At 39.2% G+C, this 72,089-nt stretch overlaps 1 pseudogene; it reads right to left on the bottom strand.

The window, feature by feature from the left end:
- Nucleotides 1-31,165: 31,165 nt before the first annotated feature.
- On the bottom strand, nucleotides 31,166-69,010 carry LOC100618094 (pre-mRNA-splicing factor SLU7-like; annotated as a pseudogene).
- Between the last annotated feature and the right edge of the window lie 3,079 nt (nucleotides 69,011-72,089).

Below are 72,089 nucleotides of genomic sequence, written 5' to 3'. Positions count from 1 at the left end.
AGTACAGACAATATTACGGTAATGCAGTGTGTGGAGAAGAATTTGAACTAGATCAGAAGATTCACTTCAAACTAGCAGTAATATACTGCATCACCACCTGCTTCAAGGATGCCCACTATAGGACAATCTTCCCCAATGATGAAGGACTGAGTTGTGAAAGAGAATTATTTATTCTATTGCCTATCCTCAGTTAACACTAACTTAAGTACTCCTACTTACCTCACTGGACTGAAGAAAGGATTAACTTTATCCTTTGTCTGCTTTTAAATTGAATCAACAAAAGATTGAATACCCTACTAGGTGAGACACTAGAAAGGTACTTGGAAAATCCACACCCTTAACTGTAAATCTTTTTTGATGGAAACTTAACCTGCCACGGGCAAGGTTCAGCATCACTCACAACTCCAGGGGTTCCCAGCAGGTGGCGAATGATCAGTCAAGAAAATAACAAACAGAAGACAGCTGTATATTTATGACCATGGGCATGCTTTGCATCTAATAACTGCTCCACCATCCCCAGGCTTGATGTTTATTTTTATACCCATTTTCTTGGCACACAGATACATTACCTAACACACATGTCTAAATAGAGATATTTGGGAAAGTGATACATTAACTTTTAACAAATAACTTGATTAATATTTTATATTCTTGTATTGTGATTACAGATTCTTGACAGCATAAAGGTTTCACGCAAGATAAACGATTTCATCACAGGTAGCTTAATTTTCTCATTACCCTGTGAGGAGTTTTGAGCTTACAAATAATCAAGGAAAATTCCTTATTATTTTTAATAAAAAGAAATAATCAGAAGTTCTTAAAGACAATTTAACAATCATACCATTGAGGTTGAGAGGTCCTGGAAACACAATTCAGATTTTATATTAGACTGATCATTTTTCAGGGTTTACTAGGGAGTTTCTTAAGGGGAAGAATCAAGTCACTGAGGCATGGTGAAGCTTGGTGTACCTGTAAACTTTGTATGGGCCTTCATGACTGATTTGTATGCTGGATTCATGAGAATAAGTTTCTGTAAGTGGGAAAGTTCTGGGCTTGGCTTGTAGCTACAGTTTTACTGGGAATTATGTATGTAAGTAAAAGTTAACCCATGGTAGTCTTTTGGGATTGGGTTTGAGGGTCTGATCTTTTGGTGATGTTTTAGAGAATTAGGGTACAGGTATTTTGTTCTTACATTATTCCTTCTGAGACTAGGGGGAATGATAATCATGTCAGTTCTTTAGGTAAGGGATGTTAATAAGAGAGGTTATGCAAAGGGGATAGAGTGGTCAGTCACATCTTTCCAAGGGCCACTCTGTGACCTCCTTAGCTACCACAAGTGACTTTGTCATGACATTGAGGCCTGATGGCTCCCAGCATTAACCTTCAGAAAGTGAGATGTCTATCCCACAGACATTGCCCCCTGGGCAGTGCTAGACAATTTGGAAACTGTGATTGGCCCCTATGAAGAGGGGCAGGAACAAGAAGTCACCATAAAAGCAAGCCCCAAACTCCCTCAGAGCAGATTGTCTTTGAGAAGATAGTCTGAAGAGATTGTCTTCTGGAGATAGTCTTCTGACTGGGGAGAGTCTTCAAGGTAGCTTCACTGGAGACTGTGGCTTGGATTGTGGGCTTGGAGCTTGGCTTCAACTTAGTGAGTGAAAGGTGGACTCCTTTCCTACTTTCCTAAGAGACAAGCTTCCATCTTGGAAGAGGCCTCATGATTACTCACCACCACCCTTCCTGGTTGAGAGCTAATTAATCTCTGCCTGGATTAAGCAGACCCAGAGTAAACATTTAAATTAATAGGATAGATAACCTCTCTAATCTCTTCACATTTCTCTATTGTTTCCTCTCCATTTTGTAAGTATGTGTAAATAAATTTCTGACTCACGATATAATAAATATTGGCGACCACATAATTTTATAAAATTATTGTCCAACCATTAAATTTAACTCTTACAGAGTTCAGTCATAAACAATATACTTATGTGGTCAAAGTTGTAGACTGGGTCTTCACTGATCAAACACCCTTATGGACTTTTGTTTTATGAATCCTTTTGGTTTACTACATGCAATAAATTAACTACTGTATAGTCCATCTCTGTCATGGCTCCCCAGCAGTATGAGACCCAACTTGAACCATACAAGACCTCCAAAGAAACCCAGATGTATTCCAGGACCATGTATAACACCAACAGGTGTTATCACCATCAAGAAACTGAAAGCTCCTCAGAATCTTTTCTGCCACCCACTTTCTCACTCTCTCATACTCTTCACTATAACTTACTCAGAAGTTCAGACAGTCTGACCCAATACCAAAGGCAATACAAAGCTGGCTTAAATATCTGCTCTTATCCACCTGAATATGAGTGGAGTCCCATTCAGTGACTTAACTACCAGGCCACCACCATCCTACTATCTTTGTGCCAGCAAAAAAGCTCAATAAAATCTTAAAAAGAACTCAGTATGAGGCAATAGACAGAGAGAGATGCTAGATCAAGGGGATATGTTGAAATTGTAATAGAGTTGTAATGAGAGATGTGTAAAAAGAGACTTGCCACATCAGATTGGCCTTGAGTTGTCTCACCTTGAGTTGTTCGTGTGATTAGGGAGGGAAGAGTATGAAAAGGAAAGTGTTCATGGTACTGGTGTTTGTTTGGGTCATATTATTATTGATTTGTTACCAAGTCCCCTCATACAAAACGCATACAGTACAGTCAACAAGAAATGATGACCCAATACATCATAACTTGAAGGCTTCTAAGAGATCTTTACTGTCACTATTTCTCCCAAGTAGCTTCCAGGGAATTTGGAGATAACATATTATTATAGTTTTTCCTTATTGGCAGCTAGATGGTACACTGATTGAGCACTGCCCCTGGAATCAAGAAAACCTGAGTTCAAATCCAACATCAGAAACTTGTCAGCTATGTGAGCTTTAGGCAAGCCATTTAACTACCATTTGCCTCAGTTATGAGGATAATGACAGCATCTACCTCCCAGGGTTCTTGTGAGGACCAAATTCAATAATATTTGTAAAGTACTTTACAAGACTTAAAATTCTATATAAATGCCATATAAACATATCTAGCCTAAATCTTACTCTCTGAGTTTCTACCTATTATTCCTAGATCTTCAGGCCAGGCAGATTAAGTCTAATCCCTCACCCTCAAGACAGAATTTTCAATAATTAAACATAGTTATCACATTCCCCCTAAGTCCTCTTCCAGACATTCCCAATTATTTCTTTCAATCCTCACATAACATGAACTTGAGGTTTTTTATGGTTGTAATCACTCTCCCCTAAGGCACTTTCCAGCTAACCAATATCCTTCCCATTGGTACCAAGAAGTAAACACACCAATCCAGATGTGGTCTGACCAGAGCAGAAACTACAGCATGACTATTTCCTTCATAGTTCTGGACCCCTTACATCTCAAGGCAGCCAAAGGCAATAGTTGCTTTCTTAGCTAACATCACACAATTAGTCCATATTGATCTTGCAGTCAACTAAAAGTCCCCAGATCTTTTTTCTAGGTGAACTACTATCCAGCCACATTGTCCCTATCTTATAAAGTTGGGTTTTTGAACTCCAGGCGTAATATTTTACATCTGTCTCTCGTATGTTGGAACTTTATCAAGGTTCTCTCTATTTTTTTAAAATCCATACCTTCTGTCTTAGAATCAATAAGGATGAGTTCAATAATATGTATCAGTTCCAAGGCAAAAGAGCAGCAAGGGCTAAGCAATTGGGCTGAAGTGACTTGCCCAGGGTCACATTTCTAAGTATTGTCTGGTCCTAGATTTGAGCCTTTACTATGAGCCACCTGGATGCCCCCCTCTACATTTTTTATGAAAAATTTCTGTGATGCCAAAGAGTTTAAAAAGAGGTCCACCAAAAAGTAACCATCAGAAATGGGTGCTGTCTCATGTGTATGTCTCATGCTACTGATCCACTCATCAGCAGAACACGTTTCCAAATGTTGGAATGAAGATTTATAAGACCCACAGCTTTGGCTAGGAATATAGAATGCACACAAGTAATGCTACCCCAGTTAGAGGGAAATAGAGTGAAGGGAAGTATAGCAGAGATGTCAGGATAGCCCCTGCCAATAGAAAACAGCCAAATGCCATATGAGATGACACAATGTACCATGTTCTAGCAGGGACACAAGGGTTCACTGACTTCTATCCAGTAAACTGACTGCAGTAGCCCTGCATTCCAGTTTGCTAGAAGGCTCTGAACTAATATTTTATTTTCCCCTTCTTTAAACCAAGAAGATTCTGATTTTGATGTCCCTGCCTCCTGGGGACTTTATAGGGACAAATGAGATCATGTCTACAATGTATGTGGAGACCCTTGGGGAAAGGTCAATATGACATTGGCAGACATGATGTCATCCATAGCAAACACAAATCCAGAAAACACTAAGTGTCCTTCATTTGGGTGCCAGCCCCAGAGGACCATGGGTTAAGCACAGTATTACAGTCCTCTTGATTTGAGATCAATACAGCAGCTGACTTTATCCCATAGACTAAGTATCTGTATCCTCTTAAAAGAAGGGCAGAGAGCCAAGCTTCTGAAAGCTACAGACATGCAGGAGCCCAAGCTCTCCATACTTCAGAGTCATTACTAGGACATTACAAAATTAAGCCTCCATTTTTTTCTTTTGGTTTCATTATGGAGGGGGTGGAGGATAGAGAGTACACTCTAGGGACTGTCATTCTGAGATAGCCCACAACTCTTGACTGCCTCCAAGAGCAATAAAAATAAAAGCATGGCCCACAATCTGTTACTCAGTCTCCTGGATCTGATATCCTTCCCTTTCCAAGAGAGTTATACAGTTATCAAAAATTTTAGGAAGGGGTCAGTGAGTGAGTGATAGCGACTCTCTCCCCAGGGACTCAATCATGTGGAACTGGAAATAGGAACAGGGAAGGAAAATGTTGAGTGAAGCTGAGTATGAAGCAGTTGGTGTTATTAAGAATCCCACCTTATACACATCAAATTTCTGATCTGTCATAAAGCCAGGCAGCTGTAATGAGGCAGAACAACCTTGTATAAATGGAGATTTTGAGCCTTTGGACTTCATCCCCCAGAAGTCCCTTAGTATTTCCCAAAATTCCATTTTCCTGTGTCCCCACATTTTGCATGATTGTATTTAAGTGGTTGTAACTCCTCCCTCTTCCTCTCTTGGACCTGTGACCAGGCTGAAGTCAGACAGTTCTTTTATGTTAGCTATTATTAATAAAAGTTTATGAAATATATTTAGTTATTGAATATTAATTTTAAAACTCACAACCTTGTATGTGCATCTCCAAAATATCAAGGGAGAGAGAAGTAGGAAATCATACTCTTCATGGACATCTGGAGTTTGCTTTCATGGAATAATGTAGCCAAATGACTATTTGACTATATCCTTTATTCCTAAATAGATAGACAGAGAGGTTTTGCCATGGATGTACTGTGCTTACATAATTATTTGCAAAACTCTCTTATGTACATTCTCAATATATTCTGCATTTAAACAATATTTTCTTTCTTGCAGGGCCTCAAAGAATTCTGCAAGATATTTCTCAATTCATTGTTACTACATCCCTCTAAAATGAGCAGGAAACAGGGATTGTTCATGCCATTTCATAAAAAAAAAAGGAAACTGAGGTCCCAAAGGGATTCAGGGATTAGCTAGGGTCACCTGGTGAGCCAATTTACTTGTTCAGAGCAGGAAATAGGACCAGACTGTCCTTAAGGTTGCAGGTTTGCACCTACAAATGTCTGGGAAGACAAAATTCAGCTTCTCAGAATTGCATTTGCTCCTGCACATACCATATCCTCTACTGTACTATAATATTTTTGTTTTATGAGGCAGACCGTTAAATGTGACAGCCTAATGGGCAGTGTATAGAACTCGGGGGAGGGGAGGCTGAGAAGGAATATTTCTACAAAGGTGTTGGGTTTCACATTTCCTGACTTGGGAAAGGTGGGGTGGGATGGCTATGGGGCAGATGGCCTGTTAGTCATATTGACATGACATATACAGAGTCCTTGGAAATTTTTAAAAGAAAAGAGATAGGGAAAATACCTCTGTACAGAACGAGATAAGACAAATTTCCTGAGTAGTTAGAGGCTATCCATAGGCTAAAAAGGATGTTAGGAAGACTGTTCTTCTTCGAGTAGCCCCAGAGATTTTTAAGAGAGTTTGTCTAAGTACTTAGTGGACACTGGTTCACAGAGCTACACATTGTAGGTGATGGCTTCTTCTAGGATTCAGTGTGTCGAAAGTGTCACTACAACTTCTTTGTGGAACCCACCCGAGCTCCTCTGGGCCCCTGTGTTTTCCTGGACTTAGCATACTTAACAGCCTATGCCTCTGACTGTTTCTTGCTTGAGCCCTTTACCCATCTTCCTTTTCCTAAATTGCTCTGAATGATCTACTATTTGTCCCTGGCTTGAAAAAGGTAAAGCTTGAACACTTCCTATCAACCCTTCTTCCCCAAAGTTCCCCTCCTATCATCACTGACTGATGAGAAGTGAGAAAGGAGGCAAGAAAGAGAAACACATGACTGAAACAATTCTGAAGCCAGTGTTGGTTTTGTGGTACCAGAGGCCAAAAATCAGACTTGGCTAGGCCCCTAGAAAATTCTGAAGTCATTTCCATCTACCCAAGGATGACCAAAACTCAACTAGTCATCCTGAAGCTCCCAGCCAATTCAGGGTGTGGGATTATCTCAGGTCCAAATTCCTAATCACCCCTATATATGTATAGAGAGAGCTCTATAATGCAGTTTAGTCTTTATAGATAAGGAAATGAGGGATGAGAAAGATCTTGAGCTTCTCCCAACTATATTCTTCTCCATAGCAGGCATCAAAATTAGGTAGCCTCTAGAAAGCCTATTCATCACTAAAATTTAGTCAGTGGGATAGAATACAACTTGACCAAAGCTGCCAAACAAATCAATGGGTAAAAAAAAAAACAGCAGGAGTCAATTTCCCTGATATTTCTCCCTTGAGGTGGCAAAAACTTAATGATTATCTTTCTCAAAATAGAGGGAGAAAGAAAATATATAAGATATAAGAATTAGATTATATTATTTGATCGGATCATAGATTTGGCTCTGGAAAGGATCTGAGAGATCTAGTTCAACTTCTTTATTTTAGAGATAAGGAAACTGAGGCCTAGGTAGGTTAAATGGCTTGCCCAAAATCACAGATGCAGTAAGCATTCAAGCTAAGTTTGAGCCCAGGACCTCTGATTCCAGAACCAGTACTCATTCCCCTGGGCCACAATACCTCCTTTCCAGTCATAGAATTTTACAACCAATGAGTCTAAGTGACTAAAGTGTTTCTTTATCCCTATCCTGAGAATGTCCCATGTGTTCTATGTTCTATATTCACATAGAAGAGGCGGAAAAGCTGGCAACATATATTCAAAATAGTTCAGGTTGACATTGCTGATAAGGATCAATACAGATAGTATGTGGACCCACTCTCCTCCCTTCAGGTTCTCCTTGATGAGAAGAGACCCCTCTTCACATGAAACAGAGTGGAAGACAGTTAAGTAATGACATATAAGGAGAGGAAAAGAGGGAGCTCTCAGCAAATAATCTAAATGTTTTTCAGTAAAATATGAGGCAAGGTTCTTAGTTAATAAGGTTGAGAGAGGAGGAATTATCAAGGGCTTGAGGAGAGATAAAAATGTCTTAAAGAACCATTATGGTGAATAGAATAGTACATTAATTAGGAAGGAATAAAAGATTTGCCTTGCAGTAGTGAGGGCCCACTTGAAGTTATATAATAAATTTATAGTGGACCTAGCCAGTATAATTTGATGATTTTCCCCAACTCTATTCAACAGTATATATGTAGGAGCAAAGGCAAGTAGATTGTGGGAGTGATCTGAGGCTAGAGTTTGGCAGGTTAAGATCAATGATAGGGTAAGAGGACAAGGGACATGAAAGAAGGACAATGTAGATTTGAACTGCATTATCAGGGGGTCAAGGTGTTAAGAGGAAGAGAGTATAATCAATAGAAGGTGATAGACGAAGGAAGAACTAAAGGGTCAAGAGATTAGAGGTCATGATGAGGACAAAGAACAAGTTTGGGGGTTGTAAGACAGGAAGATATAGAATGACAACAGATTCTGATCTGATTGGGGAATTACAGAGTTCTTAAACATAAAAACGGTTCATTTATGGGTATTGGTAAGATCAAAGGTATGACCATCTCTGTGTGTAGCTACAGTGGATTAGAGGAATAAGTCATGTGAAATGAGTAGGTTAAATAACTGGAAGGTATGCATGTTTGAGGGAGTTTCAATATGTATGTTGAAATCCTATAGTATGAGAGCAGAAATTGAGGAATAAAGACTATGAGACAGGCAGTGAACTTGAGGGAAAAAATAGGATTGTTGTGGAGATTGGTAGGTAACAGCTATAAGATTTTTGATTAGGTGGTATGTATGACTTTAGTGAACTTCAAAAGAGAAGTTACTGAATAGTGGTAGTAGAGAGACATCCTGGAAATGGTAAAAGGGAGTAAGGATTATTATAACTCCTCTCCTTTAAACAGGGATGCAGTTAGGAAGGGATAAGGGAAAGCACAACTAGTGCTAGATAGAAATGGTCACACAGGAGGTTGTGACATCAAGAGGGAACCAGGTCTCAGTGAGAACCAGAAGATAGAGTGAGAAATAAAGGAAAAAGTTTAAGAAGAAATCTTCTCCAGTTTAATATCTACAGTGCAGACATTCCATAGAAGACAATGGAAGGGGTGAGTAGCTTTAGAGTAGAGATCATCTTGACTTGATCTGATCAAGAGGTAGAGTCAAGTCTTCTCTCACATTCCTTTTTAAACACAAGAGTAAGACTACACATTAACCATAGTAAATTTCATCTTATTAGATTTGGTCCACCTTCTATCCTGTTGACACCTTTTGGGGTCCCAGTTCTGTTATCCTACATATTAGCTATACCTTCCAGCTTCATGTTATCTGTAAATTTGATAAGCATACCATACAGTTATATAAGTAAATGATGGAAATATTAAATAAATATAAGAACATCAAAAAGACTTCTGTGGCATCCACTGGAGATCATCTTCCTAGAAAACATAGGCCCATTAATCACCATTATTTCAGTTCTATTGCTCACCTAGATCCAAAGCCATCTAAATCCCTACCCAGTCCATGTCCCCATCTCATCCACAAATAAAATGAGAAACACTCCAATGTCTTACTGAAATCCAAGAAAATTATATCTATAGCAACACCTAACCTTGTAGTAGTAGTAGTGGTAGTCTCTCGGTGATCGAGAATGACTATTGTCTTTGTGCATTATCATCTATTGATGTACCCTCATGTGGCTTTGGAGTCCAAAGGCTGAGGCGCACAGTTTGTGGCACATGGGGCCTGGGACGCCAGTTGTTATGGGAGGTGCGGTTGTGGCCTGGTGTCAGCGTTCATGCGCAGCGGCAAGACGTCGACGTCGCTCATCTTCAAAGGTGGTGGCGGCATGGTTAATGTGGGTTTGCCAGCTGCTTCTGACAGAGGCAGCGAGTTCTAGTTGCTTTGGTGTCATGCCAGCCCACTTCAAGTTGGACTTTAGCTGATCCTTGAATCTTTTCTTTGGCCGGCCTTGTTTCCCGAGTCCAGCTGACAGTTCACCATAGAATACCTGTCTTGGTATTCGCTGTGGGTCCATGCGGATGACGTGTCCAGACCATCGTAGCTGGGTTTGAGGACCATCACTTCGATGCTGGTGGAGTTGGCTCTGTTGAGGACTTCCTGGTTGGTGATTCGGTCCTGCCATCGGATCCTCATGATTGACCGGAGGGAGCGTTGGTGGAATTGCTCCAGCTGTTTCATGTGCTTCCGGTACAGTGTCCATGTCTCACAACCATACAGGAGCGAGCTGAGGACCACTGCGTTGTACACTTTGAGCTTCATCGCAGTGCTTACACCTCTGTGTTGGAGGACTTTGGAGCGCAGCCGCCCGAGTGCCTGGCTGGCCTTTTGGAACCTGGCATTGATCTCATGGTCTAGGGACCCGTCGTTGGCGATGGTGCTGCCCAGGTACTTGAAAGTGTTGACATTAGAAAGCTGCATGCCATCAATTGTAATGCACGGCTGGTTCGTTGGCCTCCCTGGTGCAGGTTGGAACAGCACCTCTGTTTTGCTGAGGCTGATAGTCAGGCCAAACAGTTTTGTTGCGGTGGAGAACCTGTCCACAATGGTTTGAAGATGATTTTCTTGGTGGGCCATGAGAGCACAGTCATCTGCAAAGAGAGCTTCCAGGATGAGTCTCTCTGTTGTCTTTGTTTTTGCAGTCAGGCGGCGAAGGTCGAATAGTGAGCCATCCAGTCGGTATTTGATATAGACGCCCAGGTCTAGATCCATCACAGCATGTTGTAATACTTGGGTGAAAAATAGGTTGAATAGTACCGGAGTGAGGACACAGCCTTGTTTCATGCCATTGGAGATGTTGAAGACATCGGAAGTCTCTCCACCAGATAGGACTTCCCCTGTCATGTCGACATGAAAGAGCTGGATCAGTTTGACGAATTTTGCTGGGCAACCAAGCTTGCTGAGGATCACCCACAATGCGTCCCTGTTCACTGTGTCAAATGCCTTTGTCAGGTCTATGAAGACAATGTAGAGACTCAGGTTCTGCTCAAGGCATTTTTCCTGCATTTGCCTCACCATGAAGACCATGTCGATGGTGCTACGATCTGGTCGGAAGCCACATTTTGATTCAGGCAGGTTCTGCTCTGAAACAGATGACAGGAGTCTGTTGAGTATAAGATGGGTGAGGATCTTTCTGGCAGTGGAGAGTAGTGAGATGCCTCTGTAGTTGTCACAAGCTGCTCGTGAGCCTTTGTTCTTATATAGGGCTACGATGGAAGCATCTCTGAGTTCTGGAGGCATGTCTTCCTCTTCCCATATGCTGGTCAGTACTATGTGGAATGCCTGGAGCGCCTTTCCATTTAAGGCCTTGTACACCTCAGTTGGGATCCCGTCTTTATCGGGTGCCTTGCCTGCACTCATTTGTTTAATGGCTTTTTGGACTTCCTCTATTGAAGGAGGGACATCAAGTTGTTCAATGGAGCTGTTTTGGGGGATCTGGTCAAGGGCGCTTTGGTCGACTGAAGAGGGTCGGTTGAGAAGCTGACTGAAGTGTTCTTTCCACCTGTTGCTGATGCCTTTTTTATCTTTTATGAGAGTGTCACCGTCAGAGGATAGCAAGGGAGTGGTAGTGGGTTTTGATGGCCCATAGACAGTCTTGAGGGCACTGAAAAATTGTTTGTAGTTTTTCATATCAGCAAACCGCTGGATTTCCTCTGCCTGTTTTTCCCACCATCGGTCTTGCATCTTCCTGATCTCACACTGCGCTGTGGCTTGGAGAGATTTGAATCTGTCCTTTTTTGGAGCAGAGTTTGGGTTATTTTGCCACTCCATAAAGGATTTGTTCTTCTTGCTCAATAGGTCTTCAATAGCAATGTTGTTCTCATCGAACCAGTCCTAGTGGTTGCATTGTTTTGGGCCTAGGACTGCCTTTGATGTTTCCTTCACTGCATCTCTGAACTGGTTCCATTTCTTGGTTGAGCTTCCAGTGAGTGGTCCCTTGGCAGACAGCTTGTTGTCCAGGCAGGACTTGAATGTTTGCAAATAAGATGGATCTCTAAGACGACTCACATTGTAAAATGCGTGAACTGTCTGGGCATGTTTTGGATGGCGAAGCGCAATGTGCATTTGAAGAGTCGTTCTAACCAATCGGTGGTCTGTCCAGCATTCAGCTCCTCTCATGGCTCTGGTGATCTAGCAATCTATTAATTCTATCAACAAAGGCAATAAAATTATTTGAGTATGACTTATTTAAATTTTTTTTTTTATTCAAGCCTTCCTCTCCTCCCCATATCACAAAAATCTCAGCCAACAAAATATATAAATGATTTCTTTCACATTTCCACTTCTCAATTCATTCTCTGGAGATTTAACATCCAGAAATTATTCTTTTCTTTTAAACCCTTACCTTCTGTCTTTTCTTAGAAGGGATATTGAGTATTGGTTCTAAGGCATAAGCATGGAAAGGGGTAGACAATGGGCGTTAAGTGAGTTGTCCAGGGTCACACAGATAGATAATGTCTCCGGCCAGATTTGAACCCAGGACCTCCTATTTCTAGATTTGGTTCTCAATCCACTGAGCCACCTAGCTTCCCCCATCAGTATTCTTTAAATATTAATTTTGTAGCTACACATAATGTTTTCTTAGTTCTACTCATTTTATTCTTCATTATCTCATGTAGTTCTTTCCAAGTTTTTCTTTTTTCTCTTTTTTTCTCTTTTTTTTCATTCATTTTTTAAATAGTATTTTATTTGATCATTTCCACGCATTCCTCATTAAAGACAAAGATCATTTTCTTTTCCTCCCTCCCACCCCCCATGGCCAACGCATGATTCCACTGGTATCATATGTGTTCTTGACTCGAACCCATTGCCATGTTGTTAGTATTTGCATCAGAGTGTTCACTCAGAGTCTTTCCTCTGTCATGTCCCCTCAGCCATTGTAGTCAGGCAGTTGCTTTTCCTCGGTGTTTCTACTCCCTCAGTTTGTCCTCTGCTTATGGATAGTGTTTTTTTCTCCTTGATCCCTGCAGATTGTGCAGGGGCATTACACTGCCACTAATGGAGAAGTCATTACGTTCTATGATACCACAGTGTGTTTGTCTCTGTGTACAATGTTCTCCTGGTTCTGCTCCTCTCGCTCTGCATCAATGCCTGGAGGTCATTCCACTCTCCATGGAATTCCTCCACTTTATTATTCCTTTTTGCACAATAATATTCCATCACCAACATATACCACAATTTGTTCAGCCATTCCCCAATTGATGGGCATCCCCTCGTTTTCCAATTTTTGGCCACCACAAAGAGCGCAGCTATGAATATTTTTGTACAAGTCTTTTTGTCCCTTATCTCTCCAAGTTTTTCTAAAATTAATCTGCTCATCATTTCTTGAGGTGCGATAGTATTCCATCACAATTATATACCACAATTTGTTTATCCCTTCCCCAATTGATGGACATCTCCTTGATTTCCAATCCTTGTCACTACAAAGAAAGCTGCTATAAATATTTTGGAACATTTAAGTGTTTTCCCTTTACCCTAATCTCCTTCCTAGCAATAGGATTTATTGCTGCATCAAAAGATATGCCCAGTTTTATAGTTCTCTGGGCATAATTTCAAATCACTCTCCAAAATGGCTGGATTGGTTCACAGTTCCACCAACAGTGTATTAGTGTCCCTACTTTTCTACATTCCCTTCCAACACTTGTCATATTGTGAGTATAATGTATTCTTGATAAACATATTGGCTCTGTAATTACTAGATTCTATTTCTTTTTGTTGTTGTTTACTTACAGAGTTGTCTTTTTTAATGTATTTTTTCTTTTTTCTTTATTTTTTTTAGTTACATGTAGAAAAGATTTTTGACAATTATTTTCTCTCATTTCAAGACTTGGATTTCCTCCCTCCCTCCCTTCCCTCTTGGCAGCTAAATAGTCTGAAATAGTTATACCAGTGATTTAATGCAATACATTTTCCATGATTCTTGTATCAGGATAGAAGACATATCACATTGCCTGCCCTTTGATCCACCCATACCACTGCTGGGCTTTACTTGTACAAAAACATTCATAGCTGCACTCTTTGTGGTCACAAAAAAAAAATTGGAAAATGAGGGGATGCCCTTCAATTGGGGAATAGCTGAACAAATTGTGGTATATGTTGGTGATGGAATACTATTGTGCTGAAAGGAATAATGAACTGAAGGAATTCCATGTGAACTGGTATAAGGGTAAAAAGTTGGTTTGACAAAATATCTATGAGTTAAAAAAGGATTGTGGTCACCAATTATAAAATATTAACCCCTATGTCCAAATGATTGTTAGCAGCTTTTATTTACAATAAAGTAGAGATATTAAAGTGGGAAATGTAGGGAAAAGGTAGAAAATTGTCTAGTCTACCACCATAAGTGCTGCTTGGGTGAAGTCCAACTTCAGCACCCTGCAAGGGCTCCCTTAAGTTCTGATCTCCAAGTGGGAAGTACCAGTAGTGTCTTCAGCCAGAAATCCACCAACACAAGCCTCTTCCTTCACTGGAGTCACTCACCCAGCAAGCCTCTCCATCACAAAATGCTCCAGTCCAGGAGGAATCCAGGAAAAGTGACTGCCTCCAAGAGTCTCCCTTCAGCCCAGCTCACCTATGCAGAATGAATGAGTCAATTCTTGGGCTTGGCCTTTTATACCCATTTTTCCACTTCACTTCCTGCCTCTCCCCCTCTTCACAGGAACCAATTTCAGCCTTTCTATTTGCCTAGCACTGGGGGGGGGGGGGGGGGTTGGGAGGCAGTGGTCTTTGGAGGTGTGAGTTTTCTCTATTAAGTGACTTGTGAACTCTCTTACTTAATGGCTAGCTAAGTGCTAAGTAGGGGCACTTCAAGTTCTTGATTTGATTAACTTAAAATAGACAAAGGGAGAGTTAATTCTATCTTCACACTGGAAAGACCTCCAGGAATTGATGCAGAGCTAAAAGAGCAGAACCAGGAGAACATTGTACACAGAGACTGATACATTATGGCACAATCAAATAAATGTAAGACTTTTCTACTAGCAGCAATACAATGACCCAGGACAATCCAGAGGAATTTATGAAAAAGAATGCTATCCATATCCAGAGAAAGAACTGTGGGGACAGAAACACAGAAGAAAAACATATGATCAATCATGTAATTCAATGGGGATATGATTGGGGTATTGGCATTAAAAGATCACTCTACTGCAAATATGAATAATATGTAAATAGATTTTTAACAATGATACATGTATAACCCAGTGGAATTGCTTGTCAGCTCAGGGAGGGGGGAGAGAAGAGAGGTGGGAAAAATCATGAATCATTTAACCATGGAAAATATTCTAAATAAGTAATTTTTTTAAAAGAAGATATCACAATTTTTAAAAACTCATGAAGGTAATAAAGTGGAAGATGGTATACTTTGATCTGCAACAAGACTTCAACAGCTCCTTCTTTGGCTGGGGATTGCATTTTTATCATAAGTTCTTTGTGGTTATCTTGGAAATTTGTTTTACTGATAATGATCTAGTCCTTCACAGTTGATCATCATATAATATTTCTGTTTGATATACTGTGTTCTCCTGGCTCTGTTCACTTCAATTTGCCTCAGTTCATATTAAGTCTATCTCAATTTTTCTTAATTCATCCTGTTCATCATTTCTTATGGCACAATAGTATTCCATTACACCCATGTACCACAACTTGTTCATCCATTCCCCAAGTGATAAACAACCTCTCAGTTTCCAGTTCTTTGCCACTTCAAAAAGAGCTGCTAAAAATATGTTGGTACAATTGCCCTTATCTCTGATCTTTTGAAATAGAGATCCGGTAGTGTTATTGCTGGATCAAAGGCTATGCTTAGTTTTATGGCCCTTTGAGAGTGGCTCCATAATGTTGTACGGAATAGTTGTATCAGTTCACAGTTCAAACAGTGTATTTGTATCCCAAATTTCCCATATCCTCTCCAACATTTATTATTTTCCTTTCTGGTCATGTTAGCTAACCTGAGAGGTATGAGATGATATCTTAGAGTTGTTTTATTTTGCATTTCTCTAATCAATAGTGATTTGGAGCATTTTTTCATGACTTATTAATTTCTTCCTCTGAGAAATGCCCATTCATATCTTTTGTTGATTTATCATTTGGGGAATGCTTTGTATTCTTATAAATTTTACTCTGTTCTCTACATATTTGAGAAATGAGGTCAATTAGATCCCTTTTTAAGGGTTCAGAAACTACCATTTTAACAATATATATTGGAATTTTTCTGGAATTTGAAGTCTAGCATATAAACCTATCTAACAAATGAGGACCCAAGCAATAAGGACCAGGGCAGTCTGAGTCTCAGGGATTATTTAGGTGGATATGATATCTAGGAAGACAGTGATTTCTATCTTTGTGGGCAGCAACTCACACCCTCACTCTTCTATCTGAAAGAAGAATAGTGAGATAAAATTTTATCTACATATTACACATCAGATATCTGTCACCTAGGGGTGCAATGGTCTTTTGTGGAATTCAAAATATAATTCACTTACCTCAGTCATTCCAGTAGGCTAGAGAATTCTCTGTTCATTTTGTTTCCCTCTCAACAGATGCTTATTACATAGAAGACAATCATGGAAAGCAGATAAATATATTTATCAAAGCAAGATAGTAAAATAGTAATTAAGGGAGTAATACAGATTAGACTGAATAAAAGAACACATAGGAGTCAGGATTCTACAACTTTGGGCAAGATGAACTATGAGATCAATCAAGGAGAAAGAAATTTCATCTGGGAATTTCAGTCTAGGTAATCAGCAGGGATGACTAGAATTAAGAGAAATATTAAAGTATTGTCTTTTCCCTACACGTGCAGCAACTCCAGGAGCTTCCATTAGCCATTTAAAATCCATACCTTGCATCTTCTCGTGTCTCTCTTGAACTCTGTTTCACTATTTCCAGAAACATTTTTTCAAAGCCTCTCTGCCAATTCCAAAGTCACATCTCTTCACTTGAACACAAGGGTTATCCTTCAAGGAACTGCCAAAAGTCAACATGGGTTTGAGGAAGTACAGTTTTACATTTATAAAAATAGGCTTACTAATCTATAGTTAAAGAATTCAATATGATTTGGATTGTGGAATATTAAGGGAGGCAGTACATATGGCAAAATAAAACACATTGGATATTATAAGTTAAAAAAAAAAGAATTCATCTTTTTCCCATTCTGAAAAATAGGGCAACATTCCACTGTCACCAATACTGTGGAATGTCTTCTGTACTCCACAGTTTTTCAAAGGTAAAGACTCAATAGTCACTTTGGCTAGCTCTTTTCACTTTCTTCTTTTCTTTTATTTGAGCTCTCTTCCACAAAATGATTAATATGGAAAATTATTTTACACGATTACATATGTAAAATCTATATCAGATTACTTATCATCTGGGGGATGGGTTGAAGTGGGGAAAAAATGAAAGAAAGATGGAGAGAAAACAGGAGAGAATTTGGAATTCAAAATTTTTTATTTTTTTTCTTATTTAGACCTGGTTTATTCTTTCATTTAATTATCTAAATTCAGAGTCTAGGTAACCTTCACTCATATATAAATGAGGAAACTGAGTCCAGGAAAAAGAAGACTTTCATTTTAACCCCAAAGGACACATAGTGGCACTCAAACTTGGAGTTTAGATCTTTTGACTCTCATTCAGTAGTCTCCTATAAGAGTTAAAATAGTTGAAGGTATAAATTATAGTAGATATAAGAGTGGGTGAGTAAATTTGTGACCACAGAAAATATGTTTCACTACAGTGTCTTGGTTTTAAATCAAATATAAGGTGGTCGCCAGGGAAATATTCCCAATTATGAATGTACCCAAGTCATCTGGGTTTTATAGAGAATTTAATTAATAATACAATGAAGAATTAAAGAAAAGAGAGAAAGAGAGAAAAAGGAAATAAGTATGAAGGGCCTTAAGCCAACATGGCCTAGACCTGAGTCTTAAGAGAGAGAGATCAGTCAGTCAGTCTTTTATCACTCACCACAAGGTCTGTCTAAGCTAGGATTCTAGTGACACCAGGCCAGCTCCATCTCAGCTGACTTCACCAGAGAGAGTTCCAGCCAGAGTCCTCCTCAAAGAGAGATCCAGCCAGAGACCGTTTCAAAGTGCTTCTCATCAGAGCCTCCAGAGGGACAGAGTCCCCTCAGAGGAGCTCCAGAGAGACCTCCTTAGAGATTTCTCTCCAAGAGCTTCCCTTCTCCAGAGCCTCTCTCAAGAGATTCTTCCCAAGCGATCCTCACAAGAGAATTCTCCAAAAGGATTCCCCTCCAAGAGATTCTGCTTTTTCTTATATAGGGGGTTTTCTCCTATGTCACCTCCCCTAAGTCCTTACATCTACCAATCACTGTAGACATTTTCTAAAGGACTGCCCATTCTGAATTTCCAGCTAAGTCAACTAATCCCCTCAGTAAGTCTGAACCAGAGAAAACACAGCTGAGTCGACTAATCCCATCAAGAGAAAACCTGCCCAACCTTTATAGGTACCTAGCATCCCATTGTATCAATTCTAAAAACAGGCATGGCTCAAAGAACTCCTTGCCTTCTTATAAGCATGGGTCCAAGTACTTTCATTGTTTAGCAAGGAGTTTTCTCCCCTAAAGCAGTCTTAAGTATGGGTAGAGTAGGGGTCCTCCCATAGCAAGGAGTTTTCTCCCCTAAAGCAGTCTTAAGTACGGGTGGAGTAGAGGTCCTCCCATTTCTGATCCTGGCAAGTTCTCACATCAAAATGAGGAATGTTTCCAGTAGGGAATTTGTTTCAATGGAGGATTCCTCAATGTGGAAATTTTTAACATTCACAAATCTGAGAAATTTCAAGATTTACACTCCATAGTATGCTATTAAATTAGGCCATCCAGCAAAATCTTTCCTGGGTCAGGAAAAGATGGATAGTTATATGTTGATGTTGATGATGTTGATGATGCTGCTGATATTGTTGTTGTTGATGATGATGATGTTGATGATGTTGTTGATGACATGGATGATGATGTTGATGATGTTGATAATGTTGACAATAATGAAGTTGTTTTTGATGCTGATGATGTTGTTGCTCATGTTGATTATTTCTGATAATGATGATATTGTTGATGATGTTGATGTTGTTGATGTTGCTGTTGATGATGTTGATGATGATGTTGTTGATGTTGATGACCTTGATTGAATTTGGAGTTGAATGTATTCCTTCCATTTGAACCTTTCTGACCCTTCCCACTATAATGATTAAAAAACTTTTGGAGACTGTCTTCAACCTCTTTTACTCTTCCATTTTATTATTCTTCTCCCCCCTCCCCATGCACTTCTTTATGAAATTACCCCATCTTTTCCTATTTCTCTTAGTATTATCCTTTTTACTCCTAGTTTTTATATATACATACATATATATATATACATATATATACATTTCATCCTATACAGTTTGTCACTGTTCCATTTAAGTATACTTCTTCTAGCTACCCTGATGATAATAGCAATTTTTAAGAGTTACCAATATCATCTTTCTTTTAGGAATATAAATCATTTGAACTTATTGGGTCCCTTAAAATTTTTTCCCCTTTCTTAATTACCTTTTGGTGATTCTCTCAAGTTCTGTGTTTGGACATAAAATTTTCTGTTTAAATCAGGTCTTTTCTGTTTAAGTCAGGTCTTTATAAATGCTTGGAAGTCTTCTATTTTATTAAATGACCATACTTTCCCCTGTAAGGTGTTACAGTTAAAAGAATGGTTGCCTTAAACTGTGACCACAAAAATATGGTTTCAAGACAGTGTCTTGATTTTATATTAAAAATAAAGTGGTCGCCATGGGAAAAATTCCCAAATATGAAATACCCAACTCAGCTGGATTTTATGGAGATTTTAATTAATACAAATTAAGGAATTAATGAAAAGGAGAGAGAGAGTAAGAGGAAATAATGGGAAAAGGGGCCTAGGCCTGAGCTTTAAGAAAGACCAGTCAGTCTTTAATCCACTCACCACAAGATTTTGTCCCAAGCAAGATTCTAGCTTCAGAGAGATCGAGCTACTTCAACTAGTCCGAGCTCCAACTCATCTACCAAAGCTGCACTTTTTTCCATAGACCTTCTGACCTCCTTTTAAAGAGAATTTTCTCCTATGTCACTCCCCTAAGTTTTCATATCTACCAATCACAGTAAACATTTTCACAGGACTGACCATTCTTAATTCACACCTGAGTAAACTAAAACTTTTGAGTAATTCACACCTGAGTAGACTAAAACCTCACACTTCTTGCTAAGCTTGCTTGACCTTTTAGTGATTAATTTGACCTTCATAGATACTTAGCACCTTTTTGTATTAGATCTAAAAACAGACACAGCTTAAGAGTTTTAGCTTTATTTTAAGTATGGGGTAAGTACTTTTCATTGTTCAGTAAGGAGTTTACAACTTTATCTTTCCCTAATGTATGCTTAAGTATGGGTGGAGTAATGTTAAGTTCTCACATATATTCCTGACTAAGTACCTTCATTGTTTAAAATGAGGAATAGCCTTAAGCAAATGTTCCAAGGTAGAGTCTGAGAAGTTTTAAGATTCACAATCTGAAAAATTTTAAGATTCACAAAGGATAGTCAATTTTTCTGGGTAGTTGATTCTTGGTTGTAGGCCCAGTTCCCTTGCTTTCTGGGATATCATATTCCATGCCTTCTGGTCTTCAGTGTGGATGCAGCCAGGTCCTATGTTATCCTAATTGTGGTTCCATGATCAGTTTTTTCTTAATAGCTTATAGTATCTTTTCCTTGGTCTGGTAGTTCTTGAATTTGGCTATAACATTCCTGGGCATTGTCAATTGGGGAATAAATCCAGGAAGTGATTTGTGGATTCTTTCAATCTCTAATTTCCCCTCTTGTTCAAGAATGCTGGGGCAGTTTTCTTGGATAATTTCCTGTAGAATGATGTCCAGGCTTTTCCTTTTGTCATGATTTTCTGGTAGTCCAATAATTCTTAAATTATCTCTTCTGGATCTATTTCCCAGGGCTATAGTTTTATCAATGAGGTGTTTCATATTTTCCTCAACTTTTTTCATTCTTTTGATTTTATTTTATAGACTCTTGCTGCCTTGTGAAGTCATTTGCTTCAAGTTGTTCGATTCTAATTTTTAAATACTGAATTTCATCCCTGGCTTTTTAGTCATCCTTCTCCTTCTAGTCTGTTTTTCTTTGTAGGTCATTTTTTACTTTCTTTGCCTCATTATCAAACTGGTCAATTCTGGCTTTCAAGACACTATTTTATTGTTTTAGTTCATGTGCCTCTGCTTCCATATGACTTATATTTGCTTTTTAAGTTCTTTTCCCAATTGCCTTCAGCCTCTCTCAATTGTTTTTTGAATTGTGTTTTGAATTCTTCCAAATCCTAAGTCCAATTTGCTGGAGTTTCTGGGCTTTTGCTTGGTATTTCTTTGTCCTCCTCTGTCCCATTTGCTCTTTATTTATTACCTGGATAGAAGCTATTGATTGTAATTTCTTTTTTTTTTTCTGTTGTTTACTCATATTTTTATCTTCTTTGTCCCCTGTCATTAGCTGTAATCTTGCTCCTCTGGTTGTTTGCTGCTCTGTGGGTTTGGGCTATTCTGTTATGAAGGGGCTGCCTCTATGCTCTGATGATTGACTAGATTAGGCTGATGGAGTATAAGTGATCCCTGAGGTCAGATCTTCTCCAGCAGGCAGCAAGCTGAAGGTATAGGTGAAGGTGTGGTAGCTGAAGGGAGATATGCTTCCCACTGTAATATTGGGATAATAAAAGATGTTAATAAGGAGGATACTGTTATCACAAAGTATTTTCAGCTCCCCTCCTTAAAGGGTGAACTTCCCTTCACTGAGCCAGTACACAGACTACTTGGAGAAAAATATGTCTATATAAAATATACTTATTTATATTATATAATAAGGAATAAGGATTAATAACAGCAGGATGCCTTTATTTTAAGGGAAACTAGATTCACCACCCAATCCTCTTTCACCTCACAGTGAATTTCTTCAGATTTTGAGAATTCACTCAAGCTACTCTCAAACTCCTTACCAATGATTAAGACCCATAAAAGCACTATCTGACTAAGCTATTTATAATCCTTAAATAAAAGTAAATTATTTATATTAAGAGTGTCTCCAAGTAGGAAAAGTCAGTGAGCCAAGATGTCTCAAAGGCTCCCTGAGTAGTGTGGCTCTAAGGTAAAACTTGGTATCTAGGCAAGCAGACTTTCTGGTCTTCTCCTTTCAGTTTTCACAGAAGCAGGCCTAAGGAATTCTTATTACTTTTGTTCCTCCACAGAAAGAAAGTAAAAAAACCCTCAAAATGGTTTAAGAGTTCTCTTTCTTTCCTGTCACAAACAGAGCTATGGTCAGAGGGAGAGCAGAGCAGAGCAGAGCAGAGCAGAATAGCTGTTAATAACACAGTCAAGGATCAACCAACTTTTTCTGCCCTACCCCCTTCCAATTCCAAACTCATATACTCTGGCTCATCCACTCTCCTGCCTCTGGGACAACTCCAAGTTTCTTTATCTTATCAAAATTTTATCAATATATAATTCCTAAACTACCCTGTTATCAAGGTATTGTGTTGAGGTTGTGGGCTCAGGGCAGTCCCTGGGGGAGGGATGTTGGATATTGAGCTTCCCTGCCCTCTGAAGGCTTCTTATCTGCCCTATTGATAAAACTAGGTTAAGCCAGAGTGGAACTGATCTGTGGAGCTGGATGTGCCCTGAGGTCAAAAATGGAGGCCCAAGTTTGGAGAGTAGTGGCTGAGACTAGGTTGCCCTCCCCTCCTCAACTCTTCTCCAGCTGCCTCCCTGCTGGCTGTGGTTAGAGCCTGAGCCTGGCATAGCTGTGGCAGCAAGGCACTCCCTCCTGGCTGGAGCCTTTGCCCCCAAGATTCCAGCAATCACCAGAGTCTTAGCACAGTAGGTGGGGGAGGAGTCCTGGGACCTGCCTTCTTCCTTTTCCTTAAACCCAAGAATTCAACCTTCTCTGTGTACCTATTAAGTGGAATCGAGCAGGAGAGTCCCCCAGCTCTATCCTTTTGTTAGATTTGGTTTTCTGTCCCCTTGAAGCACTTTGTTTTTGATAGATGTGGAAGGGTTTTCACAGAGGTCTAGACTTTTGCTGCTTCTAAGCAGCCATCTTGACTCTGCCCCCAGCTAGTTCTTTCCAATACCTCAGATATTATTCCTTCAAAACTAGATGACCTGAATTCATTGGAGGCAATTAAGTAATCCTTTGCCACTTATTTATGTGGAGTTTTAATTATCGGTTCACTCTTTCTGGTTTTAGCTTTCCCAATCTGAAGATCATTCTCCTATGTAAGAAAAGTAGAGGCAAAATAAGAGTTTGCTTTTCCTTCTTTTTGATGAATCTAGTCCTAGCTTAGCCACTAACAATCTTTGATTTAAGCAAGTCACTCTGCATCTCCGTTTTGTCATTTATAAACTCATGGATTCTAAGTAAATCTAATTAAACTATATCGAATCCAATACCTTGCAGCTCTAAAATTTTGTGCCTTTGCATTGTGCATTACCAGTTGTGAAATCAGGCAACATCATATAATGGGGAAATCACTGGTTCTGGAATCAAAGGACTGGGTTTGAATTCTGATTCTTTACTACCACCTGTGTGACTTGGGACAAATCACTTAACTTCTCTGATCTCCCTATTTATTCTTCTACAAAGGGGAATGGTCTGGATGAACTCAAGTTCCCTTTCAACTCTAAATACAAAGATAATTGACCATCTCTATTTTTCTCCAGACTCAGCTTCCTTTAAGATGCTCTCCTTTTTATTTCTTAAACTTTCCCCAATCCTCTCTGAAAAACACATAAAATTTACATTATTGGCCTTCAAGCTATTTGAATCCCTTTCCTTACACTAGGAATTCAAGTTTGGTTTTGTGTTTGAAAAAGCAGCAGTTAAGAAAAAAACCCAGAGGGGGCAGCTGGGTAGCTCAGTGGATCAAGAGCCAGGCCCAGAGATGGGAGGTCCTAGGTTCAAATCTAGCCTCAGATACTTCCCAGCTGTGTGACCCTGGGCAAGTCACTTGACCCCCATTGCCTAGCCCTTACCACTCTTCTGCCTTGGAGCCAATACACAGTATTGACTCCAAGACAGAAGGTAAGGGTTAAAAAAAAAAAAAAGAAAAGAAAAGAAAAGAAAAAACCCAGAGACCCAACTGTCTAAGTCAATTCTCCTTTGGGCTGAGTCACAATGAGGAGAGGGGTAGGTCAAAAGGACAAACTTTCAGGAAGTTGGTGAAGGTGGCTGCCATATATGCTATAATAATCACCCCCCCCCCCAGGCACCGGAGTGGCACTGGAGAGCTCCCATAATCTGTGCTTAGGCTTCATACTTTCCCCTAGAGACCAACTTGATGAATTGTAGAAGTCGGAGATGGAAAGAGCCCCATGGGTCAGGCAGCAACTCTCTCTAGGGAGGCCCTAGTGCAGGACAGCTTTCCTCTGATCAATCCTCCAGGGCTTTTTCCAATCCAGTTTTTAATGACTCAAGAACTGAGGCTTCTGTCACTTTCCTCTAGGAGATTATTTTTTGCTATATAACACATCTCAGCACTGAGGCTTTCTCCTACCTTGAGAATACCAACAAAAAGAAGCTGAACATTTCTCAAATCCATGGAAAATGGCCATAATGACAAAACCACAGACCTTCACACCACAAAGCACTTTTCCTCCTGGCTGGTCTATACACACATTGATTCCACTCTATATCTTCTCACACCAATCCATCAAAAAGCATTTAAAGAGGGCCCACACTGTCCAGAACACCATGAGGAATTTTTTAAACATTGAAGATATAGTCCCTTTCCTCAACAAACCCAAGTCTGACTGGGGAGGAAATAAATTCACTACAAATAAGCCACAATTCAAGAACAATTGCTGAGCAATGTAACAAAGAATGAACTGTTGTATTCTACCCAGGAGGAACCAAGCTTCAAACCCAGGAACCTGAGCACTTAGCTTGACTTTAAAGGCACAAGAGTTACTGATTTCCTTCCCTTTTTCAAGATAGTATCAAGACAAATTAGAAGTATGTTTCCACCAAAATAAATGTGCTGGATCTGAAGCACCAAATTGTTGTGGTCTGGATGATGGTATACTTAACTACTACTGGTCAAGCCATACCCTGTCACCAAGATGCCTGCCCTGAAAAGGAGATTGGAAATAATAGGTGCACTGCAGAGTAAGGGATAGAGCACTGTACTTGGATTCAAGAGGTCCTCAATTCAAATCCTGCCTTAGGTACTAACTAGCTTTATGACTCCAAAGATAATTTTCCCCTCTCAAAAATGAGGGTGGTGGATTTGATGACCTCTAAAGTCTCTTCCAGCTCTAAATCTAATATTATATGATCCCATGCTCTCAGTTTCCTTATAATCCTAAATCTAGGATTCCAAGCTAAATTTAGAGATAAAAGTTCTAGAACAACTTAGTACAGAACAAGGGGCTCTAGAACTTTACAGTTTATAGCCAGTGGGTTATATATGTCCAGAAGGCTGTAGGATGTCATGGTTTTGATGCACTGGATAGAACACTGGCCTGGGAAGCAAGAGATATACAGTCGACTATGTCTGCTAGCTAGCTGAAAGACCTTGGGAAAATAATTTCTCTCTAGCCTTCTGTCTCTTCATCTGCAAAATGAGGGGTTGAATTAAAATATCTGAGATCCCTTCTGCCTTTAACAATCTCGGATCTGATTCAATTTCAAGCTGGCTCTATCATTCCACACTTCCCCTTAGGGGGAAGTTCCAAGTCAAACTCCTCCGCTCTTCAGCACCCATGGAGATTGATTTTAGTTCATTACAATTTCTAGGTGTCCACTCTGATTTTGGAATCAGAAGACCTGGGTTTAAATCTTGACCATGATGCTCACTACTCATGGCACTTTAGGCAAGTCTCTCCATTCCTCTGAACCTCAGTGTTCCCATCTGTGAGATAAGCTGATATCTAAGATACCTTCAAGGTCCAGATCCTATAATCATGTGGTGCTTCAACTTCTACCACAAAGGGAGGCAAAACAGAGTAATAAAAGCCTGGACCAGGGATCCTTAACCAGGGTGGGGAAAAAATCAAACATTTCTATTTTCACTAACCTCCAACTAAAATGTAGCATTTCCTTCAATCATGAATGTAGGCAACAAAATATCATTCTGTGAAGAGATCCATAGGCTTCACAGACTGCTGAAAGGGTCCCTCCCTCACACACACACGAAGAAGAACCCTTGGTCTGGGCTGATGTGCAATTGATTGTGCAGGGAGATATGAAATGGGAATGAGAACTTGTGGCTGTTATCTCCCCAACATGGCTGTCCCCCTGAGCCTATTCTTTCCACTCAGTAGGTAAATGTGCCAAAGAAAGGCAAGAAATCCAGGCTGGCTTAGCCTTCCCCAATGCCCTGTCAATCGCTCTGAGGCAGACAGCTCCTGCCACACTGCTCTTGGAATTAGCCTCCAAGGCATGAGAAACAGCTCTGTCCCAGTAAATGTATTTACATAGCATGGTACTTGTCCATAAAGTTTCCCCAGGAGCCTGCCTCTCTGAGGTTCTCCAGCAAAGTTTTTTTCATCACCTGGTAAAGGCTCCTAGCTGCTACTGGCAGTGAATTCCTCCTTGCTCATTGTGGCAGACAGATTGTCTGGCTGCAGTAGTCACACCTACCTCCTGTGTAAGTCATCTTAGCAGCTAGCAGAAGGTTCTCCAAGAGGCACCGAGTGCTCAGGGGCAGAGAGCTTCCTGGGAGAATAGCATTTCTCTCCATGGCTCCTAATGTTATTCCTTCTAATGTTGTAGCAAGACTATGACTGCCCCTAGATCCTGTGCTGCTCTGCTGGGAAAGGAGGAAAGGACATGTACCTGACGTCCATGTGAGGTTAGTGGTGACAGCCCTAGGAGGTTTAAAGGCCAATCAACAGCTGAGGAAGACAAAGGTCAGGACAAAAGGGAGGATATTTAGCAGTGAAGAAGAGGCAATCTTTTGCAGTGGAAAATGCATCAACTTTGTAATCAGGAGGCCTAGGTTCTTACCACAGTTTTGCTCCTAATCAGTGATTTCAACTTGAAACAACCACTCACCTCTCTGGCCAGGTCTCAGTTTCCCCACCTTCAAAACTAGATGACTTTTAAGGCCTCTTTCCAACTCTAACATTCTCTATGCTTAGAACTAAAGAGTAGAGTCTCCCCTACCCATTCTTCACCCCAAAGTAATTTTTCTGAGGGGTTTTCCTCCCTAATTCCCAATAATTAACTGTTAGCCCTACAAGTTCCCTGGCGTGGAAATGGAAAGAGGGGAAAATTTTGGATGAGCTTTGTCTTGGATTTTTTTCCTCCCCTCATCCCAGGCTTTGCTGTGGACAAGGATATCATAAATACATAGAATTATGGAATAGAATCAAAGAACTGTAGTGCTAGAAAGGCACTTAAAGACTGTCATTTGGTTAAAAGTTCTTGCATTGAAACTCTGAAAAAATCTGATATCCAAGATATGAAAAGGATTGACATAAATATATGTCTAAGAGTCATTCCCCCATAGATATAGATAGATAGTCAATGGGTATGAACAATTTTCAAAAGAAGAAATGGAGCTTTTGACTTGTGGCTTTCCATCTGACCCCATGGATCACCGGAGGCTCTATTGGAGTCATTCTCACAAATTCCGCCAGGGGTCTCAATCGTGCCCCATCTGTTCTAGCCAGCACAGCCTAATCCACAAATGTAGCCCAAAGTTGTGCTGCCAGTGCTTCTGACAACATAGGAAACACATCGGCTTCATACTAAATTATATTCATGGACTTTGCTTCAGTGGTTACTCTGACCACCAGTGACCATTTTACTGGACTCTGGACAACTTAATTTTACAAAGGTCACCTTCAGTTATGATTAAAATTTTATTGTGAACTTAAAAAAAAAAGAACTGCAACAAACAACAATTCTATCCTCTGTGCCCTGCTACCTCTCACAGTACATAATAGGTAAAATAATGTAAAACAACATTAAAAAGTACCTGAATGTGAAAGTTAGGAGACTCAATGGATAGAAAGCCAGGCCTAAAAACAAAGGTCCTGGGTTCAAATTTGGACTCAGACACTTCTTAACTATATGCCCCTAGGCAAGTCACTTAACCCCCATTGCCTAGCCCTTAATTCTCTTTTGCTTGGGAACCAGATCTTAGTATCAATTCTAAGACAGAAGGTAAGGGTTTTAAAAAATAAAGCAACTGAACTCAGAAAAATTGCAATGTCTTCAGTCCCAGAAAACAGATAATGAAATGCACATCCTTTCTCTTGGAAGAAAGTTGGAGGTGGGGGGGGGGGCATCAGAGCAGAAAAATGTGATGCAAAAGAAATTTAGACTTGGATTCAAATGCTGGCTCTGTCACTTGACCTTCTGCAATTTATCTAATCTCTGTTGATTTCAATTTCCTCATAGTTAAAATAAAGGGGTTGGAATGAGTAATCTTAAAATCCATCATAGATTAAAATTTGATTCTTTATCCTGTCAGGTTTGGTTGCTTTGCAGAAAAGTTTACCTACCTGATTTCTTTGTTACAAGGGAAGGGTACCTCCTCCATGTGGGGACTGACTAACTTATGAAATGACCATGATGTGAAAATGAAAAGGCACCAACAAAACATTTTTTAAAGTAAGGACATCATAAATGAATGGTTCTCAGTATGGCTCTGGCCAATAGTTCCAAAGTTTCATAAGTGGGCTCCTTCAGCATCTGTATATTTGTCAGATGGACTTTCTCCTTTCAGGTATCTTAGTAGTACTGTCCTGGTGTTTCTCCTCATCTGCACAAATCAGTAAAACTTTGTTATGGGATATACTGGAGTCACTAGTGGAGAAAAGTAAATGATGGAGAAAAACACTAGGCTGAGAGAAGGCAGCTAATAATGCTGATAATGGAAGTAACAACATCTTTCAAGAAATCAAAGCCAGCATACTAGATTTACACTCCAACAAGATAAAAGAAAGAGGAAAAGGACCCACATGCAAAACAATAGTCTTAGCAGCACTTTTTTATTTTAGCAAAGAAGTGGAAAATAAGGGGATGCCAATCAATTAGACAATTTATAGTATAAGAACACAAAAAGAATTATTTCACTGTAAGAAATGATGAAAGTAACAAATTTGGATAAACCTTAGATGATGCACAGTAAACTGAACAGGACTGGGTAAGTAATTTGTACAATGACAAATTGGAAAGACAACAACTTTGAAAGACTAAAGAACTCTGAACAATGCAATGACCAACCAAGATTCTAGAGGACTGATAATAAACCATACTTCTCTTAACAGTTGATAGCATAGAGGTACAGAATGAAATATATTTTTGGACATAGCCAAAATATGGATTTGTTTTTGCTTGACTTTGTTTATGGATTACCAAGGAAATTGACTTCCTTTTTTGTTTTAATTTAGGAGGGTAGAGTATTGAAGGGAGAGGAGAAGGTCATTAATAACAATGCAAAGACTTCACATGTATAATTGCCATCATATTGCTTACAATATCATCTTCTATCAATGAGTTGGGGAGCAAGTAGATCAATGGAATAGTTTAGGCACTCAAAACACAGTAGTAAATGACCATTGTAACAGAGTGTTGACAAACCCCAAAGATCCAAGTTTTGCAATAACCACTACATGACAAAAACTGCTGGGGAAATTAGAAAACAATATGGCAAAAAAACTGGATATAGACCCTTGTTGGTGAGGGCTTAGCATAGAGGAGGCTGCTCCAGTCCCCCTCTCCACAACACCTGAGGACATTTTTGCATGCCCCTCCCCTCTTTTCAGCCACCCAAAATGAACACTTCCTCCCTCCACTGTCTGGGGTAATGCAGGAGGTTCACAGGCAGCTTGAAGTTGTAGTTTGGGCACATGACCTTGAAAATGTTCACCAACACTGGTATAGACCAACATTTCATGCCATGTACCAAGATTAAGTCAAAATGAATATATAATTTAGAAATAAAGGGTGATGCCATAAACAAATTAGGGGAGCACAAAATAGTTTACCTGTCAGACCTATGGATAAGGGAAGAATTTATGATCAAACAATACAAAGAAAACATTATATTATATAAAATAGATAATGCTGGCCACATTAAATGAAGAAGGTTTTGTACAAACAAAACCAATAAAACCAAGATTAGAAGAGAAACAAAAAAAACAGGGGAAATTTTTTATAACAAGTGTCTTGATGAGCAGGGGAAGGACTAGAGGAAAGGAGGGATAGAACCAGGAACTCAATTTTATATGAATTTTTTTACTTAATTTTTATAATATTTTTCCATGCTAACATATTTCATTTTCTTCCCCTCCCCCTGTTTTCTCCCCTCCCAGATCCTATAAGCACCTCCACTGGGTTATACAAATGTTATTGCTTATACCTATTTTCATATTATTCATTTTTGCAATCGAGTAATCTTTTAAAAACAAAACCCCAAATCATATACCCATATAAACAAATGTCATTTATTTTTCTTCTGTGTTTCTTCTCTCACAGTTCTTTTCCTCAATGTGGATAGCATTCTTTCTCCTATACCCCTTATGATTGTCAATTAATTTTTAATAAAGTATAATTATAAAAATAAAAATTTTAAGGTAAAAATTAAATAATAATGTAAGAAAAGAAATTTTTATTCATGTCTGTGAAGCAATAAAAATGCCCTTAAAGGAAAAGAAAGATGTTTAGAGGAAAACACAAACCAGTAAACATCTTTGGAACATAATAAATTTATCATTTTTTTAAAGCAAACTGTGCACAATGGAAATTCAGTTTTCTATACTATCTTCTATCTATTCTTCTTTGTATATGGAAATGTTAATGTGATGGTGTTTATGAAGTTCAGTATAACTAAAAGTGTTGTTTTTTTCTAAGTCAGAATAAGATGATTGGGTGCAGCCAACCAAGTGAGAGAAAACCTAGAGAATAAGATCTTTCCTGGTTTGTACTTGTAGCACATCTTCCCCAGAAGCTTTACCAATAAACACTATCTCTATATGGCCTTCCAGATCCTCTTACAAGAATGTCCTTTGTCTTCTCACTGTTGCTGATCTATCACAGACATTCTACAGACAGAAAATGAGAACCAGAAATTGTCTAGGTCAGAATCTTCTACAATCTGGTACTATTGACTAAAGATCCTAAATCCTAGACCACAGGAACCATGCAGCCTAAAGGAGAAAGGGGGCATTTTCGAGGTCATTGTAGTCACAATGTTACTTTCCCATTCCTTCCTTTATTCTCTCAGCACCTCCCAGGTTCTCTGACCATCACTCAACCTAAACACATGTCAACTCAACCTAAACACATGTCATACTTTATGTTCTTCACAGCAGCTTTCATTACCTATAGGAGTGGTCTTTACTGGAGTATGATTTCTTTTTTAAATTTTTAAAAAAGTTAATTAATTAATTTAGAATGTTTTTCCATAGTTACATGATTCATGTTCTTTCCCTCCCCTCCTCCCACCCCCTCCCATATCCAACAAGCAATTCCACTAGGTTTTACATATGTCATTGATCAAGACCTATTTCCATATTATTAATATTTACACTAGGGTAATAGTTTAAAGTCTACATCCCCAATCATATCCCCATTGAACTGTGTTATCAAGGAAATGCTTTTTCTCCTGTGTTTCTACTCCCACAGTTCTTCCTCAGGATGTGGATAGCATTCTTTCTCATAAGTCCCTCAGAATTGTCCTGTATCATTGCATTACTGTTAGTACAAAAGTCGAATATGGTTTCTTTTTGCAGAAATGTGCAATGTTATAGAAAATAAAAGAGTCAATAGGAAATGGAGTGAAATGTATATAAGTCAAGATGGGTCAGTCAACTCTTCAAAACTCTTCAAAATTTAGATTCTCTATAGCTTCTAAGAATGAGTGATACCCAAGACATTAAACAAGCCTTCTGTCCCTAAAATCAACTAGAAATCATTTTTTCCCTTTCCTTTGAAATAATTTGATGGCAGTTTTCAAAGAATAATACAAAGAAAGAGGCATTTCCTTACCTCCCCCTTTGCTCTGCCCTTTCCAACCCCCTCCCCAATAGCCATGGAAATACACTTCCCAGGACTGATTAATGTTAAATATGACCTTAACCACAGTTTGTTGGCAGGTTAATTTTATATTTCCAGGTTCTAATGTATCAGGCAGTAGGTGTTTACGTCCTTGATGAATATTCATTATTCATAGTTGATGTGCTTACAAAGAATTTTTTTCTGTCTTTTTACCCATCTTTCTCTCCCTCCATTTGTCCATCTCTCTGCTTTTATCTCCTTCCTCTGATCTTTACCATATTTTCTCCTTTCTCCCTTGCTTTCTCCTCCCTCTCTTTTGTTCCCTTCCCCCTTTCCTGTTCTCTCTTCCTCTCTCACTCTCCCTACTCATTTTTCATTCTCTCTCTCTTTTTGTCTGTCTGTCTCTGTCTCTCCTCTCTCTCTCTCTCTCTCTCTCTCTCTCTCTCTCTCTCTCTCTCTCTCACACACACACACACACACACACACACACATGCACACACATACTGTTCTTTGTTCTGGGATATTTAATCAATCTTTCTGTGAAGAAAATATGAATATATTTATGAATTTCCAGCCCCTGAGTTGTCAGGCATTCTATATTAGCTTATTACTGTATCACCAAGATAATTTTTTCACTCTCTATCTACACCTGTGCTATTGAGTTCAGGGAGATCTCAACTCAGTCAAAATTACTTTTAATGTTTGCTACAAAATTTGCTTTGAGGGTCTCCAAATATTGCACAGGTGTATCTTCTGAACCTGTATCCTCTTTCCTTCTACTTTTGTTATTCCATATACTCTAAAGAAGCATAATCTAGTGAACTAGAGATGTTTGGATCCAAGAGGTTGCTTAAGTACCACTCCCCCAAAAATGACTGTGTTCAAAAAGGGCTTAAATAAATTCATGCATTACAAAGTCATAGTGTCAGAATTGGAAAAGAGACCATAGGATTGAACTTTTCAAAGCCTCTCATCTTATAGATAAAGAAATTGAGACCCTGGGAAGCAAAGAGAATTGCCCCAAATCCTGGTTTTCCAGGCCAGTGCTCTCTCCATCTTACTGAACTGTTTCTTTAGATTCATAAAGAACCATTACAGGGAAGTTAAAGAGGCTTAGTGGACAATCTTAACCTTTTGAAACTGACATCACAGAAATTATCTGTCACATCCTTTCACAACAATGTCCCTTGGTAGAAATGAAGGCTAGATGACTCTACTGTTAGGCTGATCCAGAGCAGGTTGAATGACCAGATCCAAAGAGTAGTGATTAAATACATCAACGGCCACCTGAAAGAAAGTTTTCTAGAGGAGGATCACAGGGGTTTGTCCTTTGTTCCAGGTGTTGTACTGTTCTGTTATTCAACACTTTTATCAGTGATATGGATGAATGTATATGTGGCACCCTTTATTGTATGTTCAAGGGAAGGGTTATAAGCATGGTAGGGGACAGAGTCAGATCCAAAAACATTTCAGTGGGATAGAATGATGAATCAAAACTAAGGATAAAACTCAGCTGTAAATGTAAAGTCCTACACTTGGGTTCAACACATTAACTGAATAAGCAAAGAATATGGCTAGACAGATGTTCATATGAAAAAGATAGGAGTATTTAGTAAAGTGTAAGTTCAGTTTATTACCAATATTACATGGAAAGCCCTAACAATTAGTCTATGCTTTTATCAGTATAGAATCCCCAGTATGGCGATCTCCTCAATTAATAATAATATCTACTATATCTAGAACCTTTGCAAAGCACTTCATATTTTATATATAGTATTATGTATTATGCATACAATATAACATATCTTATGTAATATAATACCTGAACATCACAGCAACTCTGAAGTAGGTGCTACTATTATCCTAATTTTATTTGTTGTTGTCTTCATTGTTTTTCAGTTGTGTCTAATTCTTCATGATTCCATTTGATGTTTTCTTGGCAGAGATACTAGAGTGGTTTGCCATTTCCTTCTGCAACTCGTTTTTTGTAACTTTATAGATAAAGAAATTGAAATTGAGAGAGATTGAGTACCTTGTTCAGGATCCCATAGCTAGTAAGTGACTGAGGTAGAATTCAAACTCACCTCTTCCCTGAAACAATGCATACTAGAACCAGGACTGCAGAAAGTTGTTCTGGGTGCTTACAGGTGTATATTGGTATGTCAGTATACACCTAGGGCAATTATGGGTACCATACTTTAGAAATGACATTGACAAACTAAAGAGTGTCACTAGGGAGGTCTCTAGCATGATAAATAGAATAGAAACCATGCCTTATCAATAGGTGGAAAGGGAGGGAAAAAGGAAGAAAATTCAAAACTCAAAAAAATTTAAAATATGAATGTTAAAAACATAAATTATAAAAATTTTTAAATATTATCTCTATGCAAGTGACTCCCAAATTTACATACCCAGTCCTCATTTCTCTTCTGAGCTCCACTTTTAATCTTCTCACCTGCCCGCTACCTGGATATCCCATAAATATCTCAAACCCAAAGTGTCCAAAATAGAACTCACTATTATTAGCCCCCCCAAAAAAATAAAATGTCAATGGCACCTCCAATCTTTCAATCATACAGATTTACAATATCAAAGTCATCCATTTCATCTTATTAGAAAATAGGTGGCACTATAGATAGGGCATTAATCCTGGAGTCAAGAAGACCCGAGTTCAAATCAGACATCAGATATTTACTAGCTACAATGACCTTGGGCAAAATACAATTTATGTTTGCCTCAATTTCCTCAACTGTAAAGTGGGAACAATAATAGCACCTACTTCCCAGGGTTGTTGTAAGGATTAAATGAGATAGTATTTGTACAGTGCTTAGCAAAATGTTTAGCACAAAGAAGGTGCTTTATAAAATGCTAATTACTATGATTACTATCCTAAACTTGATCTCCCTCACTTCCAGAGACTTAACCAATTACAAATTCCTGTCAATTCTACCTCTACAACATCTCATCTCCAACTCCTCTCTACTCCCATGGTCACTATCCTAACTCAAGTCCTCTGAGTTAGACTATTGCAAATGCCTCCTAATTGATGTTTCTGTTTCCAATATCTCCCTTTTCCAAATCTGCCTCACAATCTGCCTCTCCATGTGTGTCTCTGTGTTTCTGTCTCTCTAATTCTGTCTCTCTGACTGTGTTGTTCTAGCTCTGTCTGTCTCTGTCTCCTATCTCTCCTCTCCTCCCCCCTGTCCCCAAGTCAACAAATGTTTCTCTGGCTTGTGTGCAGTCTTCACTATAGAGAGAATGATCAGAATGGTTTTCTCTCATCTGGGAGCTTCCCATCATTGAAGTAAATAGGTCCTGTCTTCTTCAGGTCCCCAAAATACCTCTGCCTTGAATGCCAGGTTAAGATATGAGGAATCACTTCTTGATGTTCCAGTGATATCTGGGAGGAGTGTTTGCCACCCAAGGGAACACTCTTCACTTGTTCAAAAAACTGATTAAAAATGTATTTTCTCTTTAATTGTCATCCAATTACTGAAAAAATCCAACTTAAGAGCAGTTGCTTGCTATAAAGGCTATCAAAATCAGTGACTTGCCTATCAGCTATAACTTTGGTGAATGGGGTAAGAGGAGCAGAGTTTAGCATCCTCTGCAGAATGGGGCAAGAGGAGCAGAGTTTAGCCATATCCTCTGGCACCTGGAGGAGCACTACTCATTCGAAGGAGAAAAGGGGAAAGGTTCCCATAACTACCTTTGTTTAGGCCTATACATAGGACCACTCCTCTACCCTGCCAATTCTACCAGGTATTTTTTTCTACCAGCTATTATTTTTAAAGTAGGGTAGCATAAGGAATAGAGTACTAGAGCTCAAGATCTGAATTCAAAGCCTACCGCAGATGTCTATTACCTTGACAAGTACTTTAACCTCTCAGCCTGTTTTCCTTACCTTTAAAACAAGGATAACAATAATACCTACTTCATTGGTTGGTAAGGAGAATATATATGTAAATATATAATTTTAATCACCAAGCTTGGCCCTGAAGACAAGACAATGCACCTGCCTCCCTCCTCTGCCAGAGGCAGGAGGTTATAGAATAGAAGACCACCTATCATGCCAAACTCAGATGATGTGTTAGATTAGGGGTTTTTTCACTCTTTTTCATTCTTTGTTTACAAGGGACAGGGCTCCTTGTGTAGGGTAATGAGTGAGGTGCATTTCTGAAAATGAGGATGATATAAAAAAAAGTTATCAATATTTTTAAATTATGCAAAGCACTTTGCACACCCTAAAGTGCTATGTTACTATCAGCTGTTATTGTTATTTTATTATTTTTTAAACCCTTACCTTCCATCTTAGAGTGAATACTGTATATTGGCTCTAAGGCAGAAGAGTGATAAGGGCTAGGCAATGGGGGTTAAGTGACTTGCCCAGGGACACAGAGCCAGGAAGTATCTGAGGCCCTATTTGAACCCAAGACCTCCCATCTCTAGGTCTGACTCTCAATCCACTGAGCTACCTAACTGCCCCTGTTATTGTTATTTTAAAACTCTACATTTATTATTACTAAAAAACCCTTTTTAGTCTCTTATGTCAACATTAAATGAAATTCTTTATTTATGTGGACTTCTTCAAGCTTCCCCTTTATCCTTTTGCCAATCAGCCTATCCCTTAACACAAAAGAGGGGCCACAACCTGAGCAGCAAACTTATGTTATTTGGGACAAAATCCAACTCACGTATAAAGAAAGGGAAGTATCTGCCTCCTAGCAATGCATTAATCTTTTCCTGTTTCTTCTTATCTCCTTGAGCTTCATGAACCACAGTTGGTTCTTTGGTTCTGCCTATTGGTTCCCAGTCTGGCTTCATCATTGGTGCCTTACTCATTTTCCTTCCATCCAACCAATGTCAAGTCAAGATATCCTAAAGCCAGAGAATGAAAGACATGAAAAGCTATATAGAAGTTGTGTGTTTAGCCTAAAGGCAATAGGGAACCCCTGGAGTTTCTTAAAGTAGAAGCAGTGAGAGGACATGCCATGGACTGACATGTTTTTGGAATATTGCATTGGTAACTCTGCCTTGATGTCTGCCCTTGCCTTTTCACACAGCTTCCATGTTCTTGGCTCCCTCTCCCTCCCCATCTTCAGGTTCAGAGAATCATTCTATTATAGAATGCCAAAGCTAGAAGAGATTTTTGAAATTATCTTGTCTAGCCCCTTCATTTAACTGCTAACGAAGCTCCCTGGCTCAAGAACGCTAACACTTACTGCCCCCATAACTTAAGTATCTGTCTTTGAAACTCCCCACTGCCAAAGATGAAGTTCTGAGCTTGACGACTACAGTTAATGATAAATTCTTTAGTTTCTGCAGCAGCTCAGGATCCCAGATCTCCTGATTCTCAGGTCCTTCCATTACAGTAGGCTGCCTCTCTCTATTAGCATGATGAGGAAGGAACAGACTTTATGCCCCATCCTGCTTGCAGAGGTCACAGTCACATTATTTACATGACAGAAGGCAATGCAGCTGAACTATGGAGACAGAAGGAGGTAGGTGTGACCATTGCATCAGGAGAGCCCTAGTGTGTTTCCAAAGCTAAGGCTACAATTCAGCCTGAATATTTTAGCAAAGGAGGATGAGGCATCATTATTGGTCATGTTGATACTTTGATCTTTACACTAAGTATTAAGAACCAGCAAAGACGCAAAGGTGGGAGAGATAGGGGAAAAGAATTAAAGGGCAAGCCAGAGGAGAGAGGTGAAACAGCCACAGTAGTCTTCAACCTCAGAAGCATTTTCCTGCCTCTGTGAGAGTGTGTGTGTGTCTGTGTGTGTGTGTGTGTGTGTGTGTGTGTGTGTGTGTGTGTCAATAGGTTTCTGCTAGGTCTCCTCTCCTGATGAGGGAAAATAGTAGACTATATCCCACCTATGTCCCTTGGGTAACTCTTGCACATGAGTTACTATGTCATCAAAGCTACCATAAAGTCTGTGCATGTACTGCACCACCAGGGGATTGGTCCAAGCTGAATCCACAGAAGGGAGCCAATAAAAACTGCATCCTTGAAAGCATTTCTCAAGACCATTCCTTAAAATATTATCTGTCAGAAATCAAGGACCTCTAGTATACAATAAGAATGTATATCTCCTATGATGGTCTTTTCTCAATCAGTAATGAGTAATTTTTTTGCCCCACCCACCAGATATTTGACTGCTGGGTGTTTATCAAAGAATTCTCTTCATCTTCATGCATTTGCTCTCTTTAATAATTGTTCCTTTAGGGTGATGGAATATAATTGTGCTGAAAGGAATGATGAACTGGAGGATTTCTATGTAAACTGGAATGACCTCCAAAAATTGATGCAGAGTGAGAGGAGCAGAACCAGGAGAACATTGTATACAGACTGATATATTGTGGTACAATCAAATGTAACCAACTTTTCTAATAGCAGCAATGCAATGACCCAGGACAATGAGAAAGAACACTCTCCACATCCAGAGAAAAGAACTGTGGAGGTAGAAATGCAGAAGAAAAACATATGATCAATCACATGGTTTGATGGGGGATGTGGCATTAAAAGATCACTGTACTGCAAATATGAATAATATAGAAATAGGTTTTGATATATGCATAACCCAGTGGAATTGCATGTCAGCTCCAGGAGGGAGGGAAGAAAGAGAGATGAGAAAAATTATGAATCATGTAACCATGGGAAATTATTCTAAATAAATAAATTAAAATAATTGTTCCATCAGACTCTACTCACATCTAATTTTTACAGAGACCATGTTTTCCCCCTTCTGGAACAAACACTTTAAAACTCATGTAAACTAAATCTAATATGGTTTTAAAATTAATTTCATTTCTCTACATTTGAATGCTGCCCCACTAAGGAAGCTAGGGCAGAGGAATGGTGAGGAAAACTCCAAAGATTGCTCTGGCTCTGCTTCTATTCTGAGGTCCACTGAAGGTACCAGGTAAAGAAAGTAGAAACAAAGCATCTAGAATGGGAACTACTGACTGGCCCCTTCTGCTGCTATCACAGAACTCTTCTACTTAGAGAAAAGAAGAGACTGTGAACCAGATGAGTGCTTCATGGAAGACCACTACCCGTCAAAAGCCTGTTGATGTTCATAGGATCTCCATATGAGTCACTATGCTCCCTTGCACTGTCTGTGTCCCTGAGAAGCCTTGTGTTCCAGACTGTGGTGCAAGCTGCCTGAGAACAGCCAACATAAAGGGCTGAGCAGTGACAATAGCAGCCTCAGCAATATCTTCACAGTTCTTCTTTGTTCTCTCAAGTGTGTCCACTCCCAACATCACAGGACCTTTGACATTGGACTTTCTTCCAAGGAGTTGATCCAAGCTCCATGCCCACAAACAATATATTGAAACCAGTGGCCTAAAGTATTCAATTTATATGCAACAGAAACTAGTTCCTTAAAAAGTCCCAGGATGCCAGAAGGACCTCCACCACTAATTCACTAGGGGATTATGAGAAAGTTAAGACCTACTTCACAAGATTATGGTGAGGAAAGCATTTTGTAAAGTTGAATGTATCACAGAATGAAAAGCTATTAGTCAGTCAATAAACATTTATTAAGCACCAACATGTGCCAGGGAATGTGCTATGTGCTATTATTTGGGAAAAATAGAGTGGAAAGACCATTAAATTTTGAGTCAAGATCCCTAGTTATAAATCTTGCTTCCAATACACATTAGCTGTCTACAGGTATGTCACTCCATACCTCTGAGTCTAGTGTAACTAGCTATAAAATAGAGATAATAATAATGCTTATGATCCACATAATTGACCACATCAACAAGCAAACCAACAAGAACCACATGATTATCTCAATAGACTCAGAAAAAGCCTTTGATAAAATACAACACCCATTCCTATTAAAAACACTAGAAAGCATAGGAATAGAAGGGTCGTTCCTAAAAATAATAAACAGTATATATCTAAAACCATCAACTAATATCATCTGCAATGGGGATAAACTAGATGCATTCCCAATAAGATCAGGAGTGAAACAAGGATGCCCATTATCACCTCCACTATTTGACATTGTACTAGAAACACTAGCAGTAGCAATTAGAGAAGAAAAAGAAATTGAAGGCATCAAAATAGGCAAGGAGGAGACCAAGTTATCACTCTTTGCAGATGACATGATGGTCTACTTAAAGAATCCTAGAGATTCAACCAAAAAGCTAATCGAAATAATCAACAACTTTAGCAAAGTTGCAGGATACAAAATAAACCCACATAAGTCATCAGCTTTTCTGTATATCTCCAACACAGCTCAGCAGCAAAAACTAGAAAGAGAAATCCCATTCAAAATCACCTAGATTAAAATACCTAGGAATATATCTCCTGAGACAAACACAGCAACTATATGAACACAACTACAAAACACTCTCCACACAACTAAAACTAGACTTGAGCAATTGGAAAAACATTAACTGCTCATGGATAGGACGAGCCAATATAATAAAAATGACCATCCTACCCAAACTTATTTATCTATTTAGTGCCATACCCATTGAACTCCCAAAATATTTCTTTACTGATTTAGAAAAAACCATAACAAAATTCATCTGGAATAACAAAGGATCAAGGATATCCAGGGAAATAATGAAAAAAAAAACACATATGATGAGGGCCTTGCAGTCCCAGACCTTAAACTATATTACAAAGCAGCAATCATCAAAACAATTTGGTACTGGCTAAGAGACAGAAAGGAAGATCAGTAGAATAGACTGGGGGAAAGCGACCTCAGCAAGACAGTATACGATAAACCCAAAGATCCCAGCTTTTGGGACAAAAATCCACTATTTGATAAAAAATGCTGGGAAAACTGGAAGACAGTGTAGGAGAGAATAGGTTTGGATCAACACCTCACACCCTACACCAAGATAAATTCAAAATGGGTGAATGACTTAAACATAAAGAAGGAAACCATAAGTAAATTGGGTAAACACAGAATAGTATGCATATCAGACCTTTGGGAGGGCAAAGACTTTAAAACCAAGCAAGACATAGAAAGAATCACAAAATGTAAAATAAATAATTTTGACTACATCAAATTAAAAAGCTTTAGTACAAACAAAACCAATGTAACTAAAATCAGAAGGAAAATAACAAATTGGGAAAAAATCTTCATAGAAACCTCTGACAAAGGTTTAATTACTCAAATTTATAAAGAGCTAAATCAATTGTACAAAAAATCAAGCCATTCTCCAATTGATAAATGGGCAAGGGACATGGATAGGCAGTTCTCAGATAAAGAAATCAAAACTATTAATAAGCACATGAAGAAGTGTTCTAAATCTCTTATAATCAGAAAGATGCAAATCAAAACAACTCTGAGGTATCACCTCACACCAAGCATACTGGCTAGCATGATAGCAAAGGAAAGTAATGAATGCTGGAGGGGATGTGGCAAAGTAGGGACATTAATTCATTGCTGGTGGAGTTGTGAACTGATCCAACCATTCTGGAGGGCAATTTGGAACTATGCCCAAAGGGTGACAAAAGAATGTCTAAACTTTAATCCAGCCATAGCACTGCTGGGTCTGTACCCCAAAGAGATAAGGGACAAAAAGACTTGTACAAAAATATTCATAGCTGCGCTCTTTGTTTTGGCCAAAAATTGGAAAATGAGGGGATACCCATCAATTGGGGAATGGCTGAGCAAATTGTGGTATATGTTGGTGATGGAATACTATTGTGCTAAAAGGAATAATAAAGTGGAGGAATTCCATGGAGACTGGAACAACCTCCAGGAAGTGATGCAGAGCGAAAGGAGCAGAACCAGGAGAACATTGTACACAGAGACTAATACACTGTGGTATAATCGAATGTAATGGACTTCTCCATTAGTGGCGGTGTAATATCACTGAACAATCTGCAGGGATCTAGGAGAAAAAACACTATTCATAAGCAGAGGATAAACTGTGGGAGTAGAAACACCGAGGAAAAGCAACTGCCTGACTACAGCGGTTGAGGGGACATGACAGAGGAGAGACTCTAAATGAACACTCTAATGCAAATACTAACAACATGGCAATGGGTTCGAATCAAGACATATGTGATACCCAGTGGAATCACGCATCGGCTACTGGGGGTGGGGTGGGGAGGAAAAGAAAATGATCTTTGTCTTTAATGAGTAATGCTTGGAAACAATCAAATAAAATATTATAAAATTAAAAAAAATAATAATGCTTATGCTACCTGTCTAATAGGGTTTTTCATAGGAAGAGCACCAATAACACACCATACAAATGTGACAAGAGCAATATGGTGCCTCCGTTTCCCCATCAACAAAGGTGATCATAACACCTGTTCCTACACTGTGATGTGGAGAGGATAACTGATTTTTCCCTTGGAGCCTTATATGCCTCTCCATCCTCCAAGAATTGTGTCTCTCCAAAATTCTCCAACTATATAATTTCATGGCCACTGACTACCAAGACACTTCTGTAGCTAGCATAGGATCTCACAGGTACACAGTTAGGTAGTGCTATCTACTGAGTAAGGGGGAAAGTCACTGGGATTATAGGAGTTAGTGCTAGGAAGGACTTTAGGAATCATCTATTTCAAAGCCTTCATTGGGTAGAAAAAGAAACTGAGATTGATGAAAGTTAAGTAATTTAAAGTCACATGCCTGCCTACTAGCAATGCTATTAAACCCCGGTCTCTTGACCCTTACACTGGGCATCATTCCGCCAAGCCATGCTGCCTCCCACCCAACAGCTAATGGGTAATTTTAGACCTGTCCCTTCACTTCTCTCTCCTTATTTTGCTCAACTGTATGCTAGGAATTGCAACACCTCATGTTCCCATATCACAAAATTGCCATCCAATTCATAAACTATTTAACACATGTGAAAGTGCTTTGAAGAACATAAAGTACATATAAAATCCCCAAGGCATCATTATCTTATTTTGTCTATAAACTGCTGATAATCTGGATGTAGTAAAAGCTCTCTATCAATGGCATTTTCTATCTGGATATTGTAGTGTCCTTCAGACAAAACCATAATTCTGTCCTGGGTAGTAAAAGATGGATACCAGGATGGAGTCAAAGAGTCAGCCAACATTCCTTCTGTTCTGTTCTGCTCTTTGTAGAGCTACTTACTCAAAACAATGCAGGAACACTGAAACTCTGGACAGTCAAAGGGCACAGATCCTGGGATAATAATCCCTATCCCTGATTAGGGGGCTGGATTTACACATAGGTAAAGTAGGCATGTAACTTCTACTATGATTTATAGGGAGCGTTCTCCTTTTTAAAAACTCCCTGTTCAGATTGTCAGAAGGTTTGGAATGTTCTCAATTACTCACTTTGGCTTAGAGTTCAGGAAGTACTATCTTTGTCCAGTCATTTCAGTCATGACCCCTTTTGGGGTTTTCCTTTGCAAAGATACTGGAAAGGCGTTTGCCATTTCTTTCTCCAACTCATTTTACACATGAGCAACTGAGGGTTAAGTCACTTGCCCAGGGTCACACAGCTAGAAAGTGGCTAAAGTCAGATTTGAACTTGGGAAGATGAGTATTCCTGGCTCTAGGCACAACACTCTATCCACTGAACCACCTAGCTGCCCCTCAGGAAGAATATTCCAATGTTAATATTACTTAGGGAGAGTATATTATTAGCCTTTAAAAGCCAGTGAAGGAAAATCCCTCTCCCATATCAGCTAGTTATCTTGGTTGGGATATCACCTCCTATGAAGCTGGGATGGTGGAGTCCTTGCTGCTTATGGCCTGAGTGGGATTAGGGAAGGAAAAGACCTTATAAGATGGGTAGGCTGAAGGGTACAATATCCTGCAACAGTAATAATAATGGCTCACATTCATATGAGCACTATGGCAACAAGAGCCCACTATGGGAGCAGGACATGGTGCATAAAAGGAAAAAGGAGTGTGTTAATGCTTTCCCATATCTCCCCAGCTAGAAGTGATCTCTCCTTCCTACAACTCTCATGCCCACTCCACTTGATTTCTTCCATATGCATAATCATATTGTAAGTTGTATTATATTTGTTTCAGTATGTATTCCATGCCCCCTACTAGACATTAAACACTTTGAGGGCAGGTAGAAATAATTTTTTTTTCATCTTGGATACACGACAGGACCCACTAATTCCCTCCATATATATGGTACTCTATAAATGTGAATTTTTACCTCAGATTATGCCACAAAGTAGCGATCATCAAAACTATTTGGCTCTGGTTTAAAACAGAAATGTAAATCAGCGAACAGGCTAGATAAAGAAGAATCAGAAACAATTAAACTCAATGACCCAGTATTCAATAAGCCCAAGAATGTAACTTACCTGGTGAAAAATTATCTATTTGACAGCAAATGTTGCAGAATATTGGAAGAAATTTGACAGGAATTAGATTTATACCAATATCTTATACAATACATCACAATTAAATCAAAATGGACATACAACCTCAGTAACAAAAGCCACACCATGAAAAATTAGAACTAGAAAAGCAGTCAGAAAATATGCAAAAGAAAGTGAATGAAATGTCCTTGTCCCAGAGATTTCACTGATAGGCATATATGCCAAGGAAGTCAATAAAAAGGCAGCCAAATGTGCCAAATTATTTATAGCAGCAATTTTTGTGATAGCAAAAAATTGAGGGGAGGGAATGGATGTCCATTGATTGGGGAATAACTAAGCAAAATGTTGTACAAGAATGTAATGGAATATTACTGTGCTGTAAGAAACGATGTATATGAGAAATACAGTGAAGCATGAATGGAAACACTTAGACAAAGTGATGCAGAGTGAATTAAGTAGGGCCAGGAAAACAATACATAGAATTATAGCAATGTAAATGGAAAGTAAAGCAAACACAAAACAATTGTAATTGAATATTGTGAAATTATAAAGAATAAAGTTGGTCCCAAAGAAGAAATATCAGAAGATAACTTTCCCTTCTCACTCAAAGAGATTGGGTCCATAATTCTTGAATGTGGCATAGAACATATTTTTCATTATGCTTACCTATTTTTAATTAATTTTTTCTTACCTTTTTTATTAGGGATGTCTCTGTGGGAAGAAGAGGAGGCATACAGGGATAAATCTAGGTGAAATGAAGACAAAAAAGGGAGCAAGAGAAAAAAGAAAGAAACTATATACTTACAATCACAAAATTGGACCCCAAAGAACAGATGAGAAATATATCTCCTTCCTTTCTTCACAGTGCTGTGGAATTTATGGGTATGAAACACTAAGTATGCTATCAGACTCATTTGATATTTTGGTGAGTTTTTCAAGAATTGTTTTCATCTTTCTTTGTTATCTTTTGTTATAAGGAATGGCTTTCTAGGTAAAGAAGGAAAACAAATGTATTTGGAATAAAAATGAAATAAAATAATAAAAATAAATATATCTATAAATGTAGTATATTTCTATTATATTTATAAAAATAATAAAATGAAAAAACAAAAGATATCAATTAAGATATTAACTGTGGATGACTTGACTATTATTGACAAGATAAGGATCCAGAACAACTCCAAGGGACTCAGGACAAAGAAAGGATATCCACCACCATAAAAGGAATAGAAGGAGTCCAAATGCAGATTGAAATATATCATTCTTCATTTTATTTATTCCATGAAATTTTTCTAATGAAAGCAATATATATCTTATTTCACAACATGACAAACAGGGAAATATATATTGTATGATAATATGTGTACAACTTATATTACCTGACTTCTTGGGGAAGGGGGGAGAATGAGACATAGATTTTGGGACATAGATGATATGAGGACTTGTTTCTCTTGGATAAGCATATTTATTATAATTTATTATATATTTAAAACAAACCATATAATATTATTGCTATGTTACATATATTGTTATACATTCTTACAAATAAATGGTAACAAAAAAAGAGATTAATAAAAAACATTTCATGTGAATTGAATTGGAGTATGTGAAATGCTGTCATACAGAAAAGAGTTTAGACTTTACTTCTTGTCAGAGGACAGAACTAGAAGAAATGAGCTGAAATTACAGAGATGCAGGTTTTGGAATTGATATAAGAAACTTCTTAATAATTAGAAAGATGCAAGAGGAATGAGACATCTCCAGAGTTCCTAGGATCTACCATCATTACTATAGAAAGCATAAAAGTTGAACTAGACAATCTTTGAGGTTCCTTCCAACTCTGATTTTCTGAAATGAAATTAATTTAATTGGATCAAATAAAATCAAATCAAACTGAAATGAATCTAATGTGGAAGCTAGAGACCCACCTAACTTAAGAGCACTTCAATCGAAATAAGGTCTAGAGAATAAATCAAAGATACAAATTGCTTCCTTGGAGATCCAGGAGCTCAGGGAACCCTTAACTGAAGTAGAAAGAAGGCAGTCATAAGAGAATATGGATTTCTTAGAGATCTGCCAGTCCTTAGGCATGGAAGAATCTAGACTTAAAAGACAGACCAGAAACAGTTGGGACATTTGGGCACTCTAATAAAGACACTCCTTAAATAAACAGATCCAGACCCTCAACCTACACTATGCACTTGTAATTGCCTCCCTCTATATAATGACCTTATAAATCCTCATACCAGTAGAAAAGGCATTTTATGCACTCAAGAGAACTAATTGACAGTAGTATGCTGCTATCAATGCTTAACTATTGAGGAGGACTGGCTGTGGGAGAAAGAGATGAGACTTTGGTTCTAGGGAAATATGTCATCCCCTACATATAATTTAAGGTCCTCAAAGGCAGAAACTATTTCATTTTTGTCTTTGTATCCTCACCTAACACAATGTCTGGAACAGAGTAGGCATTTAATAAAGACTTTTTATTTGGCAGAAGAATCCCAAGTCCCCATATGAAAACAAGAAGCATAACAGAGAAGAGAGCAACACTACATTTCCATTCATTCATCCATTCAACAAACATTTATTAATCACTTATTTTGTCAATAGCCTTGATCACCTTATCAAACTAATTATATTCCAGAGCCCTGAAAGAATGGGAAAATAGATAAGTATATTTTATGGGGAGAGGAAAAAGAACAGGAAAAATCTTGAAAATGAGGCAGGAGTAGATCAGTATACACTTTTGGGGTGAGCCCCTGAATGGCCAAAGTGGAATATAAGCACTGAGTGCTTAAGGTAGTTAGAAAAGGAGCAATAAGGGTTGGAGAGGAATAGAATCATAGAAAACAAATAGCCTACTCATAATTCCATACTGATTGGAACCTGAACCTAAATTATACTAGCACATGGTTACATCAACTCACTTCCCTTCTTCCCATTGCCAACCCCTCCCTCACCATACACAGAAATACACAGGCTCTCAGGAAGAGAAGAGTTCTGGAGAAAAACTGGGGTAGTGTCGCCATTACAACACAAAAAATCTAACTCTTTAATTGCCTCTCTGCCATCAAATCCCTCCTATGAATCTACTTCTTTTGTGAAATATTCCCTTGACTTTATGTAGAGAAAATCTGAAAGGTCACACAAGCAGAAAGGAGAAGAAGGAGCTTACTTCAAAAGGCTTCATGAGGTGGGGAGCTCAGAGGATTTCAGAATTAACTTTGGCTTTGTTTGATGACCCTTATCAGGTTATTCACCCTCCTCTATTTGTTGCCACAAAAGTAGAATGTAGACAAGCCAGTTCTACAGCTTGTAAAGAAACTATAAAGCTCTATTCTGAAACACCATAGGGCAAGAATGCAAGGAAGGCTGGCGTGGTATAGTAAAGAGGAAGTGGAAGAATCTGGAAAGACCTGGTTCTAAGTCCTAGTTCTGACACTTGTTATAGGACTCTGAACAACTTTTTTGACCTCTATGTGAGGCATGGGGTACAGTGAATAGAGTGCAAGAACTGGAGTCATCTCCTTGAGCACAAACCTGGTCAAAGACACTTCCTAGCTGTGTGACCATGGGCAACTTATTTAAACCTGTTTGCCTCCATTTCTTCATCTGCAAAATGATCTAGAGAAGTAAATGGCAAGCCAGTCCACTACCTTTGCCAAAAAACCCTCAAATGGGGTTATGAAGAGTTGGACATGATTGAAATGACTGCATAACAACAATAATGACCTCAATGTCATCTGTTAAAAAGTAATAGAATCTATAGCATCTATATTTTATTGGATGTTGCAAGGATCAAATGAAATCTTGTGGGTAAGAGATGAAGTACTTTATAAGTTTTAAGGCTCCATTGGAATAACAGTTAAAAGTAACCTAATTTGGTAAAAAAACACACATTCTCTCTCTCTCTCTCTCTCTCTCTCTCTCTCTCTCTCTCTCTCTCTCACACACACACACACACACACACACACACACACACACACACACACTATACCATGTCACATATGTGATGGGATAGTCCAGTTACAATAGAAATTGCAACTCAGTTCCTCCCTCAAGTCTCTCCCCCTCTTTAAGCCAATCTCTATATACCTGCCAAAGTGACATTTCAAAAGCACTTTTCTGATCATGTCACTACTCTATTTGGTTAACTCCAATATCTCTCATTGCCTCTAGCATCAAATATAAACACCTTTTATTGGCATCTAAAACCCTTAATAACCTGAACCAATTTATCTTCCCAGCCTTATTATACACTAATCATCACATATATGGTAGGCATTGAATAAATGTTTGTTGGCTGATCGACCAGTATCTTAGGGAATGGGGAAAAGATGGTTTTGGTAGGAAGGAAGGAAGGAAGCAAGGAAGGAAGGAAGCATGGAAGCAAGGAAGCAAGGAAGCAAGGAAGCAAGGAAGCAAGGGAAAGATTGGATTTAGCTATCTCCTAATTGTAACAATGAAGGTACTTAGCTCTTCTTTGATTGTGAAGATTAAATTGTAATCCCCTGATTGTAACAATGAAGGTATTTAGCTCTTCCTTTATTGGGAAGATTGAATTGTAATCCACAGTCTATTTTTATATATTAATCCCCCAAAGTAGATTAAAGTAGATCTACCCATTTTAACTAACTATTAAAGGTGTGAAATAACTACTAAAGGTGCAAACTAACCACAAAATGTGTGATATAACCAAAAAAGGTATAATCTAACCAAAAAAAAGGTGTGAACTAAAAAGTGGGCAGACCTAGAGAGGTCATCTGTTGTGATTGGTAGATGTAAAATTTAAGGGAGGTGACAGAAGAGAAAAAGATCCTTAAATAGAGGAAACAGAGGCACACAAGAGAGATAGGTCAAAGAACTCTGACTCAGAGTTGGACTGGAGGATCAGTCTCTCAAGCTTGGAGTGAAGAAGAGTCACTAGGAAGAGAGACTAGAAGACAAACACTTGAGGAAAAGACTGGAAGACAGTCAGACTTGGCTGTGGAACTGAACCCCAGGAGGAGCTCATGCAGGAGACCTCAGACTGCTTCCTTTTAGATGGTCACAGTGGTGAGTGAACGGCTGACTTTGTTTCCCCACCTTTCTGGAGGTATGAACCCATCGTCTTGAGACTCCTTTCCCTGATTAAGGCCTTAGAATTTCTATCTGGCTCAAAGGAAGCCAGAGTCTGTCTGTCTGTCTGTCTGTCTGTCTCTCTCTCTCTCTCTCAATCTCCCTCCCTCCCTCCTTAATATCTTCCCTCTATTGTAAATAAAACTACCATAAATTCCATTCTACTTTAGTAACTCATTTGGGACTTAGAAATTAAATCCCTGGTGACCACCAAATTAAATATATTATAGTCCCAACCACAATTAAATTTAACAGAAGGAAGGAAAGAAAGAATGAAAGGAAGGAAGGAAGGAAGATATAAACATTTATTAAGCACCTACTTCATGCCAGGCACTATGATAAATACTTTACAAGTACTATTTTATTATGAAATGCAATATTTCTAATTGTGCATACCCTTTGACCTCGCAATATCACTTTTATATCTGTATTCCAAAGAGAATAAAGCTAGAGAAAAGGAACCTACTTGTACAAAAAATTTTGGCAGCTCTTTTTGTGGTGGCAAAGAATTGGAGAATGACTGAACAAGTAAAGGTATATGATTGTAATGGAATACTATTGTACCACAAAGAAATGACAAATAAGATGCTCACAAAAAGCCTGGAAATATTTTTTTTCATGAAATGATGCAAAATTAAGTGAACAGAACAAGGAAAACATTGTACACAGTAACAATGATAACATATGATGAACAACTGAAAATAATCTATTATCAAGAAAGCAAGGATCCAGGGCAACTCCAAGTGATTTGTGCCCAAAAAAAGGATATCTACCTCCATAGAAAGAACAGATGGGGCCAAATGATTGAATTTGATAGAAACATACCATCCTTTACATTAATTTTTTATAGTGTAATATTAATTCTTTCACAGCACAATGAACATAAAAATATGTATTATATTATAATATATGTATAGCATATATCATATTACTTGCTTTGGGGGGGGATAGGGGAAGGGTGGGAAAGAGAGTGAGAACATGGATTAGAAAATATATGAAAATATATATTTTTAAGTTGTACTAACATATAATCAGAAAAAATAAAATGTATTATAATTTTAAAATGCATTACTTTTACCCTCCAGATGAGAACAGTGTGGGATAATAGAACTATTCCTAGTAAAACTACCTAAAGCCTGTATGATCTTATGCAAAACACTACCTCTGTGGGGCAGCTGGGTAGCTCAGTAGATTGAGAGTCAGTCCTAGAGATGGGAAGTCCTGGGTTCAAATCTGGCCTCAGACACTTCCCAGCTGTGTGACCCTGGGCAAGTCACTTGACCCCCATTGCCTAGCCCTTACCACTCTTCTGCCTTGGAGCCAATATGCAGTACTGACTCCAAGATGGAAGGTAAGGGTTTAAAAAAAAAAACACTACCTCTGTGCCTCAGTTACTCATATGAAAAATAAGGGAATTTGACCAGAAGATTTTTTAGTCCCTTCAACTTCTACAGGCCCTGATCCTGTGTGAGGAGCCAGCATCAATAAAGTCACTCATTCATACATTGAGCAAATAGCCCTATGCTAGATGCTGGGACACAAAGAAAATTAGGACATTGTATCTACCTTCAAGAAGCTTGGAAGTTTGTCCTGGAGAAATAGAATACAAGCATATAGACAATGATTTAAAGATGTATTTACAAAGTAACATAGCAACAAGTCCTAATTAATATATACAAACCACATCCCATATCAATCGGTGGCAATAATCCCCTATGAATCAGAAAAGTGAGTAAATCCCAGAAACTCATGAGTTTCAGCTGCACTTATTTGGATACCTTGAGTTTGTCATGATTTGCACACAGGTCATACTGTCAGTAAGGTCACCTTCCAAATGAAACACATTATGATCAGAAAAAGCAATTTAATTAGGACTGAGTAATATCTCACAGAGCTCTAAGTCTAACTCAGGATCCATGACGCATGTGTCTGGCTGTCCTTTCTGACTGTCCACTCCTTGGCCTCCACCCTACCTTAGACTGGCACACATCTCCTTTGAAAAGAATGGAAGTGTCCCTGATCCCCTTTCTTCCAACATGTGCAAGCTGCACATTTGCATGGTAATGTCTCGTGCCATTAGTGAGTGAGCTGAATAATTAGGCTATGAAAATCTAACGGCAGGGATTTTTGTTTTATTAGCAATTTTCCATCCTATTGTGTTAATTTCATCTCGTGTCAGCCAGCTTTCTAAGTAAACAATGATCACAGGCAGACATCATTTCCCGGCACATTGTGCTGCTGTGGGTGACTTCACAGACCAGAAAATGGCTTAAGTTGTCTTTTGTTTTACATTCTCTGCCTTCTGTTGTTGCCACAATGCCTCCAGTCCCCAGTTTCTTATGGTCCTGGAATATTCATTTCCTCTTTGTCTGTTTCTCTTGGTTCATGTGCTTGTGTGCCTCTGCCTGCCTCCCCTCATGTCCTTTTGCCTCTTCTTATTCCTTTACTCCTCTCATATTTTAGTCCTTTTGCTCTCTCTCTCCCCTTCTGCTTGTCTGCCTCCCTTTAATACCACTAATAACAGTAGCTAACATTTGTATTGTGCTTATAGTATTCAAAACCTTTTCATAATCATTAGTTCATTTTGTCTTTTCTCCCTCTCTTTTCCTCATTCACTTTTATTTCATTCCTCATCCTCCCTAGCTTTGCTTTGTATTTTATTTTATTTTTCCATTCTCTTCTACTCTATTCCATTGTGCCTCCTCCTTCCCTATTCCTCCCCCAGCCCATCCTTTCTATCTCCTTGAGTGCTATCTCTCAGTCTCTTGCTCATTCACTCAGGTTTTCCTTCTGCTCTCTGAGATTTCTGGCTGACAGATGATTAATATTTTGCCCTGCCATGTTGGAGAGTGTGATGCATTTTTTCTTCTTTATCCTCACAAACATCAAACACCTGCAAGTTCCTCTAAGAGCCATGAAAAAAGTTCTGCTATTTAGTGAATTACAGCAGCACTTCTGAGACCCTAGGAAAGATAGTTGAAGCAGAGCATTCATAGCATGAACTTGGGACCCTCGCAAGGAAATTGACCCCAAGGAGTTCATGCTTGGTCTCAAAATCTCTTCTCTGCCTCCTCCCCAACCCACTCACCCACAGGAAAAAATGAATCTAGATTTCTCCAAGGAAGGACAGCATTTACTGACTACACTTAGCTATCCAGGTCAAAGAACTGGGACAGTGAGGTAACGTCTTCTGAGGAGGACATGGCCAAATGCCAACACCACAAGCATCCGTTCTATGAATCCACAAAAGTCCTATCCTCTGGCAGGTTTCCATTTTGTACTGTAAGCAGTTTGTACTTCTCAGCAGGGTAGATAACTCTGCATTTTATGGGCCACTTCTGAAAATAATGAGATGACCCCAACCTCATGCAAACACAGTCTCTTTGATTTCTGACCTCTAGCCTCATTTCCCTCACCATGCCTCTTTAATACTCATCCCCAATTTAAACACATTTTCCTGTTCTGATGCTATTTGACCATTTCAAGAACAGTTACTTTGACATGGCCAAACATTTTTACACTATATTGTATACCATAGTCCAAGGATTGGCATGTCTAGTTAACAGTGCATCAAAAAAGAAGGAAGTATGGGATATGAATTCTAATATCAAGGTCATCCCATTCAAACCTTTCATCTTGAAGATGAAAAAATGAAGCTCTGAAAAGTCAAGTGATTTGTCCAAGGACAAAGAGTTGGAAAGTAGGAGAGTCAAGATTCAAATTCAGACCCTATGGTCCAAACTCCTGGATTCTTTCTACTACACTATAGTAGTAAAAAAAAAAATCAAACTCAGAAACACGACCCACACTCAAAGCAAACCAAACAGACATTTAATGATGATCTACTGGTATTGTGCTAGAAGGTTAAAACACAGTATCTTCCAGTTAGGAGTCAAGATCAGCTCACATGAAATGATTGTATAACAATATCTTCCATAATTATAAGCTATATTTGTAACAGAAGCTATTATGAATTCAGAGGAAAGAGCAAAACAATAGAGTTTATAGAGTTGGAAGGTAACCTAGACATGAACTAGCCCAATTCCATTATTCCACATTTAAGTAAATGTAGTACAGTTGAAAATGCACTAGAACTGGAGCCAGGAGGCCCAAGTTCAAATTCCAACTTTTCCACTTACTAGCAGTGTGTGTGACCTTGGATAAGTCACTTAACATCTTAGACTTCAGTCCCCACAGCTGTAAAAATGAATAGGTTGAGCTACATGGCCATCAAAGCACTAAATATATGGTTCCCCCTGAAGTCCATGGTGGGGGGAGGAGGCTTAGCTAAGATCACACATATGTTATTAAGATCTGGAACCCAAGTCTTCTGATTCCAAAATTTAATTTTCTTTATCCTGCATCAGTACAAGGAATAGAGTGTAGGGGAGAGAAATTGAATCTGGCTCCAAAAGATGTTTAGGGTCTAGAAAAGCAAAAGGAGTCAGGCTCTTCAGGTAAGGTTGCTCAAAAGAATGAGGGTGGTAGTAAGCATGGCATATGTCAAAGGGGGAAAAAAAGGATCAGTAAAGAGACTAATCTTGTGGAAATAGAATATTCAAGTTAGAGAGTAATGGGGAGAAGGGGCTGAGGCCATTTAAGAACCAAAGCCTTCATGTGTCACCAATGACAAAGTTCTTCTAGGCACTCCTGTCATCCTGCAACATAGTTTCTTTAGGCCTGTAAAATTAACTAGCTAACCCCTACATAATCATCCCCAGCCATCACTTCATTTTCAAACCCCTCACCACCTGACCACAAAAATAGCCTGCCTCAAGCCTAGAGACCCCCCACTAGCTGCTGCACCAGCAAAAATCACCTGCCGCATAGGGCTGCACCCACACCCTGCTTTCAGCACATCATCAGCATTCAGCACCATGGCCAGCGCCTGAGGCAGCAGAAGGGAGAGTTCAACAGCAAACCAGAAAGAAGCAAAGAAAAAAAAGAAAATAATTCTCATGTTGGCTAGCCACAGGAGGGCTCTCGGATCTTTTTTTCTGGCATCCCTTTTTCTCCAGTATCTCAGCCAATGTCCCAGGGCTGCCAGAGGAATGATCATAAATTTCCAGTTTCTTCACTGGTTTACAAGCAGGGAAGAAAAGGAAACCCAGCCAAATCTCTACACTGTACTGAACAAGCATTATTATCTCATTTGGTTCAATTCAACAAACATTTAGTAGAAGCCTATTATGTGTACTAAGAATATAACAATGAAAAAATTACACTGTCTCTGCCCTGAAGGGGAAGAAGGGCATATTCCCCATAGTAGGGAAACAAGAGACTCAAAGAGGATATTGTGAACTCTTTTCATCACCACAGCCATTTTGAGGAAGGGATTCTAGGATCACTCTCCATAATTTTCAAAGGTACATAGTTAGGCTCAAAAAAATCAAAGAGTTAGTACACATCCCACAAAGCAAATCAGTGGCAGAACAGAGCAAAATATTGCAATCTTGGCCCCAATCTTATTCAGGAAAGTCTGAAAGGAAGACCTACACCCCCAAGGGAGACCTTGACTCATAATTTTCTAACCTCTTTCCCAGGAGATTGCCACAAACCTGAGACCCTAATCTATTAAGGACTAGCTTTACAGACCCTGGTCCACCCTAGGTTTTCCCCAGTTAAAACTTTCATCTCAGGAACTAGTTTGAAAGCAGTTTAATCTTGTCATAAGGAGCCTTCATTAAAACAAACTCAATCCTCTTGTGGTTCAGCTATCAAACCCTTGCTCCATCTCACTACCTCTAAGAACCATTTTCTTACTTTCCCCAGATTTTCTTGGCTACCTTTCTGGAATGGGGAATCTTACAGTAGTCTTTATTAACCCATACCTGGACTACTGCAGAAACCTTCTTGTTTTCCCTGCCTCAAGTCTTTTTCTTCTCCAGTCCATCCTCCACTTAGCTGTCAAATTAACTTTGTCTGACCATATCACTCCTCTATTCAATAAACTCTAGTGGTTCCCTATCACTTCCAGGGAAGCTCTCTATCATCACCAGGGTCAAATATAAAATCTTCCAGCTTTCAAAGCCTTTCATAACTTGACCTCTTCTTATTTCTCCAGTCTTCTTACACCTTACCCCCACATATCCTCTGAGATCCAGTAGCATTGACCTTGCTGCTCCTCAAATAAGACATTTCCTCTCCCAATCTTGGACATTTTCAATAGTCTATTTCCAATAGGCATCTCAATTTAATTATATCCAATACAGAATTATCTTTCACCAAATACCCATCCCGTTTCTAAATTCCCCTAGTATTATCAAGAGCATCATTTTCCAGTCACCTGGGTCTCCAACCTTGGTATCATTCTCTCCTCACTCTCTCACCTCACATAATCTAATCAATTGCTGAATGTGATTTTTTTTTCCTCTAGAATATGTCACATTTATATCTCCTTCTCTACACTAACTCAGCCACCACCTAAGATAGGATAGCACTACTCTTACCCAGGCTGTTGTAATAGCCTATTAACTGGTCTCTCACCTCAAGCCTTTCTCCATTCCATTCTATCTTCTAAAAAACCATCAAAGTGATTTTCCTAAAGTGTAAGTCTGACCATGTCACCTGTCTATTCAAATAAATGTAGCTTCCTATTACATTCAAGATCAAACATAACCTATTTTGTTTAATGTTTAAAGTTCTTCATAACCTTTTTTTGCCCCTTCCAATCTTTTCTTTATTCCTTAAGATATATATATATATATATATATAATATATATATATATACACACACACACACAGACCCATATTTATCTCCTTGCTGTTCACAAACAATATCCTGCCCCCTATCTCTCTGCCTCTGCTCTGGCTTTCCCCTATGCTTAGAATGCTCTCCTTCCTCATCACCACTTATCATGGATTTGTTAGAATCCCTGACTCCCTCCAAGACTCAATTCAAATGCCAACTTTTGAAGGAACTCTTTCCCAGTCGACCCTCCTCATGTTGCTAGTACCTTCCTTTCTAAGGTTGCCTTCCATCTACTTGGTATTTATCTTATATATGTGCCAATTTATGTGCCTGTTGCCTTCCCAATTCCTGGTGGACAGGGACTTGGTTTTTTTCTCTTTTTCTTTTAAATCCCCAGGACTAAGAATAGTACCTGACATTTACTATGGTAAGCATTCAATAAATTCTTGTTGATTGTTTCTTACCATACTGGTCATGGTAGTTCGTGCAGAGGACAGAGCACTATAATGAGTTAGGAAGACTGGAGTTCAAATCCAGAAGCTTACTCTTAGACAAGACAGTATCATAAAGCTGAACCAACTCTAGAGTTGTATACTATTAAGTATTTGGCCCTATTAGCAAGATTCTACCAGATTAATAGTTTTATCAAAATAGAGATCTGGATTTGGCAATAACATATTTTGGCAGATGCAACCCACAAACAGATTTCTCCTTTTAAATAGTGTTGATGTTTCCCAAGCCCACAGTACTAAAATAGTTTCTTATTACTTTGGGAAAGTCTTAGCTCACAAAGAAATCTGTACTTCATCATGTGATTTCTTTGAATAAGGAATTTTAGCCCTTAGACAAAAATCCTACTAAGCACATGCCTATATAGAAAGGAGGCAGAGGACGATTATACCTTTTTCCAGAATCCTATTAAGCTATTCCCAAAAATAGATTGGGAATAGCTTGGGAGCCCTCAGCCCCAAAGCCACAGTCTGCCCAGAGATATTATCAGCCTTCAAAAACATCTCAAAATGAAAATTCTCATGTAAAGCAACCAACTTAAAAGGCAGCAAAAGAACAGGAATAGGAGGGAGAATCTAACCAATCCTTGGTCCCAGAGGTAGCATCTCTATAGAGGGAAAGGGGAAAAGGAAGACACCAAGACAGAGACAAAAACAGAAAGATGGAAATGAAAGGTCTGAATTCTCAGCCTTAATGACTATTCTTCTCAACTACTGCTAGAGGAACAAATGAAAATTCTAATGCTGTTCTCACTTTATACAACCTTTACCTCCTCTCAAAGGTCAAATCTGAAGGCATCATTGGAGAGGACAGAGAATAAATACTTCTATTTCTTCACCACTTCATCTCCCTTCTCTATGGAGAGTATTCTGATATTTTTTCCCAGAATGCATCAATGAGAAGGTAATGTTATGGAAAGAAGGAATGGAAAAGAGAAATATAAATGAAAAATGGAATCTATACCTACTTTCTTTGTCCTAGCACTGTATTTTTAGTTGCATTCCACTAGCAGCCATACTGTCTTCCTTGTTTTTTCTCTAACTTCTTGAGATTTGAGACGAACTTGAACTCTTCCACCCTTTGTAAATGCTCCAATATGGTCTGTAGTTTTTCAAGTTTGGAGGAATACTCTGTAGAAAATTAATATTCATCTAAGTCCCTTTTGGCTACCCAATACAGCCTTTGGATTTTAAAGGGAAAAAAGTTTGATTTTAAGACTGAAGCTATGAATCTGATTCTTCCCCCTTGCTGAAGCAGGGTGGAGACAAATTCTCTATCTGTAAACAAGCCTCTTAAGAGTGGTAAAACAATTAAATAACCTAGGCAGAGGCAGATGGAGAGGAGTGCACATGTACTACATGGCCATTCTGAATTCAAGTTTTGGTGACTTCTGGCTTCCAGAAGCCCCACTTCTTGTTTGACTGATGTTGGAGTCCTCCAATTAAAAAGACTTGGGGAAAAAGGGACTTCACAAAGAGCATAAACTGCTGTAAGGGAGAGGAAATAATTTTTTTCCTTGGAATTCAAGCCTGAGGAGGTGAGAAGTCTGGCTCAGGCTAGCACAGCCAGCATGGAAAGAAAGGGGCTAAGAGTGGCCAACCCACTTTTTATAATTTAATAAATAATTATAAATTGAGATATAGTCTCCAGAGAACTTTAATCATATTAACTCTCCTCTTTGATAGAGGAGATAATGACAACCTACAAAATAAATAAATAAATAAATTACCTTCCTCTTTTGTTTTCAGTTACAACCACTTCTCCAAACCAGCCTTCCAGGATGGAAATATCCTCTATTTCGAGTTGAGTCTTTTCCCATGGATAAGTTCTTCAGCAAATAGAATTCAACAAAATGAATATATTAGGTACTATATTCACATATTAGACTATATGCCACATATTAGGTACTATAATCAGCAAATGGGCTGCCAATATGCATGTTTTTACTTACATTTGGTCACAGGAGACTCCACAAAACTGGTGGCACCTAAAATCCTTGATTTTGACACTATCTTCATTGTACTGCCATCTTGTCTCAGAAGTCACTCAGGCTCCTTGCTTTATGCCTCTTTAGTACTGCTTTTGCCCTCACGGTTTCCAATTTGAATAATACAGAGCCAAGGGGATGATCAGAGTATGTCCCAAGCTACAAAATGACAGGTGAAAGCTAAGTGTAAATTTAAGATAAAGACTCAGCCTATACCCATAGAACTTACTCTGAGTTTTCCTATTCCACCAAAACACACACACACACACACACACACACACACACACACACACACACACACACTTTATATAGTGGAGTTACTTAGGATCCTGCAGCTGTTATAGATTTATTGCCTCACATGGCCTGGATCTGCTCATCCTACCACTCCCAAGTCCCTTTAATTTATATAAATTCAACTAAGAAAGAGAAATATAACATAAATAATGAAAACAAGTCTGTCAACCATTCCCCTCAAAAAGTATTTGTTCCAGAGTGAGCCTAAGAGAGGAGACAGAAGTGTGCTGTTCTCAGTTAATCTCAGTTCCCATCCAGGCCATTTAAGTTATGTTCTAGAACAGAGTGTGCTTGTAAATGCTTAACAATCATATCTCCAGAGAAATTTAATCTGCATTACTAACATTTCAGTTTTTTTCTAAAAGACAAAACCTTTTTGTCTTAATAACAACTCCAAGGCAGACAGGCAAGGACTAGACAAAAAGGGTTAAGTGACTTGTCCAGGGTCATGCAGCTAAGAAGTATCTGAAATCAAATTTGAACCCAGGCCCTTCTGACTCCAGGTCTGGCACTCTATACACTGTACCACTTAGCTGTCCCATTACTAACACTTTAACAAAATAGCAAATCAGGCCCTGTTTTGTAGCTTTCACCAATTTCCTAGGTATAAATGCTCTCATTGAAAATTTAACAACTGGCTGCAAAACCAGTTTGAGCCAGCTTTAGCACATCCCTTATCTCTTCTTCATCATACCTATGATCTATCCATTGTGCTGAAACTGGTAGAGCTCACAGGAGGTATCCCTTACCTGGCCTCCCCAGCTTTCTCTGTCAACCATACTCACAAAGCAAATGTACAGTCACAAAGATAGTCTCTGCTAATGTTCCAATTGACTTCTTTTATACCGCTTTTGCCTCCCAGTGAAGGAAGAGAAGAAGAAATGTTTATTTGGTGGTGTGATCACAACCTAAAATCACATTGTATGTACGCCCTTTCAAGGACACTTTTTCCCCCTAATAAAAGTTTTTCTGCCAGTTAAGTACTTACCAGTTTTTATTTTCTTCTATTTGAGTAGAAGTCTTGCTTCTCACTTGTCTCCTGATCATTTAGCTGAGTATTGTGGTAGGTTTATCTGGGTATTGTGGACATTCAATTGTCCCCATAGCAATCATCTGAGATCCAGCTGTGCTCTTGTACAGCTACAGGTACCCTCTTTTAAAAGAGTGGAACCCCTTTCCAGCTACAACTGTTTACAGGTACTGTATTATATTTTATAAGCAAGTTGAAGAATTTGCAGTCATTTTGATGATACACTAGTCTCACCTTATGTGCTGGCTTTAACCCAACCATCATATAAGGTGTAATTCCCCCTTAAAGAATCTGATTCAACTATTTTTTGCAGCTACTGTACATTTTCCTACCCATACCTTCTTCCTCACACTACATCTGACCATAACTGCAGGGCTATAAAACTCTAACCTAAACTCACACTGATTCTCTTGTGCAAAATGAGATTCCCAACTCTTGACAATTCCTTGCAAATACTTCATCTCACCAACACATAGAACATACCATGACTTTCTGCACTAAATTGCAGCAGTAACTCTCCCATCCATAATCCTCCTTGAGTGGACCCTGGGGTTAGATTCTCCCACAATGCCCAACATCAAGCTCTTTTAAGTCTCATAAAGAAACCTGGAAAACTAAGGATAGCCATATCTTTGCAGAACCTCCAGGACACAAGTATTCCATCCTTCAAGCTGAACATCACAACACTCTGGCAGCAACCACACTGTTAGTCAACTATGTCCCAAAGTAATAGGATATTTAAGTAATAGGTTGTGTCTTTTGTGGGATCTCCCTGAATCCTCCCCTTCAGCTCTCATCTAGACCATCATATATATTTTCCTCATTATTTCCCTTTACTTTTCTGCTCCATTTATCACACAGTTGCTAAACTAATGCTACTAAAGCATAGATTTGACCATCTCCATCCCCTACATAAAAATAATAATTTTCAATTATTCCTGACTCCTCTTAGGATAAAATATAAAATCTCTAACTTTGTATTCAAAGACCCCCACACTCTAGTTCCCACACACCTTCCTAGTCTTATTTCCTAAACTCTTCTTCATGGACTCTACATCCTAGACAAACTGCTTTACTAGTAATTCAATGTACATAAGATTGTAGCTACTGCCCTTGTGTCATTACCCAGGCTGCCCTCAGGCCTCTAATGCACTTCCTTCTCACCTCCACTTCTTAAAATGAAGCTTCCTTCAGAGCACAGAGCAGATGCCATCTCCAATACAAGACCTCTCTGATCACTCAAGCTATTATTGCTCTCTATCTCTTGAAACTAATTGTGTACATGTGTATATACATATATATGTATGTGTATATATATATAACTATTCCATGTATACAATAACTATAATACTATATAAAATGCATGTATACATATAAGTCCTCCATCTATACATCTGTGTGCAGGTATATATATATACATATATGATCATAAAATACCTGTGTAATATAATATATACACTGTCTTTGAGAGGCACTATGATATAATGAATGCAGAGACTTTTGACTTCAGAGCCAAGACAACCTGGTTCACACATGTACTCTAATATGTACTGGATGCATGTGCTCTAGGCCAATCATGTCAAAGTCAACTAGAAACAGGGACCATTAAATGGAAAATAAGTATCCTTGTAGGCTGTATATTGACTTAGACAATCACACATTAATATTATCTATGTTTTATTGAATTTTTATTTATTTTGTTAAATAGTTCCCCCCAATGACATTTTAATCTGGTTCAGTGCATGGGGAAGGGGTGTAGCTCACATGTGATGTTTTGACCCTCTGATACAGGCAACTCTATAAGACTATAGGTTACAGAGAAGATTCTGATCTCCCTCAGGAGAGGAAGACCCTGACCAGGAGCTCCTTAGACCAGTGAAATCCCAGTTCCATTTCCTATCTTTGTACTTTGTATTTAGTTATCTATGTACAGCCTCCCCATAGAATGTGGAATAGGTTGGTGGCATTTGTGCCCAATTTCTGATACTCTAACATGAGTCAGAACACTGGCATGTAATTGTGCTCAAATGCTCTATCAACTCCATGCCCACCCCCAGACTCACTCTTCCTGTCCTAGAGTCTTCTTTTATCTAGTTTAGGAGAATGATGTATTTATGCTCCCTCACAATTAGACCACATCCTTCACTTGGCCTTCTCCTCATGTTGCTTCATTTATCTACCTTGACTCATGGGGTCATGATTGTAAACACACAGTTTAATTAAACTAGTAATTACCTAGTAAAAACAGAAGCACCCAAAGATATAGCCTGAAGCACTCTTTCCATTCAGTCCCAAGTCCAGCCCTCTAAGAAGGAAAAACTCCATTAGTTTTGACCCTATAGGTCATTCTTGGTTGGGCATGTAGCAAAGGAGAATATGACTTATTCATATTCATGACTTATTCATAAGTCATATTCTCCTTTGCTACAGGCAGCTAGGTAAGGAAGACTTATCTACTTGAGTTCATATCTGGGCTCATACACTTATTAGCTTTGTGACCTTGGGCAAGTCATTTAATACCATTTGCCTCAGTTTCCTCAGCTATAAAATAAGTTGCAGAAGGGGGCAGCTGGGAAGTTCAGTGGATTGAGAGCCAAGCCTAGAGATGGAAGGTCCTAGGTTCAAATGTGGCCTCAGACACTTCCCAGCTGTGTGATCCAGGGCAAGTCACTTAACTCCCATTGCCTAGTTCTTACCACTCTTCTGCCTTGGAACCAATACACAATATTGATTCCAAGATAGAAGGTAAGGGTTTAAAAAAATAAGCTGGAGAGGAAAAGGCAAGCCATTCCCATATCTTTGCCAAGAAAATCCCAAATGGGGTCACAAAGAGTTGAACACCACTGAAAACAAGTCAACAACATCAATTTTCCCCATATATTCTTTGATTTATATATTACCCATTGGGTCTTTAGAGTGGGACTTCTTTTTTTTTTGCTTTTTTATTCCCAGGGTCTTTCACAATGCCATGTATATAATAGATGTATAATTATTGTTTATTAAGTTGAATTAAACTGAACTCTACCTGTCTCAGTGTCCCTGCAAGGTAGCTGTGGAGCAGTAGCAGTCTTCCTGTGAAGAAATGCTGGATTTGTTGTCAAGGAATCTGAGTTAAAATTCTGCCTTTGTCATTTTTAATTTTGGTGTGTCCTTAGTGAAGTCACTTGAATTTCCCTGGGTCTCAGTTTCTTGCTCTGTAAAATGAGGGGGTTAGACTAAATGGCCTCTAAGGTCACCTCCAATTCCTGTTAACTATTGCTTCTTGTCTATGGAGTCTATCTTGTAATGGCAAGTCCAAGTGTAAAGGTTTTAAGTAATGAGCTAAGAGCAACACAATAAATAAAAGCTCATGTATCTATATATCACTTTAAGGTTTATAGACAGCATTTCCTTCGCAGTGGATTGTAAATTTGATTATCCCCATTCTACAAGGAGAAAAAACTAAGGCTCAGGGAAAAATGGGGTTGCTTGTCCAGAGTTTATGGTAATTGTCAATCCCAGAAAAGGAACCCAAGTCTTCTAAGATAAGAGCTAGTGCTGATTCGCTTAAATCAATTCTCTAGGAAAAGTCTAGGATTCCCAGAATTATATACCTATCTCCTCCCTCCTTTAATTCCTTTCTCTTTCAAAAACATCCCATCCCAGGTTCTTGGAAAGGCATACAGCAGATTTTGTTCTGGAATCAGGGAGACTGAGACAAACAGAGGGAAAGTGACTTCATAGCAAAAGAAAGTCACAACTCAGCAATTCTTTTCTGGTCTCCACATCTACCCCTATTATCTGATTGTATCCCAAATTACAGGTAATAAAAGAAAAAGATGCTTGGCAGAGATCAAAGGTATGGTCCCCTAGCAGAGGTTAGCCAAGACAATAATGAAGACAAAGCTTTTTTGCATTCCATAACTGAACACTCAGGAGGTATCCTATCAATTAGTGGCCCAGTGGATAAATCACTGGAGTCAGAAAGACTTGTGTTCAAATCCACCTTCAGATATTTATTAGCTCTGTGACTTTGAGCAAGTCACTTAAACTGTTTGCCTCAGTTTCCTCAATTGTAAATGAGGATAAGAATAGCACCTAACATAATTGTTGAGGAATAAATGAAATAGTATTTGTAAAGTATTTAACACAGAGCCTGGCACATAGTAGGTACTTAACAAATATTTGTTCCCTTGCTCTCCAAACCCTACCCCCATTCTAGAAGTCAAGTGCCTTGAAAGTTAAAGAGTAGGATTTCAAAACTTCAAGATTCATGATTTAATCACAAATATGAATAGATATGAGACAAATTGCAATCTTTCGATACCTAAGCAATCTGTTTCATGAGCAACTAGACTAAAAAAAAAGCATCACCTGTGGCCAGCCTTCTGGTAATTAACATCTCCAATTTTAAGTAAGTTTGTTTCTTTTTTATGAAAGAGTTTCAGAAACTTATTTAAAAGAGTCACAAGAACAAAATGAGGATTTTTCCATCTCTTAATAGAGAGACTAAAAGAAATATATACAAGTTTGGAATCCTGAATCTCCATCCAAGTCAAGGAAAGAAGCCCCAGGGTCTCCTGATCTCTGGCATTTCATCCTGTAAGCCTCCATTTCTTCTTCTCTAGACTCTTGGGCTTCATACATGCTATCATTCATGCTCTAGGAAGACATCTTCCTCTCATCTAGCTGCACAATCTCCTTGATGTGGAGGAGTCAGGTATCCTCAGCATTTAGTGCTTTTTTCAGTTTATTTGTTTTAATCCTCACTGTCAGAACTACTCTTTCTGTTTCTCTTGGTAAAGTTCCATCAGTTTTTGGTCTGCTCTTCTGCTCTTTTCCCTCAGCATCATCAGGAATATATTCATGGGTATTATTAATTTCCTTCCCAGCTTCTCAAGTACAGTAGGAAAACTTGGCAAAAGTGTGACAGCACTTGTATCCCCATCTACCTTCTTTCTAGTAGGAACCAGGTAGGTGTATTGTTGGTCTTGACATCCTCCTCATCCTTAGAGCAGGCAACAGCTTCCTCTTGTCCTTTGGTGACTGTTCCATGTCTTCAATAATCCATAAAGTCTTCTATTTGAGCTAACAGTAACTCAGAGTGGGGTGCATCCAGGTGTTCTTGGCCTCCACACTTCTTTAAGGATACTTTCTTTCTGTTGTTCTTTGAAATCCTCTTTTTTGACTTTAGACGATTTATATAGCAATTCCAGTTTTCTTGGATCTGCTTGGAGATGTACTTCAGAACCTTTGTCATAAGCCTTCCAGGCAAACAACTGTGTTTGTGCCATTGAAATTGTATCTCCAGTGTATCAAACAAAATTGTCTCCTACATAACTAACTTCATCAGTATTTTTTCCTGCATTGGCATAGGGATTCTCTCGCATTGCTTTTGTTTTGGGATCATAGTAGATAGAATTGGGATCTAAATTTTGTAAGAATTCAGTGATGTCTTCTTGAATCCTGAGATTCTAGAGTGTAATTCAGTTTTTTGGGGGTCAAATTATGCCTGGGCATATCAGCACCATCTGCATTTATCTTCATCTTCACTGTTATGGTCTTGGACAGCAGATATAAAGTCTATTGGTAGAACCAGACTTGAAACTTCTCCATCTGAGTAAGACTTTCCAGAACTCCCATCCCCCTGGCCCAGCCTTTGGGATCACCTCTACACCATCCTAGTAGAACTGTAGCAAAGAAAAAACTTATTTTTCTCACACTTATTTATATATAGCTTTACTGCTTATACCGAGCCCACAAGGTAAATCATGTAAGTAGTATCCTTGAGTTACTGAGGTAAATTAAAAAGTAAATTGACTTGCCCAAGGTCAACCATCCAGAAAGGGTCTGAGTCAAGATTCACCCTAGTCAGGTCAGGTCATATGACTCCAAATCCAGGGCTTCTTCTGCTTTACCATGCTGAGGCCTGCTAAGTCAAGAGAATTGATCCAGCCTGGCAAAGTGTCAAGTCTGGAAAGTTTGGCCAATCCCCAGAGGGGCAGGTAAGTCTTGTAAGATCCAGGTATGAGATCAAGTCCAGGGCAACTCTTAAATGGGGAAGATCAAAGACTCATCTTTGGGCATTTGTTGGGCAATGAAGAGTTAGGAACACAGGCTCAACAGTCAGAACAAGTGTAATAAAGTAGAAAATCTGTGGAAAATATTTCTGGTTGTGGTAAATGCTATACTCTGGCTTTGCTGACTAGAGAGTTACTAGGGGAACCTGTGAGTGCCTAGTTGTTATGGAGATAGAAGTACTTCTGAGTTATAGAGAGATAAAGAGAGATATAGAGATGCTACTAGAGGGGTTACTCTGGGGTTGCCTATTGATCACTGATGGCTAATAGATCAAAATATTTCCTACCCAGTCTCCTCCCTTCACCTCCCAGTTTCCACCCAAGCCCTTCTGCCTCCCTTTCCCCTCCCCTGGTCTTAGTCAGCCACCTTCTAAGTAACTCAAGGGCACTGTGAGATTTCAGAGAAATATTCTTTACTCTTCTTTTCTCAAGTAAAGGGGTTTATTGGGAATAACAGGATGGGGATTGTGGTGGGAGGGATGAGGTTTGTCCCTAATCTACAAGGAAGGGTTATGAAAGATTTGGGAAATGTCAGTCTTGTCACAACTGTGACTCAGGGACAATCAGAGAGATGGAGGACAACTGTTAAAATCTTCTTTCTTCTTCCAATTACACAAAGCCACCAACAAAAGTTAAATTCTTCTCAGATTAATTTCAGAAGCCCTCCCAAAGGTCTCTCTCTGCCTAGATCAAAAGTCAGTCTCCTTCTTGGTCAAAAACCCCAGAGAAGAAGTTTCTCCCTTGGTTAGTAACTCCCAGAGAAGAAATTTTTCAGATCATCTCCTCTAGTCAGGCTCCCAACTGCCTTTCCTAGGAACATTCTGTTTTGGAATCTTCACCTTGATTTTACAGATCAGGTCCCCAGCTTTGTTTCTTGCATGCTTGAAATTCTCTCTTCCTCCATGCCTCTTCCACACAAGCAAGGATCAGGCTTAGACAAAAGGGAGTGAGTGACAGGGCTCCAGCATTAGGAATTGAGTTAGATATTGAAACAACTGCTTTGAGAGTCAGGGGAAGTTCCTGATGCTTCATTCTGGTGATCATTATGGTCTCTGAGCCCAGACAGCCCTGAGCCTGTAAGAGAGGAGAAGTAAGGAAACTTGCAGTGAAGGAGTGAGAAGGTGAAGGGTCAGAGAATGCCTGCCATTGGCAATGTCAATCCAATATGATATCTTGCAGAGGAAGATGAAGAGTAGGCTAAGGGCTCAGAAGAGAGAAACCAGGGGTATTTTTGCTGCAAAATAGAATCGATTTTGGAATAAGACTGTACAGTGTCTTTTATGGGGTTTGTCCTCCTCACTCAGCTGCCAGAATGTCAATTTGCAGGTGATGGGCTAGGGATTATTTGAATCTCCTGCAAAGAAGCTTGATTCTGGAATGGCCCTGAGACTTCTATACACAAACCCCTCAGTGTAATTGCTTGCCTCGGAGCTAGGGCTGAGGGAGGGAAATTGGGCTGATCTCCTGACAGGCTGAAAGGCCTGAGCTCAGGAAGGAGCAAGGTTAAAGCAAGCTCTCTGCTGTCTCTGCCCCAGTTAAGAGGGGATTAGCCAGAGGACAGGACTTTCCAAATTGGGGCAGAAAAAGTTAACCTGAATGACTGGGAGTTTTTTTTTTTATCCCAAACATTCTATTGAAAGAAAAGATAAGGAGACTTAAGACAGACAATGAGAACACCTAAGAGTCACTTTCTTTCTCTTGGCCTCAGTTCTTTCATCTGTTAAATGAGAGAATTGAACTAGATCTTCAAATTTCCTTCCAATTTCACATCCAGGGTACCAAGACGAGCCCCCACTTGGGTTGCCACTAAGTAAGGCATTATCCAGTGCTACAAACCCCCAAAGTTTCTGGGAAGTAAAAACTGAATTGAAATTAAAAGGAAAATATCTATAATTTTGTTTAAGATCTTGAGGAAAATTCTAAACACTATGGTGAAATTGTTAGTGCAATGGAAGCCAGGCCACTAGATTTTCATGAGCACTGCAATGGAGAGGGAGAAGGGGAAGCAATTGTTTAAAATGGGACAAGCTAGTGACTGACCTGAACCCAGGGAATTCTAGGGCTAATTTGCTTCTAGATGGCATAGGATAGATCTTGTTTCAATGTAGTCATTTGAGCAACTGGACACCTTTACAACTCTGTGCATCACTTCAGGCTACTAATACCACCATACATAATACCACCATGTGCTCTTATTTCTCTCCCTCCTTTACTCTTTCATTTATTACACACACACACACACACACACACACACACACACACACACAAATACACACACATCTGCTCATTTTTATTACTTATTCCCTGTTCTGATCACTCACAAGAATTACTTAGGTCTCTTGGTGGTGCTCAAGGCAAAGGGTTGTTCATCTTTTTTCTTAAACCCTTACCTTCTGTCTTGGAATCAATACTTTGTATTGGTTCCAAGGCAGAAGAGTGGTAAAGGCTAGGCAATGGGGGTTTAGTGACTTGCCTAGACACAACTGGGAAGTGTCTGAGGCCAGATTTGAACCCAGGACCTCCTGTCTCTAGACCTGGCTCTCAATCCACTCTGCCACTCAGATGCCCCCTGTTAATATTTTTTTAAAGAAGTTCCAGAAACCACAAGAAGGGCAAGAGTTTGGAGAGTTATGATAACAGTTGTTAAAATGGCCCCCACTTCCCCAGAATAGCCTCAACCTAGTATACAAAGCCCCAGCCTTTAAATATCCTAAGAGTAAATAATGTCTTTCTAGCTCTTTCTTTATGTTTCCTGATGCTACCCTCAAAATTCCCAAGTGAGATCAAATGAGATAATATTTGTAAAGCTCTTAGCCCAGTGCCTGCGGGCACATAGTGGGTACTTAAAAAATGCTTGTTCCCTCCAATTTTCTTCCCTCCCTCCCTCCCTCCCTTCTCCTTCTACTCAAAAGACAACATAACTCTGGAATGGAATCAGTCCTAAGTTTACCACATAACCTCTAGCCCTTTCATTCCCTCACCACAAGTGGTGCCAACACAAAGCAACAGCTTGGGAGAACTCTGTGTGTTTGTGTCTATGATGTTGGAAATCAATAGGGAAGGGGGTTAAAGGGTGGGGAGAATGGTGGGAAGGAAGTAGAAGAGTGGACATTTGGAATAGAAATCCAGGCCTTCCAGCCTGAGGTTTTTGTAATAGCCTCAGTTTTCAGTGGAGATCATTACTTGGTATGTGTGTCACAATCTGTACCTCTTGTGTTATCTCCTTTAGAATGAACGTCCCTGAAGGCAAAGACATGCCGATGAACTTCCTCTTCATGCTCCCCAGTGGGGCACTTCACATCCAATGCCATGTTACTCTAATAACCCCAAAATCTAAGCAGTAGGTTTTTCTAACCCAGGGTAACATCTTGAATTATGTACCTCAGTTAAAGGAAAAGGAAGGAAGGTCACTCCTTAATCTTTTCAGCCACCCCCACTCAAGCAAAAAGAAATTCTAACCTTAGAATGCCAATGCATTGAGTTCAAAAATCCTGCCTCCTTATGATCTCCTAATGACCTTCCTAATAATATAATATTCCATGTGAGAAGCCTAAATTTTAAGCTACATGGGCACAATAATGGTAACAAAAAAAAGTGGTCACAGATGAGGAAACCTCCTTTGACCATCAATATCTAATTTCATCATCCCTCTATATCCACATCCATAAAATGGATGGATCCTGCTTTTCTTCCTATAGGAGAGGATTAAGATACAATCTGTGATTCCTTTGGTACAGGGAATAATGTTTAAAAGGGAAAAAATACATAAAAGCAGTTCCTCTTTTAATGAAGGCTGACACCTTCTCTTCAAAAGAAAATTACAGGGTGGTAGGTGGCTCAGTGGATTGAGAATCTGGCCTAGAGAGGGAGGTCCTAGGTTCAAATCTAGTCTCAGACACTTCCTAGCTATGTGGGCAAGTCACTCACCCCCAATATCTAGCCCTTACTGCTCTTCTACTTTGGAAGCAATACACAGTATTGGTTGTAAGATAGAAGGGAAGGATTTAAAAAAGAAAAAGAAAAGAAAAGAAAGAAAGTTACCTAGGGCACGAGAACTTAAGTGACTTAGCCAAAGTTACAGTCACTATGTGTCAAAGAACCAGTATATGTCAGAGGTTCCTTTCTCTTTTTTCTCCTCATAGGAATAAATGAGAATGCAAATTTTCAGGCAGACTTCTAGAGCTCAATCAAAATTAAGAAATCATCTAATCCAACCAACTCCATCATATTAGAGATGATGTGAAGTGACTTGCCCACAGTCACACAGTGAGCAAATGGCAGAAGGTGCCTGTTCAGCAATTGAAGCTCCCCAGGAGACAGAAGGAAATGTGTTCTCAATCATGCTATGCAGTGCCCTCTCAGGGTCCTTCAAAAGCTTGGAGGAGGTTGGGGAAAGAATTGATGGTTAACTGTTTCAGCTGCATATGGCTGAGCCAAGTAGGATGTCCCTGAATTATAGACATGACCTACTTTCTACTTCATCTGGCTTATCACTGTTTGCATTGGATTGTTGATGGCAGGATATACCGCTAAGTGAGTTGTGCTCCAAGAATATAAATTAATGGGGGGGGCATCTTCTCTCCTATTTGTTCTCCCTCTTCCAGAGATGTAGGCAGGTAGACTCTCTCCTTTCTATATTTGCTGAATCTCAGGAGCAGCAGCAGTAACACTGATAGTATCAGTACTCAGAATAGTATGATTGAGATAAGAAACATGGCTGGCTGGCTGGCTGGCTTCCCCAGAGCTCCCTCCCATCATCCAAAAAAAAAAAAAGAGAGAGAGAGAGAGAGAGAAAAAAGAAAAGGTATTCCTGTCCTCTCTTCAATTCAGAAAGCCAGGGGAGCCTATACAGGGGAGCAGCTGAGGCAGCTGAATGTTCTATTAAGCTGTAGCTCTTCCACAGGAACCCTGGCATTCAGGTGTGGGAGTTGCTAAAAGTATACCAAACAAGGAGTTGACCAGCTTCATCAAGGAGAAGATGGAGAGGAAAGAGGAGGCTAAACCCAGCTTCTAACTGCAAAGGACATAGAACAACATGGAAAGTATGAGGATCTCAAGCCTGTAATGGAAAAGGGCATTAGACAGCAGCCTCTCTTGTCCCTGAAGCCCCAAGAGTCCTATTATCACAGAGCAACTCAGAAGAAAGTTCAGGTTTGAAACCAGGGCTCAATCCCATAGGGGTGAGTGAAGGGATGGTGAGCAAGTAGGCAAAAAGAGTCAGAAATATGGGATCCTTCCAATCCCCCACCCCAGAGTAGAGGTCACAAGTCCAGAGAGTGCTAAGGGTCCTAGACCTACCTTTATATTCCAGCTTCCCAAACAACATAGGCACCCATTCTCTCAAGACATATCAGCATCTCTTTGTAACATATCAGTCCCCAAACTTCTCCCCATCACCATGCCCTTTGGTGGTCAATCTGTGCCCAAGTACCCCACTTCCCTTCAATCCTGGCTCTAGGACAATATTCCCCTCTAAGGATTAACATTCTTTTCTTCTATCAGTCAATCCCAACCAAGAGCCACATAGACACAAGACCTCATTCAATAGAAGATGTACTGTAGGTGCCTATCCCTGGATCAAAGAAGGGAAAAAACTAAGCATACTTGTAACACAAGCCAGAGACATCATGAAAACTCTGACACAGACAGACAGAGGCAAGGGAACTAAAAAGGAACAGTAACTTTGGTTAAGGGCAGAGCTTGGATTGTAAGATGGATGGAGTGGGAGGATATCCTGCTAACCTTTTAATAACTTTGCTTAAAAAGAGCAGGTCTATGGGCAATCCCTGCCATCTAGATCATTCTTTCATGTCTGCTCTTGGATCCTAGCTACGATCTTTTTTCCTCCCAGAAAACTTATTCACCTCCCTGCAAAGTCCTTCAGTCTAAGAATCCTAGCCCTAGAAGGGATCCTAGAAGTCATCTTGACCTTCCTGTCTTCCTGTGAAGTCTTACCATAATCAGGCCAAAAAAGACAGAATAATATCCTCCTTCAAAAGCATGTCACATTCCTACCCCCTTCACATCCTTTCCCCACCTCCACCCCTTCCCTAGCTCTAGGCAGAACCCTGAATCTTCCCCATCTCCCTGAGGTCCCTTCTACACCTGTGTGGGGTGAGAGCCAAGTCTTTCCCCACCCCCCACAACAGCCCCTTCTGTCCCTACCCTCATCCTGGGATCTCCCTCCTAAGCTTAGTCCCTGCACCTGTATTTGTTAATCAACCCACGGAGGACTCCATAATTGCCCAGCAGAAAACATGGGTGCAGATGTTAGGGAGCGCCAGGGCAAAAGCACTAAATGAGATTCTTGTTTTCCAAACAGAGCCCGAGATTTAATTACAGCCTTTCCAAGTGCTTATTAAAAACCCTTATTTTTTTTCCTTATTGTTT

The sequence above is a fragment of the Monodelphis domestica genome, chromosome 5 (assembly GCF_027887165.1).
Source record: "Monodelphis domestica isolate mMonDom1 chromosome 5, mMonDom1.pri, whole genome shotgun sequence".
NCBI lineage: Eukaryota > Metazoa > Chordata > Mammalia > Didelphimorphia > Didelphidae > Monodelphis > Monodelphis domestica.
Note: the sequence above shows the minus strand (reverse complement) of the source record. Positions and strands in the feature narration are given on the sequence as shown.